Source organism: Mastomys coucha, unplaced genomic scaffold (assembly GCF_008632895.1).
Source record: "Mastomys coucha isolate ucsf_1 unplaced genomic scaffold, UCSF_Mcou_1 pScaffold7, whole genome shotgun sequence".
In the NCBI taxonomy this organism is placed as follows: Eukaryota; Metazoa; Chordata; class Mammalia; order Rodentia; family Muridae; genus Mastomys; species Mastomys coucha.
In genome coordinates this window covers 26,611,545-26,680,739 of record NW_022196913.1, presented here as the reverse complement: position 1 = coordinate 26,680,739, position 69,195 = coordinate 26,611,545, and the positions used below count along the sequence as shown (strand labels likewise).

At 38.6% G+C, this 69,195-nt stretch overlaps 3 protein-coding genes, 2 long non-coding RNA genes and 2 pseudogenes across 5 annotated transcripts; 2 read left to right on the top strand and 5 right to left on the bottom strand.

Annotated features, from left to right (window-relative positions):
- Nucleotides 1-7,773: 7,773 nt before the first annotated feature.
- Nucleotides 7,774-8,878, bottom strand: LOC116081838 (vomeronasal type-1 receptor 4-like). The gene has a single exon (XM_031358537.1). It carries the CDS (start codon nucleotides 8,848-8,850, stop codon nucleotides 7,867-7,869), a length of 984 nt encoding a protein of 327 aa, XP_031214397.1. The 5' UTR covers nucleotides 8,851-8,878; the 3' UTR covers nucleotides 7,774-7,866.
- A 30,425-nt stretch (nucleotides 8,879-39,303) lies between these two features.
- On the top strand, nucleotides 39,304-40,292 carry LOC116081865 (annotated as a pseudogene).
- A 17-nt stretch (nucleotides 40,293-40,309) lies between these two features.
- On the bottom strand, nucleotides 40,310-41,668 carry LOC116081866. The gene is made up of 2 exons (XR_004115047.1): nucleotides 41,558-41,668; nucleotides 40,310-40,360 (listed from the first exon to the last, which is right to left on the bottom strand). It is a non-coding gene; the product is annotated as an uncharacterized LOC116081866 (long non-coding RNA).
- A 5,629-nt stretch (nucleotides 41,669-47,297) lies between these two features.
- LOC116082637 lies at nucleotides 47,298-48,159 on the bottom strand (annotated as a pseudogene).
- Nucleotides 48,160-50,061: 1,902 nt separating this feature from the next.
- LOC116081867 (vomeronasal type-1 receptor 4-like) lies at nucleotides 50,062-51,275 on the bottom strand. Its single transcript, XM_031358578.1, has one exon. The coding sequence runs from the start codon at nucleotides 51,203-51,205 to the stop codon at nucleotides 50,135-50,137; it is 1,071 nt and encodes a 356-aa protein (XP_031214438.1). The 5' UTR covers nucleotides 51,206-51,275; the 3' UTR covers nucleotides 50,062-50,134.
- Nucleotides 51,276-52,385: 1,110 nt separating this feature from the next.
- LOC116081803 lies at nucleotides 52,386-52,896 on the top strand. The gene is made up of 2 exons (XR_004115003.1): nucleotides 52,386-52,504; nucleotides 52,697-52,896. It is a non-coding gene; the product is annotated as an uncharacterized LOC116081803 (long non-coding RNA).
- Nucleotides 52,897-64,791: 11,895 nt separating this feature from the next.
- LOC116081802 (vomeronasal type-1 receptor 4-like) lies at nucleotides 64,792-65,817 on the bottom strand. The gene has a single exon (XM_031358495.1). It carries the CDS (start codon nucleotides 65,815-65,817, stop codon nucleotides 64,792-64,794), a length of 1,026 nt encoding a protein of 341 aa, XP_031214355.1.
- Nucleotides 65,818-69,195: the final 3,378 nt, after the last annotated feature.

Genomic DNA, 69,195 nt, shown 5'->3' with positions numbered 1-69,195 from the left:
CCTAGGACAGCTTATATCTGCCAAGACAGAGTAGGCCAGTCCTTAAAGTTCCTGTCCTCAGACATTCACAGGCCAGAAGACTGAAGATTGATGCTCCAATGTTCTGAAGGGCTGTCCAGGTGTCCAGCAGTTTCTTATTAATTGGCAATATTTCTGGAAGCTGTGTTAGGCTTCCCCATATATTCTATTATTCAGTCATTCCTGGATTTCTGGTGGAGTTGAAAGACTAGGAAAGTTAGAAGAGATACAGGATAAGTCATTAAGAAAACTAGTGTAGGTGGCTGAGAAAGTGTTTTAAACGGAGAAAGAAAAAAGAAAGTTGCAGAAGGACTGTGAAAGGGCATAGCAAAGAGATAGAACGTTTAAAAGAGAGTCTTTGAAGATGGAGTCTAGTGTGAGAGCCAGAAAGAATAAGAGGCTAGAGAGCTGGAGATGAGGACAAGAAAGGAGAGAAGCTAGGAAGCTTGAGAGCTAGTAAGGTAGTGCCTGACAATAGAAGAGAGTTAAGGAGTTCCCCTGGCCGTTATGTTGGAACCGTGCTTAGGGACTGCAGGGGCAGGTACAGGAACATCCACTATGGTAGTGCAGCATAAGGCTTATAGAGGGTTAAGAGCTGTCATTGATTTAAATATAGGAGAATGTTGCTTTTATGTAAACCTTCAGGAGTCATTAGAGACTCCATGAGTAAGCTCAGAAAAAGACTAAATAACCATAGGCCCATGTTAATATTAATGCTTAATAGATTAATTGCCTTTCTTAGAAAAAGAATAAGTGCTGTCCAGATATTAATGCTACGCCAACAATATTCTACCTTGCAAGGCCAGGAAAATTTAGAATTTGATATTTAGTTCTATGATTAGAACTATTTCATAGAAAAAGTGTGGAATGAAAGACTGAATTTAAAAATTTGGAAAAAGCATGTTAATGGAAATGCATTAATGTATAGCCTTTACTTAAAGAAGGCATAGGAAGTCTCTGCCATGAGCCAGGAAGGTGGACTGGTCAGTTACAGGAACAGGATAGCGGTCAGCTATTAAGAAGATAACATTGCCCAGAATAAGGAACAGGACAGCGGTCAGTCATTAAGAAGATAGCATTGACCGAACCACATTCCTCTAGACAATGAGTGAGCAGAATGACTTCCTTGTGACCTGACTCAGCTAGGTAGTGTGTTCCTTTGGAATTTTCCATTGTTCTCTTGTTATGTTTCCTTGGTAACCCTTTCACCCCCCTAGTTTGTGATTATTCCCTTTAAATACCCCCTTACTCCTCGTGCTTGTGGTCGAACCTCTCTGGCCTGCCAGGCTATGAGTTGAACCCCAGGTCTTGTATAAACCTCATGTGATTGCAGCAAGACCAGTCTCTTGTGAGTTATTGGGTGGTCGTGTTATCCCGAGACTTGAGTGAGGGTCTCCCCAGCTATGGGATTCTTTCACTCCTGTTTAAATTAAAGTAAGAATTAAATCATAAATATATTCATCATGATTCTATTCTCATAAGCTATAAATAATTTTATATGGGAGCTTTAAGATGATTTGTCCTCCACATTTGAGTTTTCTTTGCTGCTCAACAAATTTATCTGTGAATCAATTTCAGCTTATTCTAAGCAGGTGTAACACTTGTAATCACCCTACAACAATGGTACACGTGATGTCCTCTTCCTGATGTGAGTCCAGCCATGACCCTTCATAGCTCAGTGCTGCCCACAGGTCACACATGTGTCTCCTACAATTTCCCTGAACCTCAGGACAGTGCTGTCTGTGAGCCTGTCCTGACTTCCTTTGGTGATCAACAGCAGTGTAGGAAGTGTAAACTGAATAAACCCTTTCCTCCCCAACTTGCTTCTTGGTCATGATGTTTGTGCAGGAATAGAAACCCTGAGTAAGACAAATTGGTACCAGCATAGTGAGGTATTCCTGTGACAATCTGACCATGTTTTGGGGAGGACTGTGGAAGGACTTTGGAAGTTTGAGCTAGAAGAGTCACTGGTTGTTAAGAACTCTGTGGGATATTCTGTAGGAGCTTGGAAGATCATGTTGAGAACAGTGCAGAAAATGGAGACCTGGCTTGTAAAATTTCAGAGGGAAGAGTAAAGACTCTTATCAGGGCCATGTTGTTTTGATTGTGAAGATTCTGTGGTTTTGGCTAGCTGGGGCTGAATTATCAGCTATGAGTAACAAGATAGCAGAACTACTAAAGCGAAAACATTGAATTACTGGGACTATTGATGCTGGTTAGCTGGAGCTAAGAAATTAGTGGTGATTAAGAAAAGACCAGCATCACTGAGGTGACATCTTCTGGGAAGTGTTTTCTGAGAGCACAAAGAGGCTGTGTTCCAGAGATAGCCAAGGTTGTACCTTGTGCTGCAGTAGGACTTGGTAATGTGTAAGGGTCACCTAGGTGGTACTGGTTTGAAAGCATGAAGGGGTCATGTAGAGCAGCTGAGGCTCGGCACAGTGAAAGGCCATGGAAGGCCATTGGTGAAGGGGCAGCCTCAGTTTGCAATTGATCGCCCAGGACTGAAGGGGTCATGCAAAGGAGTTGAGACTTGGCACCATGAAGATAGTCTGAGAGGCTATTGGTGAAGCCTAGTTACAGCAGAAGACTGTTTTGGAGATGCCAGTACCATGAATGATCACCAAGAATAGCAGCAGCAGTGGAGTACAGGCATCTGGAGGCTAGAAGACAAGGTGTATGCTGCAAAAGGCAGAGCTGGAGAAGTAACCCAAGCCCTTGGAGGAATCCAGAAGATCATGAGTGGATCCCAGACACTGGATGCTTGGAGTCTGATTTTTGCTTTTGATTGTGATTGTGCCCTGATATTTTTCCTTCTTGAAGGAAGAAACTATTTTAGTGGAGTCTACAGTTAAGAAACTTTGAATTTTAAAAGATATTGGACATTTTAAAGAGATTGAACTTTTAATATTAAAGACTCTTGGACTTTTAAAGTTATTTAGATTTTGGGGATGAATAAGAAAGTAAGGGTTGAGGCTTTATAGTGGTGTGTTTGTGTGTCAAGTTGACAAGGGGTCAATTGTACTGGCTGGTTTTGTGTCAACTTGACACAAGCTGGAGTTATCACAGAGAAGGGAGCTTCAGTTGGGGAAGTGCCTCCATGAGATCCAGCTGTGGGGCATTTTCTCAATTAGTGATCAAGTGGGGGCATGCCCCCCTTGTGGGTGATACCATCTCTGGGCTGGTAGTCTTGGGTTCTATAAGACAGCAGGGGAAGCAAGCCAGTAAGAAATATCCCTCCATTGCCTCTGTGTCAGCTCCTGTTTCCTGACATGTTTGAGTTCCAGTCCTGACTTCCTCTGGTGATAATAGCAGAGTTGGAAGTGCAAGCTGAATAAACCCTTTCCTCCCCAACTTGCTTCTTGGTCATGATGTTTGGGCAGGAATAGAAACCCTGACTAAGGCATCTACTATAAAAGGTACTATTTCCTTGTTTGTTTGACTTTTTTATATAGGAAGGTTACTAATATTTTGTGTGTTATATTTAATCCTACTACTTAATTAAAAGTGTTTATCAGTTGTAGATGTTCCCTGGTAGAGTTACAAGGTCTTTTATGCATAAAAACATATCAGCTGCAGATAAATAATACTTTGAATTCTTATTTTTCTTTGTGTAATCCCTTGATCTTTTTCAGCTCTCATATTATTCAAGATGGGATATCAAATTATTTATTGAATCATCATGGAGAGAGTGAATAGTCTTGTTTGTTACCAATTTTGTTGAGATTGGTTTGAGTTTCTTTCCATTTAGAATGATGTTCACTATGTGTTTGCTTTAAATTACTTTTAATATATTTACATATGTCCTTTGTCTATCTAATCTCTCCAAGACTTTAATTAAGAATGGAATGTAGGATCTTTTCAAAGGCTAATTAGATATCACGTTGTTTTTACCTTTCAGTTTTTTATGTGGTAGGTTAGATTTAATGATTTAAAGCAATAAAGTGTTATATATGTTAAGCCATCTGTGTATCCCATTAATGAAGCCAATATGATCATGGTGGATATTGTTTTTGGAGTGTTCTTGAATTTAAATTGTAAATTTTATTAAGAATGTTTATCCCCATGTTCATAAGAGTTTTTGATCTATAATTTCTTTGTTGTTGTTGTTGTTCTAGTTGTTGTGTCTGTAATAGGCCCCCAGACCTTAGCACAGCTTAGTTCATGATACAAATACCATTCAGGTTACAAAACCCAGCATGTGGACAGCACTACTTGCCAACACTCGAAGTAGGGCCTGTTTCATCAAAGTTCATATGGTTCTTGGAAGGTCTCAAAATGTACTACCCAGAACTTTTGGGTCCTGTAGTTCTACTTCTGGTTAACTTTTTTTTTTTTTTTTAACTGAAGTATGTCAACCCAAGATATATTTTTTTCTGGTTAAAAGCTTACACTGAGAGGCTCAGTACTACACTAGGATCCCAAATTTCTAGTGTAGTCACTGTCCAGCTAGTAAAGAGGTTCCATGACTTAAACCCATGTTGAACAGTCTTCTTGGGTGAAGATCCCACAACATGTCTTTGTGAAGATTTCACATCAGGATAATATAGGCTTCATCAAAAGGATTAGGAAATTTCTTTTAGTTTCTATTTTGTAGAATACTTTGAGGTGTTTGGGCTTTAGTTCTTTAATAATACAGAAGAATTCTGATCTGAATTCATTTGTTTCTGCACTCTTTTTTATTGTTACCACTATTTTGATGACTACTTTTATTTGGCTAGGCTTTTTTGGTCTGTTTAAATTGTTTATTTGATGTTAATTTGATTTTGATAAATTGTAAATATCAAGAAATTCAACCCCTTTTTAAACATTAAAATGTTTGTTGGAATTCAGATGTTTATAGAGTGTCCTTTTCATTCTGTGGATTGTGTTGGTCCATTGTAATGTCTGTTTTCACTTATAATTTTTTAAGTTTGGATTTTTTCTTTTTCTTCTTTTGGTTAATCTAACTAAGACTTTGCAAGTCTTGTTTTGAAAAATCAACTCTGTATATTTTGTTGTATTCTGTTTTATCTTCTAGTCCATCTGCCTGGCTTTTGATGGTAACATAGGCCATGGACATTGTCCCAACCCTTAGCTGCAGCAGAACCACAGACCCAGACATAGCCCTCAGCAGCATCCCTGGCCAAGAATTCACCAAAGCCTCATGTAGCAGCATAGCCCACCCACATCAGTATAGTCTCTAGTGTCAGTACAAGCTCTAGCTATCAATATGGTCTCAGGCAGCAGCCCAGACCAATGACATCCAGATGGATTTCAACAGCAGCATGGGCCACAGATATCAGTACAAATCCCAGCTGTGGAAGGGTCACAGACCTGGATGGCAGTCCAGACCTAGATATCACCATGGCCCCATGTAGATGCACAGGCTCCTTATATCTGCCTGTTCCTCAGCACTGCAGCATCTCCAGATCATCCACCTGACTCCACTCAGCTTTGATTCCTTTCCCATCTCCCCACCACATACTCTATCTTTTCCTTCTCTCTACCACACATTTGTCATCTCATCATAGTGGCATCTGCTCTTGAATGGGATTGGAGCTTAGGTGTCTTTCTTCCATCCCCCACCCTTCACAAAGGGGTGTGGATCCCTGGTGCTGGAGCTTGGGTGTTTCTCTTCCAGACACTCTGAGGCTGCCCCATCAAGACATTTTAAATTAAAAACAACAACAATGACTCCCTGCCATTTCAGTTTATCTCAATGAAATAATGAACACTGTCATGTTCAGCATTTTTCCTGTTGTAATTCTCAAAATGAAACATTTCTACAGGATTATGTTTTAGGAAAGGAAACCCAGGCAAAAAGACCCAACAAATGCTTATCTTGATGAAATTTGCCTAATGGTTCTTACTACTATTGATAACTAAGTCTTCTACATTTACAATTAAATCACTTTGTATGAGAGAATGGAGAATGAGGTGTCCAGGTCACTCTAAGTGACTATGAATTTTAGGTCTGCTCAAAGCTTTAGTTTACTACAGTTCTTGACTGAAAAAATCACTTGCTTATCGTACTGGGTTGAGATTTGGTTTCATATAGAACTCAGAGTTCTTTTAAATGTATTTGTTAACAAAGTAAATGAAGGAGGCATGTCTTAGTGTCTGAGTGTCCCAATGTTCATGCAAAATACTACCTGATGCTCATCTCTGGACAAGAGGGCTGAGAACTGCATATCAGATGGTCTTAAACTCATGATTATATATTATCAAGGAATTTTTCTGTAAATAGAAACTTACCAGTAGTTGAAATCCATATTCTATTCAATAAAACAAAGGAAAACACATTAGGAAGAAGCCTCTTGGTATTTGTCTACATGAAGCTGAGTTATTATATTTAGTATACTGTCCCACAGCTGAGTGCTAGTGACACGCAATGCATCCAGCATGAAGAAATGAAATTTGAGGTGATGTTTACATTAATACAATTGCCAAATCTCTGTGGAGGTATCTGAATGGTACATTTGAATTCCATTTCCAAGTGTCCTTCACTATCTGCTGCATATTTAGATTCGTTACTATTTTATCATGTATTAAAATTTTAAATGTATGTTCTGATCAAGATTTTATTTTATTGTTTTCCACTCTTCTCTGAATTTGTAGAGAAATGAAAAATATCAGCTCTGTGTGCCACTCAGAGTCCAGGGCATCCTTGTTTATGCTGTATCAATGATTTTAAATCTCCTGTCTACCATTTTTTAATTTATAAAATTAAAGTTTATTTTGTATGTTCCTGTTTGTGTTCAAGTGTGTGTGTGTCCGCACTCATGTGGACATCAGAGGACAGCATGTGGGAGTCAGTTTTCTTCCACCCAGACAGATCAGCAGGTGATTTTTCTCTCTGAGTCATTTCTCCAGCACCCTGTCTATTCTTAATGTTGAACAATCTCTCCATCACTCAGATGAAGCACATCTTTCTTCACACGTTCTCCATGTTCTTACATTACTTCCTTTTGAGTTAAATGACACAAGCTGACTTAGAATGTGCTTTATTTCTCTGCTTCTTTATGTTAGATACTTAGAAAAAGAGTTTAACATAAGAGCTGTGAGGATAACATGAACAATGGATGTTACCTACAGACAAGTGACATTTACATCAGAAAGACAAGGAGTTGGAGGAATGGCAGAAAGACCTGAACCTCTCGCAGAGAACTTTATTTCCTCACTCAACATCCACATCATAGGACTCATGAGAGCTTGTAGTTCTAGTTCCTTGGGATCTAAAGTTCTTTCAGGCCTGTGTGTGGGCACCTGTACAAATGTGGTGTACATTCACAAATATACATACACATAAGTAAAAAGATATATATATATATATATATATATATATGTATATATATATATGCTATTTAATTGACTATAGCATAAAATGATACATACTATTTACTTAAATGTTGTGTATACAGTGCAGCCAAGCAAAATATAAATGCTTATTCATTCTACTATAAAGTAGAGCCATGCAGCACACAAATGTCTTGTCAAATGGGACTGAGAAATTTTTATAAATATATATAAACACACTTTTAACAATTCAAAAATTTCATGTACAATGATTACATGAAGAAATATTTTTAAGAATGTGTTCATCAGATTATGAGAATCATGTCACTATCTTTTTGTATAGATCAAATTTGAGAAGCTAAGGAGAGAATTCTACATTTAAACGTAGAAAAGTTTTAAGAATGACAAATAAAGAATGAGATGGTTATATCAGTGTAACTTGCTAAGGTCTTTCTTCCCGTTGAAGGCTGTGAGTCACTAGGAGGAGTATTTGAGAATAATCATATGCATGAACTGCTTTGTGGGATTTTTGTCTTACCTACAATATTGAAGAATTGAGGGGTTTTTTGACACCTATTGGGCATATAAATGAGAGTGACATTTTCTCAATTTCTCTATCTGAGCATGCCAACAACCAACCAGAAACCCTTCCCTGTGAATCAGCACGAAGGAGCTAAAAGTTGCATAACCAAGGGTCAGAAATTCTAGAGTATTTGCCATCAATGTATTGTCCCTTGATAAGAGACTTAAAATTAGGGAAAAAGTACCATCTGTCCAGTAGAATAAAACAAAACAGAGCATCAGAAGGAGAACACTTTGAGCAGCTCTCAGCTCAGGGGGAGTTCTGTAGAGAAGCTTGGAGTTCTGAAGGTAGAGGACATGCTGGTGGTGCTTGTGGAGAAGAAATAACATGTAGCCACTGGCCCCTCCCATGGCACCCTGAAACACTGCATCTCGAAGGACCATGAGAGGGAGAAAAATCCATTTTATTTCCTGACTTTGGAGCATAAAATAGCAATAGTTGTCACTATTCTTAAGCTGTGATGTATTCAGACCTGTACTTGTGATAAAATAGATTAGGTTCATACTTATTAAAGCACTGAGTACCCAAAAAAATAAGAAGAATAGAAGAATGTGCCATGCAGATTTTGGCCTGAGCCTCCTCCACCCAGATCCTCTAGGACTGATGATGATGGCCTGGACCACAGTGAGAAGACTGCTGGTGCAGAGGGAGAGGCCACGGGCCACCCTCCCCAGGTAAACAATGATCTTACAGCCTATTTCATCTAGAAAGTTTCTAAAACCAAAAGCTTCTATTGTCTTAGGCAATCCTTTTGATAGAAGGAGTATGATATTTGTAAAGGCCAAGTGGATGAGAATAAGGTGTATGGGTTTCTTCTCAGGGCTTCCCCACCATCTGAACATATAATTCATAGAAATAGTCATGTTCCCCAGAGTGCCAAGCACGGTTATAGAGGGGAAAATAATTTTTTTAATATACTTCAAAATCATTTCTTCCTTCCTAGGTAGAAAAACTTGTATACAGGATGCGGACATTCGGAAGAAAGCCTTCTTAATGCTAGACATGTATGTGAAGAGAAAATTTGCACAATAGCATTTTCTTGAGTTCATAAAGCCATCATGGTCACAAGGAATATTGCAGCTTAGGTCACTGAAACTTCTCCATTTTCCTGTAGTCTGTCGGATATTTTGCGTGGGTTCATAAGCAATATTAACTGGTATGCAAAACTAAGATTTAAAGGAGATTATTTTTGAGCTTTACTCTACCAAAATTGACTTCTTCAAGTCTGTTTGTATGTGTGTTCATGTGTTTGTGTGTTTTCATTTGTCAAAGGCATGCATTATTCTTGTTACTTCTGTGCATTGTTAAATTGAATTCCAACATATCTGTATATGTTGAAACCTTTTCGAACATATTTGCTCACCCAATTCCCAAAGCCTGAGGCTCATGCTCAATCTGACTGCCTTCCTCACAACACACACAGACTCTGGGAAACTCTTCTAGTCAAAACCTGCAACATTCCTTCTCCTTTGTTCAATTTTCCTTTCTTTTCTGCATCTTGAAGAGTCAACAATTTCTAGAATGGCATTTGAATTCAAAGGTTTATCACTTCAATTTCTATATCTTAATATGTTAGGTTTTTTATATTGATCATTGATTGATCTCACTCTGTATGAATGTTCACTAGATACTTTTAAAAAGTATTCCTTAGTGTCAAGTCAAATTGTATAAACTTTCTAGATAAAATCCCACAGTTAAATCTGAATCACCAGAAGATGCACTTAAAAGCCTCTTGAGTGAAAAATTCATGTAACCAAAGGTTATAGCCACAGACAGTGCCCTGTAGAACTCTGAGATGCTTCCTACTGATGAGGGGGATAGGGTAAGGGGATTAATGAGGGATTAGCTGCTGCCATTTGATGAGTGTAGTTTATGAGTTATGAGGTCTCAATATGGCAGAATGACTACACTAGGTTGAGGTATACAGTTGTGAGCAAGGACTCTCCCATCTAAGAAATCATGGCAACATTTGCCATGTGAGTAGCAGATATTTCAGTTTTCTTTACAGCCTACTTCTCCTCCTGTTCTTTTCCCAACCTGTTTGTCAGGCAGGCTGCTTTGTTCTATATCAGTCTGAGCTGATTTTAGGACTTAGACCTCAGTAGGATGTTATTATTCATGTTGTGGAGCTTCATTCTCATATCTTGGATTTTTTAGTAAGCTTTGGGCACATTTTCCAGAATGAAAGGAATCTAGATGCTTCAGTGGCTCCATAGGTTTTTGTGTTCTGAGGACTTGGAATGCCTTTGTTTCCTGTTTTCCTTCTTGCTGGGACTTCTAATAAGTCATTCAATTCTATTGAAATAGACTATCATAGGACAGAGAAGTGACTCCTCTCCCCCATTATTTGGGAATGCTAAAAGGAAATTAATTTAAAAGACAGGATGGACTTCTGTTTAGATAGATGGATGTTCCCATGGTGGGCTTAAGCTCTAAGACCCTGAGATAGATTATATCCATCCTAATGGATATAATAAATCCTTGGTTTTTTTTTAAACAAGCCAGCAAACAATCAAACAAATCACAAAAGATTGTGGCTCTTTGTCAATTAGCACTGGGATAAAGCTAAGATAAGCTGTTTCAGGACGTACTGGTTTATAGCCTGGACCCTTATAGTAGAAATTCTGAAGATGGCTTTGACTACTCCTACACTTTGTGGTTTATAGTTGTCCACATGCACAAGGAATACAATGACTGAAGTTAAGATAAGTATTTATAATATTAGGTGATAGAATCAAGAGAGTATAAGGATGAATCCAGAAGGAAACCCTTCAAATGTGGAATTATAAAGCTATTATAAAAGAAAGTAAGTGCCAATACTTGAAAAGTGAAAATGTATCAGAAGTGAAAAGTACAACAGTGAGTGAAACAGACCAGTGAGTCTGTTGGAGTCACAATGCTGCAATCTAAAAAATTTGTTTGTATTTTTTTTATTATTTTGGAGACATAATCTACCTTTGTAAACCATTGAAAACCAATTGTTTTGCCCCTGTTTCTCTAGTGCTGATGTTCATGGAGTGTTTCATTAATGTCTCAAATATATGATAGACATCTGAAAATCTTCTCTATCTTACTGATTCTTTTAAGAAAAAAACAAGGAACCGGGCAGTGGTAGTGCACGTCTTTAATCCCAGCACTTGGGAGGAAGAGGCAGGCAGATTTCTGAGTTTGAGGCCAGCCTGGTCTACAGAGTGAATTCCAGGACAGCCAGGGCTACAGAGAAACCCTGAAACCCTGTCTCGGAAAAACAAAACAAAAAAACAAAACAAAACAAAAAGACAAACAAAAAAAAAAAAAGAAAAGAAAGAAAGAAAAAAGAAAAACAAGGAAGCAACCTTAGACAAAGACCCACCCAGCACTCTATTCTGACTTAATCCTGAGGATGCACAGCAATCCATCAGCATTCCTGTCCCATTTCTGTATCTCCCAGAACCCATCTCCTTTAATCTTTCTGAACTCATGGATGGGCTTTGTCAGGGTCAGAAGGAGATTGGAGGGCCCAAGCCTCACAGAGTCTCTCAACTTTTTCCTGGATTAGACAGAGAGAGACTTCAGCTTTAATGACTCTCTCCATGGCACAGCTGAGCGGATCTAAGATCTTACCTCCATGTACTCACCTGGACCTCTGTGGTGCAGACAGGCTCTGGAGCAGTTCTGGAAAGAGGACACTTGCCAGGTCATATTTGTACTGTCTGGATCTGTGGGGCTCTTGACTGCCATCAGGTACTGCAGACTTCAGGTTTCATGTTGTCACAGTATCAGGGGGAAGGAAGGCCACTACAGGACCTCAGTCCCTGAAGTACAGCTTCCCTCTCTCCCACAGTTACAGCATCTGTTTTGCTCAGAAGTTATTTCCAGCTTAATTAGGGTTTAATTATTTTGAGAGGAAGGACTGTGAGGTGAGAAAATGAACAACTAAGAAAGTTTTTGTGTACTGAGCTTCCCACATCTCCAGAGGACCTCGAGTATACTCATCTAGGCCCTGTGCTTGCTGCTTCAGTCTCTGTGAGCTCATATGTACCTTGGTTAGTTGATTGAGAGGGTCTTCTTCCACTGATGTCCTCCATCCCCTCTGGGTCTTACAATCTTTCTGGTTCCTCTTCCAAAAGATCCCCTCTTCTCTATGTGTAGGGGTTTGATGTGGACTTTCCAGATAGACTCCCTATCTGCCTAATATGTCTGTTTCTGCATCTGTCTCTATCTGCTGCTGTAGATGATGCATAAATAACATACTGACATATGAATATAGAAGAATATCATTAGGAGTCATTTTACTGATACTAAAAAAAAACAAAAAGACCAGTAGTGTCAGTAGTGCTTGGTTTTACCCTATGTCTGTGAGCTATTAGTCTCTGGTTCTTTGTCACCCAAACAGTGTTGTGTTCCTTCTTGTGGAGTGGGACAGTAAATAAATCTGGGACATTGTATTGGCTATTCCCATAAGTTCTGTGTCATCCTTGCCCTGGCATACTTTTAAGACAGGAAAGATTATAGGTCAAAGGCTTTCTGGCTGGGTTGATGTCCATTTCGTTTTCTTTCTGAAGCCTTGAAGAATATCTTCTTATACCAAAGAGTTTAGAGTGTGGGGTTAAAGCTCCAATGTAGGTACCAGCTCAATGTCTCCACGTTCAATGGGTTGTGCACATGTTGTCCTTGGCAACAGAGCCCTAATGTCAGTTTTCAGAGAGCAATCCTTTGTCTTAGCAACAGCCTGTGTTCTTTGGGGATTTTTATGGACACTTGGCAAACACATCGACTGAAGCAGCCTAATCTGACCAGTAAAAGACTCACCTGGCTACAGAAAATGGGCAATGTACATGCTATATTCCTCGTTACAAGAGGTTCTCATTAGGATCACCTTCATAGATCCCAGGAAGTTAACACTGCATTGGATTTCTACTTTATAACCCAAGTACTCCTTAATTCCATCCACCTCTTTCTGCACTTTATCTCTCTACTTCATTTGCTCTTCAATCTGATTCACTTGTTCCTGTGCCTGTTCATCCATAAAATCTATTCTTCATGCTCCCATTACACTCATAAAATCTAATTTTATAAAAGAGTTATTTATTTTGTATAGTGTGTTCTGCATGCATGTATGCCTCCATGCCAGAAGAGGACACCAGAACTCAATATAGATGTTTATGGACAAACATGTGGTTGCTGAGAATTGAACTTGGGCTGCTGGAAGAGCAGCCAGTGCTCTTAACCTGTGAGTAATTTCTTCAGCACCCCTTCCCAGATTTATTCTATTTGATCCACCCAGGGAGATCCCATGTACTGCCCAGGCCCTTCCTCTTTTCCTAACCTCTCTGGGTCTACAGGTTTTAGCTTGGTTGTCATTTATTAAAGGCTAATATTCACTTATAAGTGAATGTGTACCAGATGTATCTTTCTGGGTCTGAGTTACCTCACTCAGCACAATTTTTTAAAGTTATACCCAATTGCCTGCAAATTTCATGATGTAATTTTTATTAACAGCTGAGTAATACTTCATTGTTTGAATGTACCACAGTTTCTTTGCCCATTTTTCAGTTGAGAGACATTTGTGTTGTTTCCAGTTTCTGGCAATTATGAATAAAGCCACATTGAACATGGCTGAGCAAGTGTCCTGTGGCACGGTGGAGCATCTTTGGGTATATGCTCAAGAGTGGTATAGTTTGGTCTTGAGGTTGATTAATTCTAAGGAACAGTTTCTGAGGAACTGACACATTGACTTTCTTAGGGACTGTACAAGCTTGCAGTTTCACCAGCACTGATGGACAGTTCCCCTGGCTCCAGAGTTTCGCCAGTATGAGCTGTCATTGTGTCATTGGTCTATTCTGACAGGAGTAAGATGGAAGATCTTGATGGGAGTTTTGATTTGCCTTTACCTGATGGCTAAGGATGTCTAATCTTTCCTTAAGTGTTTCTCCACCTTTTGACTTTCCCCTATTGAGACTTTTATTTTTAAACCCATACCCTACTTAAAATTGGATTATTAGGTTTTATGATATCTAAGTTTTTGAGTTCCTTATGCATTTTGGATATTAGTCTTCTATTGGATGTGGAGCTGATTCAAATCTTTTCCCATTCTGTAAGCTTCTGCTTTGTTTGATTGGCTGTGTCCTTTGCATTACAGAAGCTTTTCAGTTTCATGAGCTCTCATTTATTAATTAATGATACTAGTGCCTGTGCTATTGGTGTTTTGTTCAGGATGTTGCCTCCTGTGTCAATGAATTCAAAGCTATTTCCCAATTCCTCTTCTATCTGGTTCAGTGTATCCAGTTTTATGTTGATGTCTTTGATCAAGTCCATGTGGATGGACTTGAGTTTTGTGCAGCATGAACTTGAGTTTTGTGCAGCATGATAAATGTGGATCTTTTGTCTTCAGCTCTGTGCAGACATCCACTTATACCAGCACCATTTTTTGAAGATGCTTTCTTTTTCCTATTGTATAGTTTTTGCCTTCTTGCCAAAAATTAGGTGTCTATAGGTGTATGGGTTTATTTCAGGGTCTTTATTTGATTCCATTCAACAACCTGCCTGTTCCTATACCAATACCATACAGTTTTATTACTATTGCTCTGTAGTACAGCTTGAGACCAGGGATAGTGATCCCTCCAAAAGTTCTTTTATTGTTCAGAATCGTTTTAGCTACCCTGAGGTTTCCTTGTTTGTTTGGTTTTTTTGTTTGTTTTTGTTTTTGTTTTGTTTTTTTAATATGAAGTTGAAAAATGGTTATTTCAAGGTCTGTAAAGAATTGTGTTGGAATTTTGATGGGAATCTGAGGATTGTTTTTTGAATCTAAAGATTTTTTAGCTTCCATTTTCATTATTATTATTATTATTATTATTATTATTATTATTATTATCTCTGTTTTACAATCCAGATTTTATATCCCTCCTAGTCCATCCTCCAACTGTTCCACATCCCATACTTTATCTCCACCTCCTTATGTCCATGAGGTTGTCCCCAACCCCCATACCTCACCAGACTTCTAAATTCTCTGGGGCCTCAAGTCTGTTGAGGATTAGGTGCATCTTCTCTGTCTGAACCCAGACCCAGGAGTCATCTGCTGTATTTGTGCTGGGGGCCTCATATCAGCTGTGTATACTGCCTGGTTGGTGATTGAGTGTCTGAGAGATCTCAGAGGTCCAGGTTAATTGAGACTGCTGGTCCTCCTACAAGGTGTCACTCTTCCTCAGATTCTTCCAGCTTTTCCCTAATTCAACCACCAAGGTCAGCGGCTTCTGTCCATTGGTTGGTTGTAAATATATGTATCTTAGTCTTTCAGTTGCTTGTTGGGTCTTTCTGAGGTCAGAAAGGTCCCTTTTTTGTGAGTGCTCCATAGCCTCAATAATAGTGTCAGGCCTGGATCATGTCTTAGTTTGGGTTTTATTCCTCTGAAGAGACATCATGACCACAGCAACTCATATACAAGGACAACATTTAATTTGGACTGGCTTAGAGTTTCAGGGGTTTAGTACCTTATCGTCATGGCTGGAAGCATGGCAGTAAGCAGGAAAACAAGGTCCTGGATAAGGAGATGAGAGTTCTACATCTTCATCTGCAGGCAGCAGGAGACCGTGTGCACCACTGTGCATAGCTTGAGCATAGGAAACCTTAAACCCTGCCCTCATAGTGACACACTTGCTCCAACAAGTCCACACCTCCTAATAGTGCCACTCCCTATGTGCCTCACATCCAATGGGGATTATACTTTTCAAACTACCAAAGGCCTACTGCTCCAGCCTATCTAGCTGTAAAAGAGGACATTAAACGGAGTCATGAAACAGGAAAGCCACTTGATCATATGTCTAGATGGCAGCACATAACATTGGCTGTATAGAAGACATGAGTCAATCACAAATTTATAAATATGAAATTTAACCATGGTATAAAGTATTGCAGCTGTTCAGAATGTTTTTCAGAGCTACGAAAATCATGGGATCAATTGAGTCCCAGACAGTATTTAGAGCAAAACTTTGTGCACACCACAACACAGTTATAAAGTTTTCTAAATTGCTTGTCTTTCCAACTGAATTTACCTCTATGGGATGAATATACCTCTATGGGGTGAATTTTTTAAAAAGTCCCTTCAAACTAAAAAGCAAGCTTGGGCCAAAATGACTAACAGAGACAAATCAAGTAGTATGGGAGAGCAAAAATGGCTCACAGGTCTGCTAGGTGGTTTACCAAATGGGACCTGTACAATATGGTACTGAAAAGTCACAACCCTTTTAGTATAAAGTTATTTACAACTTTAAGGAGCCTATGGATTCCTCAGGTGACCTGTGCAATGTCTGCCTATCAATTAAGGGATGCTGTGGAGTCCTTTTTACCAGGGGTGTGAGTATCTTAGAAAGACACTGTGACTATTCATCCATATGACATGGAGCCCACCCTGGTCACACCAGGGTGATCTCATTCTGAGGGTCAAGAACATAGTCAGCACAGGCAGGTGAGCATGGTTAGGGAAGCACATAACTCAGTAGCTTCATTTACAGAAATCCTTGGAATACCTTGCTGTTGAGCATCTCTAGACTTTAAGAAGATGAGAATCCAAGCTGAACTCTACTTGGCCTATATACAAAGAAATTGCCTGATCTAGAGAACAAGAATCTGAGCTTAGTTAGAGAAACTGATGATGAGCCAGTGTACTCACAGTCCCAGAATCACAATCTCTTCAGGACAGATCAAGCCAGATCCTGATCATAAAGACTCATAAAAATGCGACCAAAACATGCTGCCCCCCAGAATAGTACCAAAATGCCATTATTGCTAGTGTAGTATGTAGAAAGAAATACTATTTATTCAAACTTTGCAAAGATGGTTATTGGCTGGGCTATAGTAATTTCTTTAGTAATAGTTTCTTTAAAAATTAATTTTCACATTTTAATAAATAAAAATAATAAATACATTATATTTAGTGCAATATAGGTGTATTTTGTACAGGTCACATATATAGTGCCTAGGGAAATTCAATACACCCTAAAGATTCATTTTCTAAAATTATTTGTTATTGTTAGTATATAGGTTCATGTCTGTATTATAGACAGTTTTCATACTCCATGATTTCAGTAGGTTTAGAAAAGAAGAAATCCATACCAAATAAAATCATGATAAGGAAATAAAAAGTACTCCAAGCACAACAGACTGAAGTCACCAGAAGTTATGAATCCCAGATCAGAGTTCTCAGTCTTTGGAGGGAAAATCACACAGATGGTGCAGAAGCTGTGGGAGCAAGAGCTTCCTACTCCAGGCAGCACTGCAAGTACCCTATCTCCCACCACTGGCTGTCCTTCGTAAGGAGCAGCTCACTCCCTGTGACCTCACATGCCATCTTTGTGGACACTGAGACAATTCTAGATTGCACTTAGGAGATGATAGAATATCTTCCCCCTGAATCCTGCCATTGTACCCTATCAGAGCAACAAGAAAGCCATGTCATTCTATTCCAAAGATCAGCCCTCCACAGCTTTATTTCAATGTCAAATGCAGCCCATCCCCCATGACATGGCAGTACTCAGCTGTGTAGTCTATGTAGGGCTCCAGGTGGATGTACAAAGTGATTACTTTCTGAAAATTTTCAAGCATATTTCCATTAGTAGCTAAATATCATTAAGTACTAAAGGCTATCATCAGTGTCATATTTAGGACACAGTCATCAGGAGAGTATGGGATCTTCTATGAGCTTTATACTACTCTTTATACATGAAGTTTGTTTTGTGACAAATAACTATTCCTGGGCAGGAATCCAGCCCTGGAGTGTGGTGATATTTCCTTGGAAAAAACTGATTGTCTCCTTTCCCATTGCTATTTATTTGAAATAGCATCTTGGTTAGTGTTGAGTCCCCCTGAACAATTCCCTCTCTCAGTGCTGGAACCCTATCTAACTCAAAATCTTTCATGTCTCTTCTGTGTTGCCATAGTCTCTGTGAGTTTATGTGCTCATCACTCTGGTTGTGTTTGGAAGGCACCATTCCCTTGGAGTCATCCATTATCTCCAGTTCTTGCAGTATTTCTGCTTCCACTTCCAAATAGATTATTTGTCTGAGGCAGGGAGGGTGGATGAAAACATCCCATTTAGAAGACTATGCTTCAAAGTCTCCCACTCTCTACACATTCTCTAGTTATGGGTCTCTACTTTGATTCCATCAACTGAAGGAAGCTCTCTGATGTGGTTGACTGACACACTGACCTATGAGTATGTGCTGTGGTAGCATTTTATTGCTATGTTTCTTTAGCGGAACTATAGTAGGAGGTTTTCCATTAGATTCCCATGGAATCTAATCTCAGGTTCTGGGACAGGTTAGTAGTTTCAGATGGATTCCATCTCATGGAGTAAACCTTATGGTCTTATGAACTGTGGTTGGTTACTCCAAATGTTTGTGTCACCATTGCAGCAGAGCATAGTGCAAGCAAGTCACTGTTGTAAGGTGCAGGGTTTGTACCTACATGATATTGATGGTTGCCTTTCTTCTTCTATGGTGGTATACAGAATACCTTCCAACATGACAAATGCTAGTCAGTATGGGTGAAGCTTTGATTTGAGAAACACCTTCACGTCTCTTGTGTGATGACATACGTGTTGCTGTCAACAATAGAGCCTTGTTTTGGAGTGACTTTACAATAGATGGTGATGTTTGAAAGAGGGTCCAGTCCATTGGAGGCTTAGATTTTTTTTTCTTAAAATCTACTTTTAATAAGGGTTTTAAAAATAAGGGTGATTTAACCCCTTTTTTAGCTCATTATCCACCAGATGTAGTGGAAAGGAAAGGTTAATAGAGCAAAGGAGGATGTGGACCTGTTTAGAAATAGTTCTTTGGAACCATTCTAATTTGTGTTGTCAGGATATCAGCAGTTTATAGGAATCAGGTCAATCAATTCACAAACACCATTTACAAATCAAAAATGGCAGGTTGATCCAGAAGAAACCTCGTGGCTCTGGTAATCAACCAGAGACTGTGGAATCCACAAGAAGCCACCAGAATAGCACCAGAAGTTTTGGGTATATTTTTTTTTCTATCAAGTCAGGATATGATGACAAGCAAAGAATGGTAAAGTGTACCAATACCTGCCAGCCTCCTTATTAAATACCAGTGTCAGTAAAGCACAATGCTGGCCACCAAAGCATGGTAAGGCATAGCCATCTGGCATCTTTCATATTTATACCCTTTTAAAAGATCACATGTTCTCTCAAGCATCCTTTTTTTGTGTGTGGAAACTATTTTTTTATTAGATATTTTCTTTATTTACATGTCATACGATATCTCCTTTCCCAGTTTCCCCTCCAAAAAAAAAAAAAAAACCAAAACAAAAAGCAACGACAAGAACAAACCCCTGTTCCCTCCCCTCTCCTCCTGGTCACCACCCCACTCTCTCCTGCTTACTGCTCTGGCATTACCCTACACTGGGGCATAGATCCTTCACAAGGCCAAGAGCCTCTCCTCCCATTGATGACTGACTAGGCCATCCTCTGCTATATATATGCTGCTGGAGCCATGAGTCCCACCATGTGTACTCTTTGGTTGGTGGTTTAGTCCCTGGGAGCTCTGAGGGTACTAGTTAGTTCATATTGTTATTCATCCTAAGGGGCTGCAAACCCTTCAGCTCCTTGGGTCCTTTTTCTAGCTCCTTCAATGAAGACCCTGTGCTCGGTTCAATGGATGGCTGTGAGCCTCTACTTCTGTATTAGTCGGGTACTGTCAGAGCCTCTCTGAAGACAGCTATCTCAGGCTCCTGCAACCAGCACTTGCTGGCATCCACAATAGTATCTAGGTTTGATGATTGAATATGGGAAGGATTCCCAGGTGGAGCAGTCTCTGGATTGTTCTTCCTTAAGTCTCTGCTCCATAGTTACTCTCTGCAACTCCTTCCATGGGTATTTTGTTCCCCCTTTTAAGAAAGAACAAAGTATCCACATTTTGGTCATATTTCTTGAGTTTTTTATGGTTTGTGGATTGTACTTAGTATATTCCAATCTTCTGGGCTAATATCCACTTATCAGAGAGTGCATACCATGTGTGTTCTTTTGTGATTAGGTTACCTCACTCAGGATGTTATTCTCCAGATCAATCCATTTCCCTAAGAATTTCATAAATTCATTGTTTTTAATAGATGAGTAGTACTCCATTGTGTAGATGTACCACAGTTTCTGTATCCATTCCTCTTTTGTCTCTTAAGCATCCTTACTAGCAAAGCACCTCATGTACTATTTTCCTTTTGTCCCTGCTTTTAGAAAAACACTCTTTGACTGACTGTTTTTAGCAAAACATTCTCCCATGTCTGCTTTAGCAAAAACATTTTTTAATAAAACAATTTTTAGAAAAACATCACATGACAGAACTGAGTCTCCAAAGAAACCAGAAATTTTTACTGCAGTCCGTGGCACATATTTTTATTCAATGACTCAGTAAATTCTAATATATTCTTGTGTCAGAAGTTTTATTTGGTGGCATAATATGATTAGTTGCAGCATTGCTTCTACCTTGACACTGTGACTCTGTTTAAATTCCTTCCATGTGTGTACATGTTTGGAAGCTTCTTTAGTAGTGGGATTCTATATGGTTTTTAAACTCCCTTCAGAGTTAGCTGTTCCTCTCTATATTCCTTCCTTTATCCTTCCCTTCCACATCCCCTATTATTTAATTTTTAAAATTTTCCTTATAATACTATTTTCTAATTCCTCTTTCTTAGGAAACCTTCTCCTCCATCCTGGTTACCTACTAGATACCTAACCTCCATGTTTATATGGATTATAGTACATGTAGTAAAAGCTTAAGAACTAACATCCATATTAAGAAAAAAGATGCAATATTCATCTTTTTGGATCTGGTTTACCTCAAATACAGTGATTGTTTCTATCTACATCTCTTTATGGAAAAATTTCTTTTCTTAACAGTTGAATAATTTTCTGCAGTGTGAATATAACAGATATTCATTATCCATTCATTAGCTAATGGTTATCTAGGCTGTTTCTGGCTATCTTGAATAGAAAAGCAATGAACAATGATGAGCAAGTCTCTATGTAGTAACTTGATATTTGTGTACATACTCATTGTGGGAAGAGCTGGATAAAGTGGCAGTTTGACTCTAGCTTCTTGAGGAACCCTCACAGTGATTTCTGTAGTGGCTGTATAAGTTTGGGCTTTCATGAACAATGATTAACTGTTCCTGTTCCCTCACCAGCCTGCACTATTATTTGTTTCATTGACTTGGTCCTTCTTACTGGAGTAAGATGAAATACCAAATTAATTTTAATTTTAATTTCCATGATGGCTTAAGTTGTTGAACATTTTCTTATGTATTTCTCAGCCTTTTGTACTTCATCCTTTCAGAACTATCTGTGTCGTTCTATATTTCAATTTTAAAGTTGGTTATTTGTTTTCTTGACAATCAGATATTTTTTAGTCCTTTGTATATTCTACATACTAATCCATAGTCATGTATATAATTGGTAAGTATTTTGCTATTTTGCAGTCTGACACTGTGACTGAATGATAGTGTCATTTGTCATACAGAGCCTTCTAGCTTCCTGAGGTTCCACTTATTAATCATTGGTTTTAATGTCTGTGCTCCATGTGTCTATTCAGAAAGTCTATTCCTGTTCCAATAAGATCAATCCCATTTTGTTCATTCTCTCTTATCAGGTCTTATGTTGAGAACTTCTATTCATTTGGAGTTGAGTTTTTGCAGGATGATATGTTTGGATCTATTCTCATTCTTCTATATTCAGCCATAGAGTTTGACCAACAACATTTTTGGAAAATACTGAAAATCCTTACATTTGTGATTTGGGTTTTTTTTATCAAAAAGCAGGTATTCATTAATGTATAGACATATATTTCAGTCTTAAATTTCATTCTATAGATTAACATGGCTTTTTGTATGTAAATACCATTGTTGTTTTATTATATAGCTCTGCAATACTTCTTGGAGTCTGGTGTGGTTATATCTCCATCCATTTCTTCTTCTCCTCTTCCTCCTTCTCTTCTTCTTCTTGTTCCTACTACTACTACTACTACTACTACTACTACTACTACTACTACTACTATTCAGGATTGTTTTAGTTTTTTTTTTTTGTTTTGGTGTGTATGTGTGTGTGTGTTTCCATATGAAGGGTAAATTTTTTCTCACTTTCTTTGTAGAGTCACATTGGAATTTGAGAGCAATTGCATTGAATCTGATGACTTCTTTTGGCAGCATGCCCAGTTTTCACAGTATTAATCATGTATATCCAAGAGTATGGGAGAGTTTTTCTACATTTCTTTTTTAGTTTCTTTCTTGAGTGTCTTAAAGTTTTATTATATGTGTATTTCATTTACTTAGAGTTATCCATGATATCTCTTAAGCTATTGTGAAAGGCATGGTTTCCCTGATTTCTCTCTCTGTGTATTTTCCTTTTCCATATAGGAAGGCTACTGAATTTTGTGTGTTAGTTATGTATTCTGTTACATTGCAGAAAATGTTTTTAAGCTGTAATAGTTTCCTGGTGATGTCTTTATGTTCATTTGTGTATAATATCATAACATATGCCTTGAGTTTTTATTTCCTATTTGTATCTCCTTAATCTACCTCAGTTGTGCTGTTATACTAGATAGGATTTCAAGTATTGTACTGAATTGTCATGGAGAGTTTGGAAAATGTGCCTTGTTCTTAAATTTAGTGAAATTGTTTTGAATTTCTCTCCATTCAGGATGATGATTTCTGTGTGTTTACTGTAAATTGCTCTTGCTATATTGAGGTATATCCCTTGTATTCTTATTCTCTCCAAGACTTTTATCATAAAGGGAATATTGGACTTTGTCAAAGACTCTTTTGCATCTCAGAAATTCATGAGAAATTTGTTTCTCAGTCTATTTATATGGTATATTACATTTATTGATTTACATATGTTGAACTATCTGTGGATCTCTAAGATAATTTCAACATGATCATGGTGATAAACATTTTAAAGTGTTCATGAATTTAGTCTGTAAATATTTTATTAAGAATATTTGCAGCTGGGCAGTGTTGGCTCACACCTTTAACCCCAGCACTTGGGAGGCAGAGGCAGGTGGATTTCTGAGTTTGAGGCCAGCCTGGTATACAGAGTGGGTTCCAGGACAGCCAGGGCTACACAGAAAAACCCTGTCTCGGAAAACAAAAACAAAACAAACAAAACAAAACAAAATAAAATAAGCAAAATAAAAACAAACAAAAAACAAAGAATGTTTTCATCCTTCTTCACAAGAAATACTGATATATAATTTTCTGTTGTTGCTATCAAATGTTATCTATGGTGATCATATAAGATGTGTGGTATTATTTTCCTCCCTCCCTCCCTCCCTCCCTTTCTTTCTTTGTTTCTTTCTTTCTTTGTTTCTTTCTTTCTTTGTTTCTTTCTTCCTTTCATTCTCTCTTTCTTTATTTCTTTCATTCATTCTCTTTCTCTCTTCATTTCTTTCTACTTTCCTCCTTCTTCTTTCTCCTCCTCCTCTTACTCCTCTTCTTCCTTTTTCTTCTTCTTATTTTTGAAATGTCTTTGTTTGGATTTTATTTCTGTGAACAGACATCATGGCCAAGGCAACTCTTACAAAGGAAACCATTTCATTGGTGCTGGCTTATAATGTCAGGGGTATATTCCAATATCTTCATGACTGCAGAAAGCATAATAACAAGAATTCAGACATAGTGCTGAGCAGGTAAGACTTATGCATCTTGATCTGCAGGCAGCAGATAGAGACTGTGTGCCACACTAGGCTTAGCTTGAACATAGGAGACTTCAAATCCATGCCCACACTTCCTTCAATCTGGCCACCTTACTCTGTCAAGGCCACATTTCCTAATAGTTCTGTTCCTTGTTACCAACTGTTCAACTATATGAACTGATAATAATATTAGCCTTCCGTCAGATTTAATTTTCATGAAGTTTTTACAATCTTTTCTGATTAATTATTTTATTTACTTATTTCAAATATTATCCTCTCCACAAACCATTATCCCCATTCCCCTCTCCTTTCCCTATAAGATGGTCCTCCCCTAACCACCTACCCACTCCCAGCTCACTTCTCCAGCATCCCTCTTGCTGGTGCAACAAGCCTCCACAGGACCAAACACCTCCCCTCCCACTGATGTCAGATAAGGCAGTCCTCAGCTATACATGTAGGGGGAGCAATGGACCTACCCATGTATACTCTTTGGTTGGTGGTTTAGATCCTGGGAGCTCTATAGGTCCAGTTAGTTGATATTGTCTTTCTTCCTATAAGTTTGCAATCACCTTCAGCTCCTTCAGTCCTTCCCATAACTCTTCTATTGGGGTCTCTGCGCTCAGTCCAATGGTTGGCTGTGAGTATCTATATCTGTCTTAATTAGGTGCTGGCAGAACCTCACAGAGGACAAGCTCCTGTCTGCAAGCAAATCTTACAACAACAATAATGTTGCAGTTTGGTATCCACTGATGGAATGGATTGCATGAGGGGGACAGTCACTGAATGGCCTTTCCTTCAGTCTCTGCTCCACTTTTTGTCCCTGTGTTTCCTTTAGACAGGAACAATTCTAGATTAAAATTTTTGAGATGGGTGGTTGGCCCCATCCCTCAACTGAGGGGCCATGTCTATCTACTAGAGGTGGGCTCTTCAGGTCCTATCTCCCTATTGTTGGGTGTTTTGGCTAATATCACCCCAAATGGATCTTGGGAGTCTCTTGTATCCCTGGCATCTGGGACTTTCTAGTGGTACCCCCCATTCCCAACCTCCCACTGCTACTGATTTCTATTCATTCCTCTGGCCCTCTCCACTTCTCTCTGGTCTATTCCCATACATGGCACTACCTCCTCCTTTTTCCCTCCTCCTCCCTCTCCCACTCAGGTCCCTTCCTCCCTCTGGGTCCCATGATTATTTTGTTTCACATTATAAGGGGAATTGAAACATTAGCACTTTGACCTTTCTTCTTGTTAAGCTTTTTAAACCAATTCTGGGTTAAAATTTTTGAGATGGTTGGGTGGCCTGTTTAGATAGTTTACCTGTTCTTGATTTAACTTTGGTATGTGAGATCTGTCTAGAAAACCATCCATTTCATCTAGATTTTCCAGTTTTGTTGAGTATAGATTTTTATAGTAGGATCTGATGATTTTTTTTTTAAATTTCCTCTCTTTATGTTGTTATGTCTCCCTTTTCATTTCTCTCCTGAGACTTTCTAAGGCAGGACTAGGTGGGAGGCACAGGCTCAGAAGTGCCTGGTACAGCCATTCTAATATTGAATAAAATCAACTTTCAACCCTAAGGTGATCAAAAAAGATAAGGAGGGACACTTCATACTCATCAAAAGTATGATCTACCTAGATGAACTCTCAATTCTGAACCTCTATGCACCAAATGCAAGGGCATCTACATTCATAAAAGAAACTTCACTTAAGCTCAAAGCACACATTGCACTGCACACAATAATAGTGGGAGATTTCGATACTCCACTCTCTGCAATGGACAGATCATGGAAACAGAAACTAAACAAGGACACAGTGAGATGAACAGAAGTTATGAAACAGATAGATTTAACAGATATCTATAGAACTTTTTATCCTAAAACAAAAGAATATACCTTCTTCTCAGCACCTCATGGTACCCTCTCGAAAATTGACCATATATTTGGTCACAACTCAGGCCTCAACAGATACAAGAAGATTGAAATAATTCCTTGCATCCTATCAGATCACCATGGACTAAGGCTGTTCCTCAATAACATCATAAACAATAGAATGCCCACACACACGGAAGCTCAACAACACTCTACTCAATGATAACTTGGTCAAGGAAGAAACAAAAAAAGAAAATTAAAAGAAATTAGAGACTTTCTAGAGTTTAATGAAAATGAAACCACAACATACCCAAACTTATGGGACACAATGAAAGTAGTCCTAAGAGAAAAACTAATAGCTTTAAGTGCCTACAAAAAGAAACTAGAGAGAGCATACACCAGCAATTCAACACCACATCTGAAAACTCTAGAACAAAAAGAAACAAATTCACCCAAGAGGAGTCAAAGGCAGGAAATAATCAAACTCAGGGTTGAAGTCAATCAAATAGAAACAAAAAGAACTCTACAAAGAATCAACCAAACCAAGAGCTGATTCTTTGAGAAAATCAACAAAATAGATAAACCCTTAGCCAGACTAACTAGAGGGCACAGAGACAGTATCCTAATTAACAAGATCAGAAATGAAAAGGGAGCATAACAACAGACACTGAGGAAATCCAAAAAATCATGAGATCCTACTACAAAAGCCTATACTCAACAAAACTGGAAAACCTGAATGAAATGGACAATTTTCTAGACAGATACTAGGTACGAAAGTTAAATCAAGATCAGATCAATGATCTAAACAGTCCCATATCTGCTAATGAAGTAGAAACAGTCATTAATAATCTCCCAACCAAAAAAAGCCCAAGACCATATGGGTTTAGTGCAGAGTTTTATCAGACATTTAAAGAAGACCTAATACCAATACTCCTCAAACTATTCCACAAAATAGAAACAGAAGGTACTCTACCCAATTCATTCTACGAAGCCACAATTACGCTTATAGCTAAACCATACAAAGTCCTAACAAAGAAATAAAACTTCAGACCAATTTCCCTTATGAGTATCGAAGCAAAAATTCTCAATAAAATTCTTGCAAATTGAATCCAAGAACATATCAAAATGATCATCCATTATGATCAATTAGGCTTCATTCCAGGGATGCAGGGATTGTTCAATATTTGGAAATTCATCAATGTAATTCACTATATAAACAAATTCAAAGATAAAAACCATATGATCATCTCATTAGATGCTGAGAATGCATTAGACAAAATCCAACATTCCTTCATGATAAAAGTCGTGGAAAGATCAGGAACTCAAGGCCCATAAACATAGTAAAAGCAATATACAGAAAACCAATATCTAACATCAAACTAAATGGAGAGAAACTTGAAGCAATTCCCCTAAAATCAGGGACTAGACAAGGCTGCCTACTCTCTCCCTACCTATTCAATATTGTACTTGAAGTGCTAGCCAGAGCAATTAGACAGCAAAAAGAGATCAAAGGGATACAAATTGGAAAGTAAGAAGTCAAATTATCACTACTTGTTGATGATATGATAGTATACATAAGTGACCCCAAAAATTCCACCAGAGAGCTTCTAAACGTGATAAACAACTTCAGCAAAGTAGCTGGATATAAAATTAACTCAAGCAAATCAGAGGCCTTCTTCTACACAAAGGATAAACAAACTGAGAAAGAAATTAGGGAAACAACACACTTCACAATTGTTACAAATAATATAAAATACCTTGCTGTGACTCTAACTAAGCAAGTAAAAGATCTGTTTGACAAGAACTTCAAGTCTCTGAAGAAGGAAATTGAAGAAGATCTCAGAAGATGGAAAGATGTCCCATGCTCATGGATTGGCAGGATTAATATAGTAAAAATGGCCATCTTACTGAAGGCAATCTACAGATTTAATGCAATCCCCATCAAAATTCCACCTCAATTCTCCAAAGAGCTAAAAAGAGCAATTTGCAAATTCATCTGGAATAACAAAAAACCCAGGATAGCCAAAACTATTCTTTACAATAAAAGAACCTCTGGTGGAATCACCATCCCGGAACTTAAGCTGTACTACAGAGCAACTGTGATAAAAATTGCATGGTATTAATACAGTGACAGGCAGGTAGATCAATGGAACAGAAGAACTGAAGACCCAGAGATGAAGCCACACACATATGGTCACTTGGTCTTTGACAAATGAGCTAAAACCATCCAGTGGAAAAAAGAAAAAAAAACAATTTTTAACAAATGGTACTGGCTCAACTGGTAGTTAGCATGTAGAAGAATGCAAATTGATCCATTCTTATCTCCTTGTACAAAGCTCAAGTCCACATCAAACCAGATACACTGAAACTAATAGAAAAGAAAGTGGGGAAGGGCCTCGAGCACATAGGCACAGGGAAAATTTTCCTGAACAGAATGCCAATAGCTTATGCTCTAAGATCAAGAATTGACAAATGGGACCTCATAAAGTTGCAAAGCTTCTGTAAGGCAAAAGACACTGTCAATAGGACAAAATGTCAACCAACAAATTGGGAAAAGATCTTTATCAATCCTATATCTGATAGAGGGCTAATCTCCAATATATACAAAGAACTCAAGAAGTTAAGACTCCAGAGAGCTAAATAACCCTATTAAATATGGGGTACAGAGCTAAACAAAGAATTCTCAACTGACGAATACTGAATGGCTGTGAAGCATCTAAAGAAATGTTCAACATCCTTCATCATCTGGGAAATGTAAATCAAAACAACCCTGAGATTCCACCTCACACCAGTTAGAATGGTTAGGATAAAAAACTCAGGTGACAGCAGATGCTGGAGAGGTTGTGGAGAAGGAGGAACACTCCTTCATTGCTGGTGGGACTGCAAGCCGGTACAACCACTCTGAAAATCAGTTTGGCAATTTCTCCAGAAATTGGACATAGTACTACCAGAGGATCCAGCTATACCACACCTGGACATATATCCAGAAGATGCTCCAACATGTAATAAGGACACATGCTCCCCTATATTCATAGGAGCCTTATTTATAATAGCCAGAAACTGGAAACAACCCAGATGTCCCTCAGCAGAGGAATGGATAAAGAAAATGTGGTACATCTACATGATGGAGTACTACTCAGCTATTAAAAACAACGAATTTATGAAATTCTTAGGGAAATGAATAGATCTGGAGAATATCATCCTGAGTGAGGTAACCCAATCACAAAAGAACACAAATGGTATGCATTCTTTGATAAGAGGATACTTATCCCAGAAGATTGGAATACACAAAGTACAAACCACAAACCACAAGAAACTCAAGAAGAAGGAAGACCAAAGTGTGGATACTTCATTGCTTCTTAAAAGGGGGAACAAAATACCCATGGAAGGAGTTGCAGAGACAAACTGTGGAGCAGAGACTGAAGGAAGGACAATCCAGAGACTGTTCCACCTGGGAATCCTTCCCATATTCAACCATCAAATCCAGATACTATTGTGGATGCCAACAAGTGCTGACTGACAGGAGTCTGATATGGCTGTCTCCTGAGAGGTCGGACAGTACTCAACTAATATAGAAGAAGAGACTCACAGCCATCCATTGGACTGAGTACAGGGTCCCCAATGAAGGAGCTAGAGAAAGGACTCAAGGAGCTGAAGGGTTTGCAGCCCCTTAGGATGAACAACTATATGAACTAGTACCCTCAGAGGTCCCAGGGACTAAACCACCAACAACCAAAGAGTACACATAGTGGGACTAATGGCTCCAGCAGCATTTGTAGCAGAGGATGTCCATCTCAGTCATCAATAGGAGGAGAAGCCCTTCGCTTTGTGAAAGTTCAGTGCACCTGTGTAGAGAAATGCCAGGGCCAGGAAGTGGGAGTGGGTGGGTTGATGATCAGGGGGAGTGGGGATGGAACAGGTTTTTTTTTGTTGTTGTTTTCATTTTTGTTTTGTTTTTTATTTTTATTTTTTTTCCGGTGGGGAAACTGGGAAAGGAGATATCATATGACATGTAAATACAGAAAATATCTAATAAAAAAAGAAATTGCTTGAACAAAGAATGTTCAGCCAATGTGTTCAAGTCTCTTTCCCACTTTCTCTTCTATAGATTCACCTTATCTGGTTTTATGTGGTGGTTTTTGATCCACTTGGCCTTCAGCTTTGAAGAAGGAGATAAAAACGTATCAGTTTGCATTCTTCTACATGCAGACTATCAGTTAGACCAGCACCATTTTTGAAAGTGCTGGGTTTTTTTTCCACTGTGTGGTTTTTCTCTTCTTTATCAAAGATCAAGTAACTATACGTGTGTGAGCCTTCAATTCTGTTGCATTGATCTTCCTGTCTGTCACTGTACCAATACCATGTAGGTTTTATCATTATTACTCTGTATTACTGCTTAAGGTCAGTATGATGATTCTCCCAGAAGTTCTTTTATTGTTGAGAGCTGGGTTTGCTCTGCTGGGATTTCTGTTATTGCAGATGAAGTTGAGAATTGCTTTTTCTATCTTTGTGAAGAATTGAATTGGAATTTTGATGGAGATTGCATTGAATCTGTAGATGCTTTTGTGGAATTCTCTTCTGCTTGTTGCCCTCACATCCCTTTTAATCTAAGAATTGTATGAGATCCAGCTCCTTACTGGGGAGTATAACTTGCACTCTCAATAATAACTCTTAATGCCTTGATGTCTCTCAGGCATTGCTGCTGGAGCAAGTTAATGATTCAATCACCACCCTAGGATAAAACTTAGAGACAGGGATTGTCAGCAGTGACCACCACACTTAGAGAGCATTTGAAAAAATAAAACTTTTAGTGTGGCTAGTTTGAGATGTCTTTGTTCCTGGCTCTGATGTGGAAAATCATAGGCAACAATTTGAAGTTCAGAAAGACACACTCTTAATAGATAAACTAGTTAATTTTTACGGTCAGGGAACAAGAACAATGACAGGACTGGTCGATGACTCTCACTGATGCTGAACTGGTGATGATTGATTTCTTGTACCCACTTTTGCCCTCAGCTTCCTGATACGATTTAATAAAAAATGCTGATGAGTAGATGTGTATTCTGAAGATTTAAAGTTGATATGACTGATCTTTATATAAAAGTTTAGATTTGTGATTCTTTTAAGATTCTTATAAGATTACATTAAAAGATAAATAATTAAGTATTTGTTCCCTTTCTTTGGGACCGCATATTGCTTCCTGCCCGTAAGAGAAACTGGCTGAGAAAACGACCTTGCTTGCTTACATTTTGTTAATCTATAACAAGTTTCTTATTTAAAAATATATATGAATTTATTGGAATAATTTCTTTTCTTTACCTGTAATTCATAGTGTTATTTCATGTAAGGGTATTCAGAGCATGCTTTTTTTATTTCATAGTCACTCACTAGAAGAAAAATAGAACACAATTGAATTGTAATTTTATACTTCTTGAAAGATTTTTCTGGGATATATAAACTATGGGAAAAAATAAAATGTGTATTGGAGCTAGCTCCATCTACTATGTATGTGTATATATGTATAGATGTATATATGTGTGAAATGCTTAGAATATGCCAATTGTAAATTTGTTCCATACAATCTATCTATCTATCTATCTATCTATCTATCTATCTATCTATCTATCTATCATCTATATGTCCATTTATATATGTATGTATATTTGTATCTATGTGCATGTGTATGAATATATGTATGTATATGTATATATCTATGTGTGTGTGTATGTGTATGTATTTGTGGGAATATTTAAAAAATGAATCCTCGCTGGGCGGTGGTGGCGCACGCCTTTAATCCCAGCACTTGGGAGGCCGAGGCAGGCAGATTTCTGAGTTCGAGGCCAGCCTGGCCTACAGGGTGAGTTCCAGGACAGCTAGGGCTATATGGAGAAACCCTGTCTCGAAAAATCAAAAAAAAAAAAAAAACAAAACAAAGGAATCCTCCCCACAAACTCTCTTTCCTGCTGGTAACATTCTAGTGCCTGCACTCTCCAGCCACAACACTATGTCCTGGCGGGTTCTTGCTATTTTCTCCCAGCTAGCAGCAACATCTTGCTCACATGCTATGCTTTTCACACCCCCACAGTCATTCATCTAGTGCCTAGTATCCAGTAAAGCATGACTCTTACGGCTTAATTATGTATTCAGGCTTATATAATAAAAAGATCACAACTATAAGATGCCAATACAATAATTTTCATGCCAAATGATAAAGACAATGTTTTGACCCAATTAATCTATTTTGTAAAAACCTTAGCTTGGTTGTTATAACCACACAGGGTTTGAATCGTCATCTTTCTCTGCCTCCATGATGAAGATCCTTCTCCCCTTCCTGCTCTCTGCCCTTTTTCCTCCTCCACTTCTAGCTCTACCTCTTTATTCCTGTCCAATCACAGGCCTGTCACTGCCTTAATGTGATCAGACAGAGAAAATGCTGCAACATGTATGCATATATATTTGTATATGAAATACTGAAATGCTTGTAGCCTTACTGAAATTTTGCTCTATTCATTCAGTATATGAATATGTATATATCTATCCAACTGCCTGTTTTTTCATCTCTCTGCATGCATGTATGTATGTATGTCAGTATGTATATATGTATTTGTATGTATGAAGTTATTGGAGTCTGCTTTTTGCTTCATCCACTCAGTGTGTGTGTGTGTGTGTGTGTGTGTGTGTGTGTGTGTGTGTGTATGAATTGTCTCTCTTTCCATTTCTTTCTTGCAGACCCCTAAGAGTTCATAGTTTTTGCTGGCCTCTGAGAGTGCCAGCCCCAGTGAATCAAACTTTGTTGCCACAGAGGAAAGTCTGCAGAGATATTTCTGTAATCGCTGCCTGTCACAGGCAGCAGCCCCTGTCAGTAGCTCTCTGGACGAATCCCCATCTGTCCCTGTTAGTGCTGACTCCCATCTGCTGCTCTCAGCACTGACACCACCTCCCACAATTACTTCATTTTACTCAGAAGTTATTCTAGACTTAATTATATACTTAATAAATATTGATTATTTTATTTATTTACAGCCCAAATATTTCCCTCCCTCTTTCACTGCATTGCTTTTATGTAAGTTTGACATTTATTTACATATATATTTTCATACTTTGGTTTGACCTAGGTCTTGTGATTTTGTACAGGAGTGTTCTGTGCAGAACACATCTGTCCATGTGTACACCTTGAAGTGTTTTCTTTACATTTCTACCCTGTAGTCTCAAAATTTTGGGATTCACATGAAGGTCTCTGATTAATTTTCAACTGTCATTTATACAAGACAAGAAATAGGCTCCAATTAATTCTTTATGTGTTGATTGCTAATTTTCCCAGAAGTTTGTTCAATGAGCCTTTTCCCAAAGGCATTTCTGCCCACATCTCTCAAGTGCACACTGAACTAACACAAAATAGTTTGACTAATGAATTGTTATGCTTGCTGAAGCACTATTGCTTTCGAGATGAATAAATGTAGCTTTTCTCTGTCTGCAATTTGAATTGGCTTTGGCAATAACTAACAAATAGAATAATTGTGATGTCAAGCATCCTCAAGGTGCTTTTTGACAAAGTTTCCTTGCTTGGACACTCTGAACTGACCCTTCACTGCTCTTGGTGGATAGTCAGTGCACAGCTTTTGTTATACTTATGTTTCTTAATGTTAAAGGCCGCTCTGCAAAGCAAGGGCTGGTATAACAAAAACCCAGTAAAACAAGAGTGAAATTTATGAAAGTTCCATGGAAAAAGTTATGCAGAAAATTGAGTCTTTCCTAAGAACTTACTACTTCAATAAACATTTAGATCATTAATTAGTAAGGCTGAGAGATGATTTGAGAAGGTTTATTGAAGAATAAATACTTAGGGAAAATCTAGAAGCTCACAAGCTGTAATTGAATTGCTAGGTATTTAATGTTCAACCTTAGAACCAAGGAACTTGTATGAATAGGAAAAGATTTTGACCATACAGGTTAATGACAAACCTTGGTACCTTCCTGTAGGCAAAAGTAAACAGTGTTAGGAATCCTGATGTTCTCTGAACATCAGAATAGTAGTGAAGACAGGAATCTTATGGAAACAAGGGTTCATGGCAGACACAGAGGAGAGCATCTTGGCTCAGTGACCTACTGCCTTCTTGGACAGACTTGTCAGCCCAGAACTTTACTGACAGAGTCCCCTGGCTTAAGGAAAGGAGCTGCACAATGTTTTAAGAACCAAAGAAAAAGGATGGTAATCTTATACCTAATGAAAAGGAAATTCAGAGCAACAAATGGAAGAATTAAATATGGGTTAGAGAGTGAATCTTGTAGAAAAGCCAAGTTTGTTATAATAGCTAGTAGGAAATAACTTTTGATCCATCAATCTCATGCCAAATTTAAACAGAATCAAATTAAAAAACAATCATCCTGTCTAGCATTTCTGTGACCATAAGACTTTATGACTCTAATCTTAATTAAGAAGACATTGAGTTTAAAGAAAATTGATTTTATCATGTTAATTTTAGTTCTCATAAGATTGTTGCTTGTTCACTTTGTTCCTCTATTAATATTCTTAAATACCAAAAAGACTTTAGAAGAAAATGTATTTTGAAAAGCTGTGTAATAAATGAATAAAATTTCTGAGGAAATAGTTTTGTGTATAAATAAATCCTGAAAGAGACAAAAGTTGTCATAGTAGGAAAAGCCATATAGAGATGCGCTTCCTCTCTGTCCTGTCTCTCATGAAAGGACTGACATCTCATGTCTGATCCTTCCTTCCTTTCACTGCCCTTGCATCCACCCTTCCCCAGGCCCTGTCCTCAGTCGAGGCTGGTCCCTAGCAGATTAAGTAGGTAGGATAGTAGATAGCTCATGGGAGGGTGTGATCAATTCTTGTTCCATTATCTTACTTGTGGGATTATATTAAATAGAAGCTACCCCCTTACTTGTGTCCTTTTTCTGACCATTCCCTAAGAACCTTCTCCCAAGGGAACATCAAATCTCAGCTCACAGGTTAGGCATTGTTCCTCTGGACTTCAAGCAGAAGCATTTCCTACCACTTTGATTTCTAAGGTTTATGAAATCAGTGATTTTTATCAGTCAGTTAAGCTATACCCTATAAATGGCAAACAACCTAGTACCTCACACTGATTTGGGTAATTTTCCATGTGACATCTGTTTTCTGTATTCTCGTGCTTAAATTAAAGTGAGGATTAAACCATAAATATATTCATTGTGCTTTTATTTTCATAAACTGTAAATAATTTTATATGGGAACCTTAAGTCTGTCTGTCTTCCAATTTTTGTTTTGTTTTGTTTTGTTTTTGTTTTTGTTTTTGCTGCTCAGCAAATTTATTGGTGAATCACTTTCAGCTTCTCCTGTGTAGGAGTAACACTTGCACTCACCCTATGACAATAGTACATGTGATGTTCTTTTTCTGATCTGAGTCCAGCCGTGACCCTTCATAGCTCAGTGCTGCCCACAAGTCACACATGTGTCTCCTACTATTTTCCTGAGCCCTCAGGACAGTGCTGTCTGTGAGTCTGTTCTATCAACCTCTCTGTGCAGAAAAGACCTGAGAGATGCTTTAGGACATCAGTAACCTTCTATACCTCCTATTATCGAATGCTTAAAAAAATGACTTCTGCATAAATTGCTAAATGAGTGTTGTGGTTGTACTATCCTATGGAAATCATAGAGATGAATTGAATAAAAAGATGTCCTGGTTGCTCTCATTCCTTAAAGCCCTGAGGAAGTCAATCCAGTTTGGGACACTCTTTCTGTAGTATGTTCCATGTTTCCTTTCATGCACAGGGGAAGTAAATTCCCAAGTTCCCACAGATTCATTAAATATCATGGATTATCTTTAAAGTCATATTTCAATGTAGCTAATTTTTAGTTGCATTATCTCTGTAATGATCTTTTTTTGACTATATATTTTTAAAGAGGTACCACTTAGTGTTTTGAAATATAATATTTATTGAAATAAAGAAGCTTTGTTTTCTGAATACAGTCACTCCTGATCTGAAAAATTATCTATTTACATATATTCAAGGAGCTATCAGAAAGACAATTATACAAATATTTCCTTTTGTTTTGTTTTGATTTTGTGGGTATATATATGACTGGGTATCACTTGTGTGTCTGGTACCTTCACAAGTCAGGATAAGGGATGAGATTCCTTGGACCTGGAATTGTAGGTAATTGTTGGCTGTCATATGGGTGCTGAAAATCGAAAAGGGGAATTTTGCAAGAGCAGTAAGTGCTTTGAACCACTGAGCCGGCCATTCAATCCAAATGTGAAGATTTTACTTAGCTTTCACAGGCTTCTTACCTCCAGGTTCTTAGCACCAGGTTGTGAAGAGCAAACAATAACTGTGCTAATATCCTATGACATTGTGAGAGGGACCATGTTACTTGCCTTTTTTCCCTTACTGCTTTTAATATTCCTTCTTTGTTTTGTGCATTTGATGTTTTGGTTTTTATGCCATGAGAGGAATTTCTTTTCTGGTCCAGTCTTTTTGGAGTTCTGTAGGCTTCTTGTATGTTCATGGGCATCTCTTTTTTTAGGTTAGGGAAGTTTTCTTCTATAATTTTGTTGAAGATATTTACTGGCCCATTACATTGGGAGTCTTCACTCTCTTCTATACCTATTATCCTTAGGTTTGGTCTTCCCAGTGCATCCTGGATTTCCTGGATGTTTTGGGTTAGGAGCTTTTTGCATTTTCTTTGACTGTTGTGTTAATGTTTTCTATGGTGTCTTCTGTCCCTGAGATTCTCTCTTCTATCTCTTGTATTCTGTTGGTGATGTTTGTGTTAGCATCCAGAAACGGCGGCAGATATGGGCGGGTCCACAGACCTGTCGCCAAGGCAATGGCCACCATATTCCCAGAATCCATTGGGTTCAGCTCCCACCTTTACCTGGAGCTACTACATCACGACATATATATATATGAGTACTCTCCTCCATCTCTCTCTTTTTTCTTCTCTCCTCCCTCTTCCTGCGCCGCTACCCCCCTACCCCCTTCCAATTAAACCTCTTACACATGGAACTGTTGGTGCCTGGTGTCTGCAGACATGCCCGCCGAGACTCGAACCCCAACAGTTTGTATCTATGACTCCTGACTTTTTTCCTAGGTTTTGTATCTCCAGGGTTGTCTCTCTTTCTGATTTCTTTATTGTTTCTATTTCCATTTTTAGATTCTGGTTGGTTTTGCTCATTTCCTTCACCTGTTTGATGTGTTTTCCTGTAGTTCTTTAAGGGATTTTTGTGTTTCCTCTTTAAGAGCTTCTAGCTCTTTATCTGTGTTCTCCTGTATTTCTTTGAGGGTGCTATTTATGTCTTTCTTAAGGTCCTGTATCATCATCATGATAAGTGATTGTAGATCTAAATCTTGCATTTCTGGTGTGATGGTGTGTCCAGGACTTTCTATGGTGGGAGAATTGGGTTCTGATGATTCCAAGTAACCTTTGTTTGTATTATATATTTTCTTACGCTTGCCCCCTGCCATCTGGTTATCTCTACATGCCCTTGCTAAATCTGACTGGAGTCAGTCCTTCCTGTGATCCTGGTTGTATCAGAACGCCTCAGAGTCAGGCTGTCTCTATGACCCTGTGATTCTGGGATCCTGTAACTCAGCTTGTTAGAGCACCTGGGAGTGCATCAGCTTCCTCTGGGTCTTGTGGGACAGGCTGGGGAGCTTGCACCCAAGGTGCAAGGAATCAGGAGTCATAGATGCAAGCACCACCAAAAGAATACAAGAGATAGAAGAGAGAATCTCAGGGGCAGAAGATACCATAAAAAACCTTGACACAACAATCAAAGAAAATGCAAAATGCAAAAAGTTCCTGACCCAAAACATCCAGGAAATCCAGGACACAATGAGAAGAAGCAAGAAGTCAATTTTGCTAGTAAATCTCAAAAATAATGTTCTTTAATTTTTTGTTATTTTATTTATTTACATTTCAAATGATATTTCCCAGTTTCCCTTCCAATAACCCCCTACCTACCCCCCTTCCCCTTGCTTCTATGAAGATGCTCCCCCACCCACCCAACAACTCCTCCATCAGTACCCTAGAATTCCCCTACACTGGGTCATTGAACCTCCACAGGACCAAGGGTCTCCCCTACCATTGATGGCGGATAAGGCAATCCTCTGCTACATATGTAGCTGAAGCTTTGGGTCTCTCCATGTGTACACTTTGGTTGGTGGTTTAGTCCCTAGGAGTTTTGGAAGGGGTGGGTCTGGATGGTTAATATTGTTGTTCATCCTGTGGGGTTATACATCCTTCAGCTTCTTCAGTCCTTCCTGTAACTCCTCCATTGGGGTCCCCATGCTCAGTCTGATGGTTGCATGAATCCAAATCTGTATTGGTCAGGCTCTGGGGCACAACCTCTCAGGGGACAGCTATAGCAGGAAAGAGTGAGTATGCACTTCTTGGCATTGCAAAAATGTCTAGGTTTGGTGTCTGCAGATGGAATGGATCTGTAGGTAGGGCAGTCTCTAGATAGTCTTTCCTTCAGTCTCTGCTCTAATCTTTGTCCCTGCATTTCCTTTTGACAGGAGCAATTCCGGATTAATATTTTTGAGATGGGTGGGTAGCTCCATCACTCGAATGGAGAATGTGCCTATCCACAGTATACGGTCTCTACAGATTCTCTCTTTCCTTTGTTGGGTATTTCAGCTAATGTCATCCCTATTGGGGCCTGGGAAACTCTTGGGTCCCTGGCATCTAGTACCTTCTAGTGCCTACCTCCAGTTCTGCATCCCTTACTGCTACATACCTCAATTCAAATTCTTGAACCTCTGTACTTCTCCCCGCTTCCCCTGTCTACCCCCACAACTGATCCTGACCCCTTTTTCTCTCCCAGTCCTCTTTCCTTCACAGATCCCTCTCTCTCTTTGTTTCCTGTGATTATTTTCTTCCTCGGACTGAGTAGGACTGAAGTATCCGCACTTTGGTCTTCCTTCTTTTTGGGTTTCATATGGTCTGTGAGTTATATTGTGGTGTGCCGCGCCGATCACCCTGGCCAGCAGGGAAGAAAGACTAGCACACCAGTTCCTTCCAGCAACAGTTTACTCAGGAGCTGTTAGTTACACGAGAATCAAGGGTGTGCCCCCGAATGGTCTGTGAGTGCTGCTTAAATACCCTTCGTAGGACTGCCCATGAGCCCATACCACATCTTGCGCTATCATTGGCTACAGAGTCATGACAAAAGATCAGGCCACTGGCAGGTGCAACCCTCTTGCCAAATAAGGACTTGTTTACTCCAAAGCAGAAGAATGGCAGGCACCATCTTTAAGGCGCGGCAGCAGCGCTCCACAGTGTGGGTATTCTAAGTTGAGTTTTTTTGGTTTTTATTTTGTTTGTTTGTTTGTTTTTGCTAATGTACACTTGTCAGTGACTATATACCATGTGTGTTCTTTAGTTACTGGGTTACCTCACTCAGAATGATATTTTCTACTTCCATCCATTTGCCTGAGAATTTCATAAAGCCATTCATTTTAATAGCTGTGTAGCACTCCACTGTATAAATGTACCACATTTTCTGTATCCATTCTTCTGTTGAGGGATATCTAGGTTGTTTCCAGCTTCTGACAATTATAAATAAGGCTGCTATGAACATAATGAAGCATGGTTCCTTGTTATATGTTGGAGGTCCTTTTGGGTATATGACCAGGAGTGGTATAGATGGGTTCTCAGGTAGCTTTGAATACCAGTTAGCAAATGTCAGGCCATAAAAAATACCACAAAGACAACAAAAATAGGAGAAATTTCAGGGACCTAAGTTGAAATATTACCTGTGTCCATGAGTGCTTTGTGAACTCCAGAAAATGCTATTGTGCAAAAGATTCTGTTTTAGATCCATGTCTAGCATTATGAAGGTTTTCTTCAAAATGCGTTTGCAATGTGTATACAAGTTTTTCTACCTAGGAAGAAAGAAATGATTTTGAAGTGCATTAAGGAAATTATTTTCCCCTCCATGATGGTGCTTGGCACTCTGGAGAACATGTCTGTTTCTGTGAATTATATGTTCAGATGGTGGGGAAGCCCTGAGAAGAAACCAATACTCCTTATTCTCACCCACTTAGCTTTTACAAACATCATAATCCTTCTTACAAAAGGATTGAGAAAGACAATAGCAGCTAATAGCTTGAGAAACTCCTGGATGACACAGGCTATAAGATCATTGTTTACCTGGAGAGAGTGGCCTGTGGCCTCTCCATCTGCACCAGCAGTCTCCTCACTGTGGTCCAGGCTATCATCATCAGTCCCAGAGCATCTGGGTGGAGGAGGCTCAGGCCAAAGTCTTCATGGTACATCCTTCCACTCTTCTCATTCTTTTGGATACTCAGTGCTTTAATAAGTAAGAACCTAATCCATTCCATCACAAGTACAGGTCTGAATATAACACAGCTTAAGAATAGTTACAACTTTTGCTATTTTGTGCTACAAAGTCAGGAAATAAACTGGATTTTTCTCTCTCATGGTTCTGAGAGATGCAGTGTTTCAGGGTGCCATGGGAGGGGCCAGTGGCTACATGGTATTTCTTCTCCACAAGCACCACCAGCATGTCCTGTACCTTCAGAACTCCAAGCTTCTCTACAGAACTCCCCCTGAGCTGAGAGCTGCTCAGAGTATCCTCCTTCTGATGCTCTGTTTTGTTTTCTTCTACTGCACAGATTGTGACTTTTCTCTAATTTAAGTCTCTCTTCATGGGATGATACCTGGATGGCGAATACTCTAGAATTTCTGTCCCTTGGTTTTGTAACTTTTAGACCCCTTGTGCTGGTTCACAGGGATGGGCTTCTGGTTGATTGTTGGCATGCTCACATGGAGAAATTGAGAAAATGTTACTCTCATTTTATATGTGCAATATGTGTCCAAGTAATCTCAGTTATTCAATATTGTGGGTAAGTCAAAATTCCACATTGCACTTTAAGCATGTGTTTATTCTCAGATATTCTTCTTGATGACTCACTGTCCTGAGATGAGAGAAAGAGAAAAATACCTTAGCAAATTACAGTGATATAGACATCTCATTCTCTATTTGCCACTCTTGAAGGATTTTTAAAAATATTTCTCTTTGTATTAATTTATCACATATAAATATCTTGCCTATATTTATAACTGTACAACATATGCATGCTCTGTGCCTGTTGAGACTAGAAGAGATCATCAAATATTTATTGACTCACTGGAGTTACAGGGAGTGTTCTGATCCAATGTCTGGCTGCTAAAACTTGAACCTGGCTTCTCTGGTAGACCAGACAGTGCTCATAAGTACTGAGCCATCTCTCCAACAAAGAGAAAATGGGCCTAACAAGGATTTGTAAAACTATTATTACTACTACCATTATTGGAATCATGCAGATGAGGTTCGTAAATTTTATAAAAATTAATAGTGTTATAATCTTGTTTGTCTAAGTAATACCATCTTTTGTACATAACAATGTGCTTTCTAACTATTAATGCTACAAGCATATTTTGAACTATTTCAAAGTGTCTGTAAGTATCCATCCATAAAAATACTTTATAGAGTTATGAAAGAAAGATATGTATTGTGGAGCCAGTTGCTAGAAGCCAAGTGTAACAATAACAGAACTTAATGCCCTGAATCTTTTTATTGGGGTTATATTCATGAAAACTCTCTGCAAGAATTAAATCTGGAGATATGGGATATCCTAGATAATGAATACACAGTAAGGCTTTATTTTATCCTCATTGATAATTTCTATAGTGCTTAAAAATATAGATTTGTCTTTTTCAAAATGAAGCAATAAGTGTGACTGAAGCCGACACAGGCATTCTAGCAGCTGCCCTTTGTGAATGCCTGGTGCTCTCCGCTGTATTGTTCAGCTCTTTATCACCAAAAAGCTGTGAAAGGATCTGACTCTACATTCATTTAAATGAAGGATTTGCTGCTTAATGTCTTAAATTTGATCAATACAATAAGATAATGACACTATTCTAAGAATCTGATGGACACATTCTGAAAAATATTTCTTGATGTAATCATTGAACATGACTAGATATTTGGGTGGTGAATGGCTCTAATTTACAATGATGAATAAACAATTATGTTTTGCTTGGTTTTATTTTATACACAAAATATTTAAGTAAATGATTGTGCTATTGATGATTAAATAGCTTGTTTTTCTAATATATTTCTCTTTACTTACATTTATGTGTATGTATAGATGTATGCCGCATTTGTATAACTGCCCACACAGGCCTGAAGACAGTTTTAGGTCCCCAAAACTACAGCTCCAAAGTGCCATGTGTCCTTTAATGTGGGTTTTGGGTAAGGAAGCAGAGTTCTCTGCAAGAGGAGCAGGCCTCTTCATCATCCCCTGTCTTTGTGATGTAATGTGACTTGTCTATAGGTAACATCCATTGCTCATATTAATCTCACCACTCTTATGTTCAATCCCTTTTCTAAGTTTCTGACACATTGAACCAGACAAATCAACACCTTCTAAATTAGTTTGTATAATTTAACTCAAAAGGAAGTGATGTAAGAAGATGGAGATGTGTTTAATCTGAGTGATGGAGAGGTTGTTCAACATTAAGAACAGACAGGGGCTGGAGAGATGACTCAGTGAGTAAAAGCACCTGCTGACACCCAGACAGCCTGATGTGTCTCTGAAGAAGAAAACTGACTCCCACATGCTGTCCTCTGACCTCCACAAGAATATTGACACATATATCAGCAAGTTATTCTCCTTCTTGCAATCTACCTTGGGAAGCATCCACACACGGTGTACAAATCCAGGATTCTATTAGAGGCCAGGAATAGAAATGGAGACCTCTCTCTCAAATGCCACCCCACAACTTCTCAAAGTTACTCTCCTGGCTATACCCAACAGAATGTTTAATTTTGTTTCAACAGGATCCTTTTGGGGGCATCTTTGTTTGGAGCATAATTAATTATTAGACTGTTTAATGAGGAAAATCTATATAGCTTGAAGTAGTATTGAAGTCTAAAAATATCAGTCACTATTAAAGTAAAGAATCAGTTTGAGTTTTAAATAAACCCAGGAATACCAAGGCTGTGCGACAAAGACACACAAATTGAAAAAAAAAAAAAAAAGGCAATCCCAGAAGTCATCTTGCTTTCAAAGAGGAAGACAGAAAGGAAACCAAATCAAAATAATGAGCCAGTGAAAGGACTCAATAAGAAAAACATTTGCTGCCTAGCCTGACCAAGTAAGGTTGGAAACACAAAGTTAAAAGACAAAACCAATTCCAGGAACTGTCCTCTAATGTCCACACACACACACACACACACCACACACGCACACACACACACACACACACACACACACGCACGCACGCACACATGCACACACACACACACACATGCACACACACGCACACGCACGCGCGCGCACCATGGTACATGTATGTTCCCAGACATACACACATATTGAACACTGATGAGTAAGTTTCTCAAGGATATAAAATTGGAGACAGAATAGGAGTTAAGACAGTCTACATCTGAGATATTCAGGAACCTAAGGCAAAAGATTCCATAAGTCTCTGCAAATGGCATAGATAAGACTCATGCAGTTGCAAGTGTCTGTGCATGGGCCTGGGTAAGATACATCAGTTTAGTCCCTGAGGTTTGGAATTGCATGATGGGAATATGACAGAATGAAATAAGGAAAGAAGGAACATGTTAGAAAAAAATTAGATTCAATACAGATTGACCATGTGCAGAATAAACAAGGAATCAAACACTTTGATTTTTTTATTAACTTTTATTGCATTATGAGAAAAGTTACATGATTTCAATTTATCTGAATCTGTTAATATTTAAAAACATTTTAAGTAAATAGAATTAAATCACATTCTTGTTTCCCTTTTGTATCCCAGCTCCTCCCAGAGACCCCCTCTTCAGTACCTACAATATCTTTTTTGTCATATTCCTTAAAATTTATAAAATATTATAACAATAAAAATGAGTACTATAAAAGTTGTTTGATATAAAACAACAATCAATTTAACAGTCTTATGTAGATGCTGGTCTACAGCAATACTGAAAATACATGTTTTTCTCAGTATAAATTTCAAACAACTCCAATATATTAACTGTATATTTCAAAATAATACATCACTACTAGTATTTTCTTAAATGAACATAAAATATATAAAGTCCTTTTGCTGTTTGTTTTATATTTAGTACAGGTTAAAGTCTTGGCTCTTTCTCTGGTACAAGCCCAAAATAAGAACAATTTTTAGACATTGGATTTCATTGTAATAAGGCTGTACTTCAATGACCCTCACATCACCAAAGGATTTTTACCTCCATCATAGCTAAGCTGAGAGTTGACAGTTCTGCTGCGTCAAGGAATGAATTGTAGGCACAATTTTTGGATACAGACTTTCTGCTATGGTCAAAACTATTTGACTTGAGTGAATGACTTTATTCTCAGCCCACAGAGAATAGGTTACATTCATTTAAGAAATGGTGTGTGTATTAAAAATACCAAGGAGCAAAGAATGTCCATTAAGCCTAAAGACAGAGCTTCAGAAGGGTTTACCGAGCAAACATCAGTCCCCAGGAGATGCCCTATTGTGTGGAGTAATGCTCAGTTCCAGGAAATGTTCCCAGTAAGGGGTGGGTCTCCCCACCCCTCCACGTGCTATTGGTATCTCCCCCTCACCTGGGGCACAGAGGTCAATGAGAACAAAAGGCAATGGGCTCTACCAATGAGAGATAACCAACTCATGCATGCTCAGAATGCAGGACCACCCAGTATACTGGTTCAATAAAAACCTCATGCAATTTGTAGCGATCTCCCTCCTGATTCTTCTCGAGTGGGGCACCCACATCAAATTGAACACCTTCCCTACATCACACACAGACACTGGAAAACACTGCTAGTCAATACCTGCAACATCTCTCCCATTTAGTAACTTTACCTTCCACGTCTATCTTCCTTTGTTCGATACTCCTTTCATATCTACATTTTGAAGTGTCAACAATTTCTAAATGGCATTTGAATTCAAAGGTTTATAACTTCAATTTCTACATCTTAATGTGTTAGGTCTTTTATATTTATCATTATTTGATTTCACTCTGTATAAATGTTTGCTAGATACTTTTAAAAAGTAGTCCTTGGCATCTATTCAAGTTGTGTAACATTTCTAGGTAAAGCCCCAGTTAAAGCTGAATCACCAGAAGATGCCCTGAAAAGCCTCTTGTGTACAAAATTCATGAAACCACCAATTGCACTCAGGGACAGTGCCCTGTAGAGCCCTGGGATGCTTCCTAGGGGAGATGGTACCAGGTTCCTCTGATCCTATTGGATGACTCAGTGCACCTGTGACCACAATGAATGATCTTAGAAAACCTAAAGAACCATGGGGCAGCTTAGGACAAGATAGTACTATGGATAAGGGGGTTAGGAAATGGGATTCATGAGGTGTTAGGTACTGCCATTTGATGAGTGTAGTTTATGAGTTAAGAGTTCTCAATATAGCTACATGCAGCACAGTAGGTTGGGCCATAGCACTGTGAGCAGGGACTCTCCCATCTAAGAGGTCATTGTAGTATTTGCCTTTTTGGTGTCTTGTAAGCAGCAGTTATGTCAGTTTGTTTTACAACCTGCTTCTCCTGTTTCTTTTCCAACCTGTTTGTCAGTCAGGCTACTTTGTTCTAAGTTAGAGACACAGCCCTTCTCACCAAGGTGGTATTTAACCTAGTTGGACATTATTAAAATTTAGCAAAGAGACATCAGTATTTGAGACACTCACAATCAGGACTGTTGAATTCATTTCTTTGGAGATTTTCAGCTCTTAACCCTGGTGAGCATGAGGGAAGGAGTGTGGCCTTGGCTCCCATGACAGGTTCTGTTTGGTACTCAGTCATTGTCTGTTGAGATGTTTCCCCTTCTCTGGTATGCAGATGCTTTTGTTCTAAGTCAGTCCTACTGATTCTAGGACTTAGACCTCATCAGGATGCTATTGTTAATGCTGTGGAGCTCCATTCTCACATCTTGTACATTTTTAGTAAGCTTTGGGCAACTTTTCTGGAATGAAAGGAATCTAGATGCTTGAGGCTCCACAGGTTTTTGTTTTGTGAGGACTTGGAATGCTTTTGTTTCCTGATTTCTTTCCCGAAGAGACTTCTATTAAGTGATTCATTTCTACTGACATAGACTCTCAGAGGATAGAGAGGTGACTCATCTCCCACATTTTTGGAGAATGCTAAAGGAAATTAATTTATAAGACAGGATGAACTTGTGTTTAGATAGATGAATGTTCCCATGGTGGGTTTAAACTCTAAGACCCTGGGGTAGACTGTATCCATCCGTCCTGATATTTTTTTAAAGCAAGCAAGCAAGCAAGCAATCACACAAAACAAAAGAGATTGTGGCTTTTTGTCCCTTAGCACTGGAATAAAGTTAAGATGAGCTGTTTCAAGATGTGCTAGATCACAGCTTGGATCCTTACAGCAGGATTTCTCAAGATGATAACGATTATTGTTACACTTTGTAGTTTACAGTTCTCCGCATGCTAAAGACATACAATGACTGAAGTTGAGATAAGTATGTATAATTTTAGGTGATAGAATCAAGAGACTATGAAAATGTATCCAGAAGGAAAATCCTTCAAATGAGGAATTATAAGGCTATTATAAAAGAAAACATATGCCAATACATATATAGTGGAAATGCATCAGAAATGAAAAACTTTGCAATATTTACAAACACGAGTGAGTCTGTTAGTGTCACAATGCTGGCAAATATAAACCTAAAAAATTCATTTTTGTATTTTTTATCTTATTTTTTTTTAATCCTACCTCTCTAAACCTTTGAAAAACAATTATTTTTGCCTCAGTTTCTCTAGTGCTGATGTACCTGGGATGTTTCATTACTGTCTCCAATTGATGATAGACCTCTGAAAATCGTGTATATCATACTGATTCCTCTAATAAAGCTAAGGAGGTAAAGACCCACCTGGAGCTCTGTCCTGACTCCAGCCTGGAGATGGACAACAGTGCCCCAGCATTTCTGTCCCATGTCCTGACTCCAGCCTGAAGATGGACAACAGTGCCCCAGCATTTCTGTCCCATTTCTGAATTCCCTAGAACTTGTCTCCTTTGAACTTTCTGGAGCCAGGGACCAGCCTTGTTAGAGTCGGAAGGAAAGTGGAGGACCCAAGGTGCACAAAGCCTCTCAACTCCTCCCTCTCTTAATCAGAGAGAGACTTCAGCTTTAATGACTCTTTCCTTGGCACAGCTGAGGGCATCTAAGATCTTACCACCCTGTATTCACCTGGACCTCTGTGGTGGCACTCAGGCTCTGGAGCAGCTCTGGGAAGGGGACACTTGCCAGGTCCTATTTGTGCTGTCTAGATCTGTGGGGCTCTTGGCTGCCATCAGGTACTGCAGACTTCAGGTTTCATGTTGTCACAGTGTCAGGGGGAAGAATGGCCATTGATCATTGGTTTAGAAGTCTCTTGCACATAGTAAGTGCTTTGAAATAAGTAGAAGAGTCAGTGATGGTGAAAGAGCAAGAAACAAAACAAGAACTCAGGAAAAGTTTGGAGGTTCTTACAAGGGTAAAACTATAGCATGTGGAGAAAAATTCTATTTTCAGGTGACTGGATACCCTCCTGCATTTCACTGTGTAGGATATAGCAAGCTAAACTGCATCATTGGAACTGTGGGATGGTGGGATAGTGAGCATCCCTGCTCACCCCCTAGAGCCTGACATTAATTGGTTATCACCAGCTGTCTGCAAAGAAATGAAATCTATTATTTTAACAAATTTGTTGCTCTGGTACATTAGAGTGCTAAAGCAAACCCATTCCTGTGTATATAGCATTACACCATAAATAACGTGGTAGGAAAAGGAAGTTTTTATATCTCGGGGACACACCAGGGCTTAGCAACACAGACATCTCTGATGATCAGTATAAAGGTCTGAGACAAGCAAAACTAAGTACTAAAAATGTTTTGATATTTAGTGTTGTGGAATCATGTGTCACTGTGGAACTTGTGTAGAAGGAGAAAATAAAATTTGCCCAATAAAAGAAAAGGAAACAGGTCATGAGAGTGAGAACCCTCTGGGTCGCTCTGATTTCTGGCCTGGAATTGTTAGCAGACCTGGAGGTGTGAAGGTAGAGAACACAGACATGGTGTTTGTACAGATGGAGATCCATAAACCTTCTGCTCCAGCCCATCAGACCTTGGAAAATGTCATCACAAAGCCATGTGAGAGAGAAATAACCACTTAACTCTGTCTGGATGGCAGCATATAGCAATACCCAGTAACCATCCCAGCTTCAGACCTGTTCACTTTACTGCCTGCTCTGATATAGTGCAGCAAGTTGGAGCTTATCAGGGAATTAAAGATGCAAAGGAGGAGAAAGTCAAGAAAATGCCATGGAGTGTGTGATTGGAGCTTTCTTAAAAGGGTGGTCCTGGGACTGATGGTGACAGCCTGGACCACAGTCAGGAGACAGGTGGTACAGATGAAGAGGGAGGCCATGGGCAACCCTTGCCAGATAAACTATAGTTTTACAGCCAACATTACCTAGGAAATTTCTGAAATAAAAAATTGTGGCCATATTTCTGACACCTTTGAAATAAATAATGATTGTGTTTACAAAAGCCAAGTAGATGATAATAAGATCTATATTATTATTCTCAGAACCCATGATGAAAGTATACACATGTCACACAAATAAGATAATGTTTCCTAAAATCTCTAAGTCCAATAAGTGAAATAAAATTTATTCTCTGATTGAGATCACTCTAAATAATCTTCATGCCCAGAAATAGGACAATTCTTTTGAGAAACACAAGCAAGTAAACATGATATGTTTCAGACCTGTGGGGTTTCTGTTTTTAGGGGAGAAATCCCTAGCATATTATGAAAATGCACAGAATTATTTGCTTATAAATACCTTTGTTTTGTTCTTGTGCCCCCCCCCTTGTGCCTCCTCTGACATGGAGATGATGTTGACATTTAGACATGAGCACCATGCTGATGCCTTCACAGAAGCTACTTCTATATATTCTCCATCTCTCAGTTTCTTTTTATGAGAACATTCCGACAAAAGGCAGCGTCCGTCAATTTCTAAGCCATCATATTGAACATCACCTTAGATGCCTCCCTTCTCAGATCTGTTAACCATCTGGTACATACTCATCCTTCAAATAAATATTGATCTAAGAAAAAAATTGTAGCTCCTTAAAGAAGTATAATACTTGACAAATGCAAAAGGAACGTGCCTATTAATGTTGTAAAGCACATCCTTTATGAAGCCGCAATGTTTATAAGAAATTATTTGATATGGCAGATAATTTTTCAAAATAAGGAATATCCCTACAATGAACCACACTACAATATCATGTTCAATGATTATGTCAATATTTTTTGATAACTAGTCCATCGGATTATTAGAACCATTTCAGTAACTTTGCATTGATCGTATTTAAGAAATTAAGCAAAGAATCCTTAATTGAAATGAATGTAGAATCAGATACAACTCTTTGATGATAAGGAGCTGGATAGTGTTTTGGAAAGCACCTGTGCATTAATAAAAGGCAGTGGCTAAAAAAACCTCAGTCTGCTTCAGTCATTTATTAATTCATCTTGGAAAATGTCAACTCCACATTTTAAAAATCAACGTAGGAACTATAGACAAATATAAAATGAAAGTTCACTGTTTATTTGTTAACTAGTTTATTCTATATCTGCAGTCTTTATTCCTGTAGAGAACCTTCAGGAATATAACACCAATGAAATGTTTCAAGGCATTAAAGCTCTGTGACTGGTGCATTGGCCTCCTCTTGATCGAATGTACAGTACATATCAATCTTTCATAGTTCTGTAAAAACTTTTTTATGGATGGATAATTACAGATACTTTGAATTAGCCTAAAATAGCCCCACGGTACTAATATTTACCAAGCACAAATTAAGGTAAAAATATCTGAAAATTTTGAACTACAGGACTACCTTACTATCTGATAAAATTTATGAACTTTACCTGAATTTTTCTGAAATTTTATCTGAACATTTCAAGTCATGGTAGTAGCACTGAGAGGTTTACAAATCATAGGCAAATGATTTCTTTTAGTGCTGGAGAGATGGCTCAGCTGCCAAGAGCACTGTCTGGACTTCAGGGAACCCAGATTCAATTCACATTAACTACATATTACTTCAGAACCATCTGTTAAATCCAGTCAGTCATTGGGTATTTGGGGATCTCTTCTAGTCTGTACAACCGCTGGCATTCACATGCTACATAGTCATAAATGCAGGCAAACTATTCATACAGCAAATTAATTCAAAAAGAGTTTTATAAAGTTCCATAAAAAAGTAACCAATGGAGAATGACATTTCTTTATTTTTAATTGGATATTTTATTTATTTACATTTCAAATGTTACTCCCTTTCCTGGTTTCCCTTCCAAAAACCTGATATCCCATCCCCCCATCACTCTGCTCACCAACTCACCCACTCCTGCTTCCCTTTCCTGCCTTTCCCCTACACTGGGGCATCAAGCTTTCTCATGACCAAGGGCCTCTCCTCCCATTGATGTCCAACAAGGCTGTCCTCTGCTACAAATGCAGCTGGAGCCATGGGTCCCTCCATATGTACTCATTGGTAGGTGGTTTAGTCCCTGGGATTCCTTGATTATTGTAATTTGCTAAAATGAACCTCAGTGCAAAGCTTGAATAACCAAGATTACTGTTTGAGAAAAACACATGTCTATACTGCTGTGTAGGATTTTGTCCTACCCACAATATTGCAGGACTGAGGGTTTGTTTTTCCTTGTTGAACATATAAATGGGAGACATTTTCTCAATTTCTCCCACTGAGCATGCCAACATTCAACCAGAAGCCTGTCCTTGTGAATCAGCACAAGGGGGCTAAACGTTGCATAACCAAGGGTAAGAAATTCTCGAGGATTTACGGTCAAGGTATTGTCCCTTGAAGAGAGACTTAAAATTAGAGAAAAAGCACAATCTGTCCAGTAGAAGAAAACAAAACAGAGCATCAGAAGGAGGACACTCTGGGCAGCTCTCAGCTCAGGGGGAGTTCTGTAGAGTAGCTTGGAGTTCTGAAGGTAGAGGACATGCTGGTGGTGATTGTGGAGAAGAAATACCATGTAGCCACTGGCCCCTCCCATGGCACCCTGAAACACGGCATCTCTCAGGACCATGAGAGATAGAAAAATCCAGTTTATTTCCTGACTTGGTAACATAAAATAACAATTATTGTCATCACTCTTAAGCTGTGATATATTCAGTCTTGTATTTGTTATGGAATTGATTAAGTTCATATTTATTAATGCATTGAATATCCAAAAGAATGGGAAGAATGGAAGGAGGTGCCATGCAGACTTTGGCCTGAGCCTTTTCCACCCAGATGCTGTGGGACTGATGATGATAGCTTGGACCACAGTGAGGAGACTGCTGGTGCAGAGGGAGAGGCCATGGGCCACCCTTTCTAGGTAAACAATGATCTTACAGCCTAAGTTATCTAGGAAGTTTCTCAAACCAAAAGCTACAATAGTCTTTGGCAATCCTTTTGCAAGAAGGATCACAGTGTTTGTAAAAGCCAGGTGGATAAGAATAAGGTGTACGAGTTTCTTCTCAGGTCCTCCCCACCAACTGAACATATAATTCACAGAAACAGACATGTTCCCCAGAATGCCAAGCACAGTCATGAAGAGGAAAAGCATTTTCTTAATTAACTTCAAAGTCATTTCTTCCTTCCTTGTATGCAGGATGAAAATACATTTTAAAGAAAGCATCAGTAATGCTAGACATGGATCTGAACAGCACATTTTGCATAATAGCATTTTCTTGTGTTCAAGAGGCAGTGTAGATGCATGTTACAGATGAGGTCTTAGAAACTCCAGTGTCTCTTCCTGTGGATTCTAGGTTAATGTGTCCTGATAGGAGTTTGCTGACTGATTGATACATAAATTTTAAAAGAGACTTTAATTTAACAGCTTTACAGTGGTAAAACTGACATGTTCAAGTTTGTGTGTGGAGGGGTGTCTGTCTGTCTGTCTGCATTTATGCATTATCCTAGTTAACTCTCAGCAAGTTGAATTGCACTTCAAGCTTCCCAAAACAAAATTTCTTCTTGTTTCTCCTCGTATTTCTTCATATTTCCTCACACAATTCCCAAAGCCTGAGGCTCATGCTGAACCTGCTTCCCCACCTCACACACAGACACTGGGAAATCCTGCTGCTCAACACCTGCAACATCTCTGATATTTAGTTACTTTACCTTTCACATCTCTCCCCCTTTGTTATACACTCCTTTCTTATCGGCATCAGTGTCTAGATTTGTATTTGGCTACTAAGTTTGTATCTTGTATTTCTATATTTTAATATTTTAAAAGTTTATATATTGACCATTTTGTGATTTCACTTCATACAAATGATTACTGGGTACTTTTTAAAGGCAATCCTTTATGTCAAGCCAATTGAATAATCCTTTCAGGGTAGGGCCCCACAGTAAAACCTGAATCATCAAAAGATATCCTGCAAAATTCATGTAACCACCAGGTTGCAGCCATGGAGGATGTCTAGCTGAGCTCTGGAGTGCCTCCTTGGATAGGAGGTATTGGAGAGCTGTGGGATGCCTTTAGTGCATGTGTGATCCACATGAGTAAGTTAGCTCAGGGTATCTAAGGGAGCATGGAGCGTCTCTGGACCAGAGGATAATGAGGTAGATGGAATAAGGGGATTGACAAAGTGTTAGGTTCTGCCATGAGATGTGTGTAAGTATATGAGTTGTGAGTCCTCATTATGACTGCTTGCAAGACCTAGTAGGTTGAGGATACAGTTGTGAGCAGGGACTCTCCCATCTAAGAAGTTCTGGTGACATTTGCCTCAGTGCAGCCTTGTGAGCAGCAGTTATGTCAGCTTACTTTACAGCCTGTGTCTCCTCCTATTTCTTTTCCAACGTGTTTTTCAGGCAGGCTGTTTTGTTCTACATCAATCCAAGATGATTACAGAACTTAGACCTCAGCAGTATGGAATTGTTCATGTTTGGAACTCCATTCTCATACCTTGGATATTTTTAGCAAGCTTTGGGCACCTTTCCTAGAATAAGAACAACCTGGATTGCTTCAGTGTCTCCATGGGTTTGTATGTTTTAAGTACTTGGAATGCCTCTGTTCCTGGCTCTCCTCCCTGTCAAACTCACAAGTTTATTTAAATGTCTATACCCTGGTGATCTCACTCTTGGTATGTGTGAACCTGCTTTTTTCCCTGGGTTTGTGTCCAGGTGATGTCATGATTCTAAATGTTATTGTCTTTCGTCTGCTCCTCTCCAGCATCTTAGAAATCACAACAGCATCCTCAATATCTGAACACAGCGAATGATGCTCCAGACATTAATACCAAGGACATCAGCAACAGAAACAGACTTAACAGAAAAATGAAGTCTCCAGTTACTGATAAACCTGTAAATAACCCTGCTCTCAACTCACCCCAACTCCTAATGGGAAATACTAAAAGATGGGTTGGCCTTGTGTTTAGATAGATGGGTGATACACTGTCTGCATCTAATCCCCAAGCCTTGGGAAGGTTACAACCGTCCACTCTGGTTTTCTAAAAAGAACAAACAAAAGCAAAGACTGTGTATTGCTCATTGCTGCTTAGCAGTGGAATGAGCTGTTTCAGGATGTGGCTTGTTCACAGCCTGGATCTTTACAGCAGGACTTCTCAACATGGTAATGGTAACTGTTACTCTAGTGATGTAAGCAGTAACTAAGTTAACAAGTATGCATAGTTGTATGAGATAAAATCCAAAACAATTTAGGATGGATATAAAAGGAAAAGTTTTAAAATAGGAATTCAAAGTTACTGTAAAGAAAACCTGTCAGTATATAAAGCATGGGAATACAGGAAAAGAAAAAAAATACACATTTTACAAAACTAATGACACTATTGAAATCACAATACTGCCAAGCATGGATGCTAAAATATAAAAATTTTGAATTGTATTTCTTTTGCTATCTTATTTTTGAGATAGAGTTTCCCTGTAGTAAACCAGGCTAGCATTCAACAATTATCTTGCCTCAGTTCTACTCTTGTTGATATTGCAACATATTATTATGTTTGTCTCAAATTTTTGATAGCTACTGAAAAACCTTCTGTATCTTACTGATACACTCAGAGCTCTGTCCTGACTCCAGCCTGAGGGTGGTACTGATACCTCAGCATTTCTGTCCCATCTCTGTATCCCCTGTAACTTGTTTTCTTTGATCTTTCTGGTCCCAAGGATCAGCCTTGTCAGGGTCAGAGGAAAGTGGAGGACCCAAGGCTCGCACAGCCTCTCAATTACTTCCTGGCTTAGTCTGAAAGAGACTTCAACTTTAATGAATCTCTCCATGGCACAGCTGAGCGGATCTAAGATCTTACCTCCATGTACTCACCTGGACCTCTGTGGTGCAGTCAGGCTCTGGAACAGCTCTGGGAAGGTGACACTTGCCAGGTCATATTTGTACTGTCTGCATCTGTGGGGCTCTTGACTGCCATCAGGTACTGCAGACTTCAAGTTTCATGTTGTCACAGTGTCAGGGGGAAGGAAGGCCACTGCAGGGCCTCAATCCCTGAAGTACAGCTTCCCTCTCTCCCACAGTTACAGCATCTGTTTCGCTCAGAAGTTATTTCATGCTTAATTAGGGTTTAGTTATTTTGAGAGGAAGGATGTGAGGTGAGAAAATGAACAACTAACCAAGTACTTTGTACTGAGCTTCCTACATCTCCAGAGGACATGTGGATACTCATTTAGGTTCTGTGCTTGCTGCTTCAGTCTCTGTGAGCTCATATGTACCTTGCTTGGTTGATTAGAGAGGTCCTTGTTCTCAGGATTTTCTCCATCCTCTCTAGCTCTTAAAATCTTTCTGCATCCTCTTCCAAAAGATCCCCTGTGCCTCGAGGGAAGAGATTTGTTCTAGAACTCCCAAGTAGACTCCCTTTCTGACTAACTTTTGCCTGTGGGTCTCTGCATCTGTTCTATCTGCTGCCAGAGGAAGCCTCTCTAATGAAGGCTGGATAACACACTGGTCTATGAGCATAAAAGAATACCGTTAGGAGTCAGAGTCACTTTATTGAACTGTATATTTTGAAGACTAGTGTAAGTACTTGATTTTACCTTAGGTCTGTGAGCTATCTAGTCTCTAGTTCTTAGTCACACAAGTAGTGTTAGGTATGTGTTCCATCTGGTGGAGTAGGGCCTTAAGTAACATCAGGCATTGGTTAGCTAGTCCCATAAGTTCTTTGCCACCATTGTCCTGGGATATTTTCTGGCAAAACAGATTGTAAGTCAAAGGTTTTATGGTTAAGTTAATATCCATGTTTCTCTTTGTGAGGGCTGAACAAGTATCTTCCCACATCCTATAGTTTAGAAGTAGAGGTGAAGGCTCTGTATAGGTACCAACTCTATATCTCCACATTCAATGAGTTGTGTGGGTCTTGTCATTACTAATGGGGCCTTGATATCAGTTTTCAGAGCGCTACCCTTTTTTCTTATCAAATGCTTGGTCATTTGGGGATTTTTGTGGAACACCTTTGGCAAACAACTCAACTGCATGCAGCCTCACTACTTCATTCTGACTTCAGGAAATCTCACCTGGATACTAGAGATGGCCAGTTCACAATATTACCCATTACTAGAAGTCCTCATTAGGGTCACCTTCATAGATCCCAGGAAGTTAGCACTGCTCTGGAATATGCACCCCCAAAATACTCTCTCCCTGTACTCACTTCATACCTCCCAACTCCCCCTCAAACTTAATCCTTTGTTCCTGTCACCCCATGCCCCCAGTTCATTTATGAATCTGATCTTTTAAAAAATATTTAGTTATTATGTAAAGAGTGCTATGCCTGCCTATATACCTGCACACTACAATAGGGTACTAGAGGTCATTATAGCTATGAGCCAGCATTAGATTTCTGGGAATTGAACTCAGGACCTCTGGCACAGAGCTCTTAACCCCTGAGCCATCTCTCCATCCCTCCCCCCATAAAATCTATTGAATTAGCCCCACCCAGATAGATGTGGGTGTCCTTCCTAGACCCATTTCATTTTCTCTCCTCACTAAGTCTACAGGGTATAGCTTGGTTGTTTTATTTATAAGGAATAAATAGCATATATATCTTTCTGGGTCTGTGTTATGAAAACAGGAAAAACTCTCTTGCAAACATTGATTTCAATGAGTAATTGGTCTGGTTCCAGGCCTCTGGCTTTTGTAATACTATCAACACTAGCTGTTCCTGAGTACTCCTCTCAGGAGTCTTGTTGTTGCCCCGTGTCATGGCTATCCTGCAGTTTTGGATCTACATGACCAGCACCTTAATGTGCTCCTATAGTAAACAGATAGTGTAAATATTGGTGTAGGTTGACTCAAAGCCCTAGATCTGGGCTTGGGTTGTTTAGCCTGCCAGTTTTCCTGTGCCTCTCCCACCATGGCTAGCTCTCTTCCTTTGCCAGGTGAGGGATGGGGCCACCTCACCTTTTCTCATGCCCTAAGGATCAGCTCTCCTAAGGTCACTCATTGGGGGCTGCCTCATCTGTACTCAGGACACCAGGGCCAGCTCTGCCTGCTGTCCCTGCTGCAGCTGGAGTAGGGCCAGCTGTCTTCAGCTCTCAGACATTAATATGTCACTAGGTGGCAGCCCAGACCAGGGATGAGCATTGAGTTTTTCTCTTCCTTCCTTTTCTTTCTTTCTTCCTTCCTTCCTTCCTTCCTTCCTTCCTTCCTTCCTTCCTTCCTTCTTTCCTTACCTGCCTGCCTTCCTTCCTCTCTGTCTTGCTCTCTCTCTCTCTCTCTCTCTTTCTTTTTTTCTTTCTTTCTTTTAAAGATTTCAGGCATACTGTTAAGTTGCTAGTATGAAATCTCTTAAATTTTTAATATGTATGCACTTAATACTAAAAATTTTCCTAGTAACACCACTTTCATTGTGGTCCATAAATTTGAATATGCTGTGTAATCAATTTTGTTAAATTCTGGAAAGACTTTAATTTTTCTTAATTCTGTCTTAACCCATCTTTCCTTCAGTGGAGAGTTGATTAACTTCCATGCGTTTGTAAGCTTTTTGTTGTTACTGTTGTTTTTAATATCAAGCTTTTATCTGTGGAAGTCTGACAATATGCAGGGGATCATTTCAATTTTCTTGTACCTGTTGAGTCTTGCTTTGTGTCCCAGCATGTGGTCAATTTTAGAGAACATCCTATGAGGTGCTGAGAAGAAGGTACATTCTTTTGTGTTTGGGTGAAATAGTCTGCAAATATCTGCTAAGTTCATTTTGTAAGATAACGTCTGTTAGCTCCAACATTTCTGTTTAGTTTGTGTCTGAATGAACAGTTCATTGGTGAGAATGGGACACTGAAGTCTACCAATACATGGGTGTAGGGTCAATGTGTGATTTAAGCTGCAGTAGTGTTCCTTTTACAAAAGTAGCCACACTTGATATTAGGCATCGATGTTAAGAATTAAAATGTCATCCTGGTAGATATTTTCCTTTGATGAGTATGTACTGTCCTTCAACACTTTTGATTAATTTTGGTTCAAATTCCATTTTTCTTTTAGATATTAAAATAGATACAGCAACTTGGTTCTTAATTCCATCTGTTAGGAATATCTTTCCCCAATCTTTTACTCTGAGGGAATATCTATCCGTGTTGATGAGGTAAGTTTGTTGGATACAGCAGAAGGATAGGTCCTGCTTTTCATCCATTGTGTTAGTCTGTTCCTTTTTATTTTAGAATTGAGACTTTTGATATTGACAGATATCAGTGATTTTTGTTTCCTATTGCTGTTGGGCCTGGTCATGGTGGTGTTAGTAACAGTCATGGTGGTATGAGTATGTGTGTGTTTGTTTCCATTCTTTTAATTTTGGTGTGCTAGATCATTATTTTCTTTGGTTTCATGGGTGTAGTTATCCTTCTTAGTTTGGAGTTTTCCTTTTAATACCTTCTGTAGGGCTGGATTTGTAGATAGATATTGTGTACATTTTACATTATCATGGGATGTCTTGTTTTGTCCATCTATAGTGACTGAAAATTTTGCTAGGCAAAGTAATATGGGCAGACATTTGTGGTTTCTGAGAGTCTGCAGTACATCTATCCAAGCCATTCTGACTGTTAGAAACTCCATTGGGAAGTCATGTGTAATTCTAATAGCCTTTATATGCTGCTTGCTCTTTTTCCCTTTCTATCTTCTAACATTGATTCTCCTGTACTTTTAGTGTTTTGAGAGAGTCAGAGACAGAGACAGAGAGGCAGACACACACAGAGAGAGAAGGGGTGAGGTCTAGCCTTTGTATGCTCTTTGGTTGGTGGTTTAGTTTCTGGGGGTCCCCAAGGTTACAGATCTGTTAACTCTCTTGGTTTTGTTGTAGAATCCCTATCCCCTCTGAGTTCCTCAATCCTTCCCCCAACTCTTCCCACAAGATGTTCCAAGCTTGCTCTAATGCTTGGCTTTGCATTGCTCATCGTGTTTCTGTCAACTATTGGGTAGAGTATCTCAGAGGACAGTTATGGTAGGTTCCTGTTTGCAAGTATAACAGAATATTATTAATATTGTCCAGAATGGTCCTTGCTCATGGAATGGATCTCAGGTCAGGCTGGTCATTGGTTGGACATTCCTTCAGTCTCTGTGACATTTTATTCCTGTACTTCTTGTAAGTAGGGAAAATATTGGGTATACATTATTGTGGGTGGATTGGTGTCGAAATCCCTACACTGGAAGTCTTGCCTGACTATAAGAGATGGTCACTTCAGGCTCCATATGTCTCACTGAAAGGAGACTCATCTAGAGTCATCCCATTAGACTCCCTAGAGCCTTCCCAGGTCTCTGGTGCTTCCTACAGCTGCTCTCCCCCACCCATTGTTGATTTCCATTCACTCTCTTGGCCCTTCTAGATTCCAGCTACATCTCCCTGCCTCCGCCATTTGCTTCCTAGTCATCTCTCTTAATAGTTTTCTCCCTCCCTCCTCTTTCAATGACAATTTTATTTCTCCCATTGAGTGAGATTCAAGCATCCTCCTTGGGCTCTCCTTCTTATTGGGACCACAGGAAACCGAAAAACTTCTGGAAGACAAGGACACCGACAATAGGGCAAAACAGCAGCCTACAGATTGGGAAAAGATCTTTACCAACCCTATACCTGACAGGGGTGTAATATTGAAAATACGTAAAGAACTTAAGAAGGTAGACATTGGCCAGCCTAGTGTCAGGGGTTGCTTCCAATCTATCTGGCCAGTGCACTGAGCAGACCTTGGGCATAAACTTTGCAACCAGTCCCACAAACCCAGAGGAAGGAAGTTCCACTCCCAGGCGCTCTAACAGGCCCAGGGTCACAGGATCCCAGAATCACATTATCACAGAGACAGCTTGACTCTGAAGAATTCTGACAAAACCAGGATCACAGGAAGGATAGGCCCCAGTCAGATTTAGCCAGGGCAGGTAGCACTAGAGATAACCAGATGGCGGGAAGCAAGCTTAAGAACATTAGCAACAGAAACCACGGTTACTTGGCATCATCAGAACCCAATTCTCCCACCATAGCAACTCCTGGACACAACATCAAACCAGGAAAGCAAGATTCAGATCTAAAATCACTTCTCATGATGATGATTCAGGACTTTAAGAAGGACATAACTCCCTCAAAGAAATACAGGAGAACAATGGTAAACAGCTAGAAGCCCTTCAAGAGGAAACACAAAAATCCATTAAAGAACTACAGGAAAACACAATGAAATAGGTGAAGGAAATGAACAAAATCATCCAGGATCTAAAAAGAGAAATAGAAACAATGAAGAAATCACAAGTGAGACAACCCTGAAGTTAGAAAACCTAGGAAAGAGATCAGGAGTCATAGATACAAGCATCATCAACAGACTACAAGAGCTAGAAGAGGGAATTACAGGGGCAGAAGACACCATAGAAAATATTGACACAACAGTCAAAGAAATGCAAAAAGCAAACCTAACCTAAAACATCCAGGAAATCCAGGACACAATGAGAAGACCAAACCTAAGGATAATAGGTATAGAAAAGAGTAAGACTCTCAACTTAAAGAGCCAGTAAATATCTTCAACAAAATTATAGAAGAAAACTTCCCTAACCTAAAGAAAGAGATGCCCATGAACATACAAGAAGCCTACAGAACTCCAAATAGATTGGACCAGAAAAGAAACTCTGTCACATAATAATCAAAACACCAAATGTACCAAACAAAGAAAGAATTTTAAAAGCAGTAAGGGAAAAAGGTCAAGTAACATATAAAGGCAGGCCTATCAGAATTACACCAGACTTCCACCAGTGACTATGAAAGCTAGAAGATCCTGGGCAGATGTCATACAGACCCTACAAGAACACAAATGCCAGCCCAGGCTACTATACCCAACAAAACTCTCAATTACCATAGATGGAGAAAACAAGATATTCTATGACAAAACAAAATTTACACAATATCTTTCCACAAATACATCCCTACAAAGGATAATACATAGAAAACACCAACATAAGAAGCAAAACTACACCCTAGAAGAAGCAAGAAAGTAATCTGTCAACAAACCCACACAAACATAATTCTATCTCTAACAACAAAAATAACAGGAAGTAACAATTACTTTTTCTTAATATCTCTTAATATGAAAATTAATATTACCAACATATCCTAATCGATTAAAATACAAAAGAATGAGGAATTAGAAATTTGTTGGCTATCATCCAATGGTCTCTCTAATTTGGTAATTGGAGAAATAGGTCAAATATTGTACAATCCATATACATTTTCTGCTTGTTTGTTCGTGACAGTGTCTTGCTATGTACAACATAATGGTCTTGAAATCATGCTTCTCCTATCTCAGCCTCTCTATTAGTAGGATTGTTTATTTGCTCTTTTTACACTATACTATAGTTTTCAGAACAGCTTACATATTTCAAAATTATTTATGCATCCAAAAGAAATGTAGATAATTAACTTGGGAGGTGGCTTGTAAGACAACAACGAAGAGTGAGACTGAATGCTTTGCTTGATGTTTGTAACTCCTTGTATCAAGTTTGAAGAAGAGAACTTTATAAGTTACTCTTTCTCTTAGATAAATTCTTTTCAAAATTATCACAGCCAATGAACCAGATTCTTATCCTCACCTAATGTCTGTGCCACCCTCCAAGCAGAACCATTGTTCATCGAAACAGTTGGTGAATGACTTCTTGGATAGACCATCTTAATACACACACCATTTCTTAAATGAATATAGCCTGTTCTCTGTGGGCTGAGAATAAAGTCACTCATTCAAGTCAATTAGCTTTGACCATAGCAGGAAATCTGTATCCAAAAATCGTGCCTACAATTCAGTCCTTGGTGCAGCTGAACTGCCAGCTCTTAGCTTAGCTAGATTGGAGGTAAAATCCTTTGGCAATGTGAGGGTCATTGAAGTACAGTCTTATTACAATGAATTCCAATGTCTAAAAATTGTTTTTATTTTAGGTTTGTACTACAGTAAGAGCCAAGATTTTAAGCTCCACTAAAAACAAAACAATCAAACAAGCAAAAAGACTTTATCTATGTTCATTTTAAAAAACACAATAGTGATGTATTATCTTAAAATATATAGTTAATATGTTTGGAGTTATTTAAAATTTATATTGAGAAAAATATGTATTTTTACTATTGCTGTCGAGCATCTACATAAGACTGTTCAATTGACTGTTGTTTTATATCAAACAATTTTTATACTACTCATTTTTATTGTTACAATATTTTAGAAATTTTAAAGAATTTGACAAAATAAAAAAAAATTAAATTCCAACGAGAAAAAAAAGAAGTTAAACATCAACAAACCAAATAATCCAATTAAAAAGGGTACAGACCAAAAAAAAAAAAAAAAAAAAAAAAAAAAAAAAAAAAAAAAAAAACAAAAAACAAAAAAACAAAAACAAAAGCCAGGCAGTGTTGGCACATGCCTTTAATCCCAGCACTTTGGAGGCAGAGGCAGTGGATTTCTGAGTTCAAGGCCAGCCTGGTCTACAGAGTGAAGTCCAGGACAGCCAGGGCTATACAGAGAAACCCTGTCTTAAAAAAAAACTGGGATATAGAGCTTAAGAGAGAATTCTCAACAGAGAAATCTCTAATGGCCAAGAAGCACTTAAACAAATGTTCAAAGTCTAGATATTAAGGGAAATGAAAACCAAATGACTCTGATAATCCACCTTAAACCCATCAGAATAGTTAAGATCAAAAACTCAAGTGACAGGACATGCTGGAGGGGATGTGTAGCAAGAGGAACATTCCTCCATTTGTGGTGGGAGTGCAATCTTTTACCAACATCTCTGGAGAAGTCTGAAGACGTCTGGTGGTTTCTCAAACACTTGGGAGTAGTTCTACCTCAAGACCCAGCTATATCACTCCTGGGCATATACCCCAAAGATGCTCCACCATCCCACAAGGTCACATGTTCATAGCAGTTTTATTTGTAATAGCCAGAAACTGGATACAACCCAGATGCCCTTCAACTGAAGAATTGATAAAGAAAATGTGGTTTTACATAGTAGGATATTACTCAGCTATTAAATACAAGGACACCATGCAATTTGCAGGCAAATAGATGAAACTATGCACAAGTTTTTACCCTATTTGAGGTGAACGGATATTTTAAAATGTCTTCCCAGGAAAATCTTATGACAAGGACAATTTTAAGTTGAAGTTTCTCAAGCTCAGTATGGCCACTGCACTTTATATTTCTAATTATATGGGAATCCGGGCAAAAGCAGGATTCACAAGTAGAGATTTGTTTTTGAGGGCTGTAGCATGTATTCCATACATTAAAAGCTCTAGTCCCTTTTCTAATTACATTGTACCTATTAGTAAAATCATATGGTATTTGTCTAAATGTAGTTGATTTATTTCATTTAGTATAATGTCTATAGGTCCATGCTAGTGGCACACAATGTGTCCAACATAAAGAAATTATAAGGTTTTAAATGATGTTTGTACTTTCCAATTGACAAATCTCTTGTGTGTTTCCTGAAAGGGATGATTGAGTCCCATTTACAGAGTGCTGTCACCAGGCTTTGTGTACTTCAACATGATGATTTCCATCCTGTATTTAAAAATTTAATTTATGTTCCAATCAAAATTTTGTCTTATTTCATCTAATATTCTCTGACTTCTAGGTAGAAGTGTAAAATAGCAACTCTATCCACCATTCAGAGCCTAGACCATCCATGTTCATCCTGTATCAAAAGTTATACATGTCCTATTTACCATTTGAAAATTTTTAAATTAAATTTAAAGCTTATTTTGTGTGTTCCATGTGTATGTGAGCATGTATAGCATGTGGGAGTTAGTTTTTTTCTTCAGAGACAGATCAGGCTGTCTAGGTGTGAGCAGGTACTTTTACTCACTGAGTCATCTCTCTAGTTCCTAGTCAATTTTTTTGTTTTGTTTTGTTTTGTTTTGTTTTTGTTTGTTTGTTGGTTTTTTGAGACAGTGTTTCTCTGTATAGCTCTGGCTGTCCTGGAACTCACTCTGTAGACCAGGCTGGCCTTGAACTCAGAAATCTACCTGCCTCTGCCTCCCAAGTGCTGGGATTCCCAGTCTATTCTTAATGTTGAGCAACCTATCCATCATTCAGATAAAACACATCTTTCTTCTCTCATCCATGTTCTAACATCACATTCTTTAGAGCCAAATTACACAGACTGATTTAGAAGGTTGATTTGTCTGTTTTTGTATGTCAGATACTTAGAAAATAACTTTACTGTAAGAGCTGAAAAAATGACATTAGTAATGCTCATTGTCTACAAAAAATCACATTCACATTAGGAAGGCAAGGAACTAGAGGGATGGTTAAATGACATGTTCTTGAAGAGAACCCTGGATCTTTATCCATCATCCACTTCATGGACTTATGACCACCTTTAGCTCTCGTTACCTTGGATCCAATACCCTCTTCAGGCCTGTATGGGCACCTTTACATATGTGGCATATACTCACAGAGAAACATACACATAAATAAAAATAAATATATTAGAAAATCAAGCTATTTAATAATCTATAGCACAATACAATACACATCACTTACTTAGAAGTTTTGTATATCCTATGCAGGTATGCAATAAATAAATACTTATTCATATTGTAAAATAGATGCAGGATGCATCCGCAATGTTTACAAATGGTCTAGTCTGATATGACAAACAATTTTTATAAAAATTAGCATATACCTACCTCTAACCATACCATAATTTCATGTTCAATGATTATATCAATAACTATCTTTCAAAATGTGTTCTTTAGATTCTTAGAACCACGAAATAATATTGTATGGATCCAATTTAAGAAATTAAGTGGTGAGTACCCCATTGAAATGAATGTAGAGTCAGGTCCTTTCACAGCTCTTTGATGATGAGGAGCTGCATAGTGCTGTGAAGACCACTCGGAATTAATGAAGGGTAGATGCTAATAGGAATTGGTCTGCTTTAGTCACTAATGGATTCGTCATACTCATCAAGATAGTTCCACACTTTTTAATCAACATAGAAACTATAGAGATAGAGATAAAAAATTAAACTTTACTGTGTATTGGTTATCTAGCTTATCCCATATTTGGAGTCTTTTTCCTACAGAGAACCTTCACAAATATAATACCAATGAAAAGACTCAGACCATTTAAATTCTATGACTGCTGCATTGGGTTCCTATTGATTGAATGCATGGCACATGCTATTCATTCACAATTCTGTCAAATCTTTTTTAACAGATGGATACTCAGACACACTTTGAAATAGCCTAAAATATCCCAATGGTATGGCATGTAAAACATCAGGTAAGAGATATGGAAAATTTTGTACTAACATGATTACATCAGTATGAAATTTGATAAAACTGATGAACTTTATCTACACGGATCCACTCATGGTAGGAGCCAAACCAGTGCTACAAAGCTTGGATAAAATGAATATCTCAGTGCTGAAGAGATGACATAGCTGCTAAGAGCATTGGTTGAACTTCCCAATTTCAATTCATGGCAATGACACATTAGTTCAGAACCATTTGTCAAATCCAGTTAGTCAAGGGTTTTTAATGATCTCTTCTGGCTTCTATAAGCCTCCGGCATGCACATGCAACAGGGTCATAAATGCAGTCAAACTATTCATATCCAGTCAATTAATAAAAAAATAGAAATGTTAAAAACAAAGTCCTATAAAAAGCATGATCAATAAAAATTAAGTTTAAATATTATTTTATTTGCTAAGATTACACTCAGTGCAAGTCTTAAGTCATCAAGATTATTGTTTGAGAATAAACACATGCTTAACTATGGGATTTTGTTTTACACACAATATTGCAAAGCTAAGTTTTTTCCTCATTTGTTGAACATACAAATGAAACATTTTCCCAATGTCTCCTACTGAACAAGCCAACATTTGGCCAGAAGGCCATTCCTGTGAATCAGCATAAAGGGGCTAAAAGTTGCATATCCAAGGTTCAGAAAATCTCGAGTATATACCATCAAGGTATTGACCTCTGAAGAGAGAGTTAGAAATAGAGAAAAGGCACAATCAGTCCAGTAGAAGAAAACAAAACAGAGCATCAGAAGGAGGACACTCTGGGCAGCTCTCAGCTCAGGGGGAGTTCTGTAGAGAAGCTTGGAGTTCTGAAGGTAGAGGACATGCTGGTGGTGCTTGTGGAGAAAAAATACAATGTAGCAACTGGCCCCTCCCATGGCACCCTGAAACACTGCATCTCTGAGGACCATGAGAGGGAAAACAATCCATTTTATTTCCTGACTTTGTAGCGTAAAATAACAATAATTGTCACTATTCTTAAGCTGTGATATATTCAGACCTATACTTGTGATAGAATAGATTAGGTTCACACTTATCAAAGCATTGAGTATCCAAAAGAGTAGTAAGAATGGAAGGATGTACCATGCAGACTTTGGCCTGAGTCTCCTCCACCCAGATGCTCTGGGACTGATGATGATGGCCTGGACCACAGTGAGGAGACTGCTGGTGCAGATGGAGAGGCCACGGACTAGTCTTGCCATGTAAACAATGATTTTACAGCCTACGTCATCTAAGAAATTTCTCAAACCAAAAGCTGCTATTGTCTTAGGCAATCCATTTACAAGAAGGAATATTATATTTGTAAAACTCAAGTGGATGAGAATAAGGTGTATGAGTTTCTTCTCAGGACCTCCCAAACAACTGAACATATAATTCACAGAAACAGACATGTTCCCCAGAGTGCCAAGCACTGTCATGACGAGAAAAGTTATTTTCTTAAGGATCTTCAAAATCATTTCTTCCTTCCTTATATATAGGATACAAATATATTTTAAGGAGAACATCAGTAATGATAGATATGGATCTGAACAGCACATTTTGCATAGTAGCATTTTCCAGTGTCCAAGAGGCAATGGTGGACACATGTAATTTTGCAGATGAGGTTCCTGAAACTCTCTCTTTTCCTGTGGACTCTGTTATTATGTGTGCTCAGACATGTGTTTGACAACTGGTATTCAAATCTAAGGTTTTATTTATTTTTCTTTTTTTATTAGATACTTTCTTTATTTACATGTTATATGATATCTCCTTTCCCATTTTCCGCTCCGCAAAAAAGAAAAATTAAATAAAATAAAAAGCAAAAACAAAAACAAAAAAAAAACCCTGTTCCCTCCCCTGTCCCCTGATCACCAACCCATCCTCTCCTGCTTCATGGCCCTGGCATTCCTCTACACTGGGGCATAGAAACTTCACAGGGCCAAGGGCCTCTTCTCCCATTGATGACCAACTAGGCCATCCTCTGCTATATATGCTGCTGGAGCCATTAGTCCCACTATGTGTACTCTTTGGTTGGTGGTTTAATCCCTGGGAGCTCTGAGGGTACTACTTAGTTCATACTGTTGTTCATCCTAAGGGACTGAAAACCCTTCAGTTCCTTGTGTCCTTTCTCTAGCTCCTTCATTGGGGACCCTGTACTTAGTCCAATGGATAGCTGTGAACCTCTACTTCTGTATTAGTTGGATACTGTCAGAGCCTCTCAGGAGATAGCTTTAAATGACATTTTTATTTTTAGCAAAGTTGGCTCGTTCAATTGTGTGTGTGTGTGTCTGTCTATCTGCATCCTTGTCACCTCTCATCATTGTTGAATTGAACTCCAAGTTTTCTCAGCCACTATTTCTTCCTCTGTATCTCAGTCTATATCATCATATTTATCCATCCAATTTCCAAAGCATGAGACTCATCCCAAACCTGTCTTCCATCCCCACACTAAACAAAGACCCTGGGAAACCCTGCTGGACAATACCTGCAATATGTCTCAGATTCAGTAACTTTATCTTCCAAGTGTTCAATATTCTTTGCTTTGTTCAATATTCCTTCCTATTTACATCTTTTATTCAATATTCCTTCCTTATTTACATCTTGATTTGCATAAAATGCACAGATTTGCATTTAGCTCATAGTTTTGTATCTTCACTTTCTATATCTTAATATTTTAAAAGTTTTTATATTGACTGTTCTGTGATTTCATTCTACACAAATATATGCTAGGTAATTTTTTAAAAGATAGTTCTCAATGTTAAGTCAAATTGAATAATCCTTCCATGTAGGGCCCAGCAGTTAAAGCTGAATCATCAAAATAAATCCTTAAAAATTTATGTAACCACCAGTTAATACTCAAGGAGGTTGTCTAGTTTAGCGCTGGGTTGCTTCCTAAGACAGTGGTGAGCAGAGCTGTGATACCAGTGTTTGACTTTAGGACATCTGTGACACAAATGAGTGCCCTCAGGGTACCTAAGGGAGCATGTAGCAGCTCTGGACCAGGCGATGATGATGATGTAGATGGAAAAAGTAGATTGCTGAGGTGTTAGGGTCCTGCCATGAGAAGAGTGAATGAGTTATAAGTTCTCAGTATGGGCTGCATACAGCACAGTAGGGTGAGTTGTGTGTTGGGACTCTCCCATATAAGAGGACTTGGCATTTGCCTCTATGTAGCCTTGTGAGCAGCAGTTATGTCAGTTTGCTTTACAGCCTGCTTCTTCTCCTGTTTCTTTTCCAACCTGTTTGTCAGGCAGGCTACTTTGTTCTACATCAGTCCATAATAATTCCAGGACTTAGACCTTGACTGGATACTCTTTGTGTTTGGGAGCATAGTTCTCATTTCTCAGAATTTTCTGGACTTTGGGCACCTTTTCTAAAGTAAGAACAATTTGGATGCTTCACTCTCTCTATGGGTTTGTTTGTTCTGAGTACTTGGAATGCCTTTGTTCCCTGTTAAACTCACAGGACTATTTTAATGTCTATATCCTGGTGATCTCACACTTGGTTTATGTGAACCTGTTTCCCCCTAACCCCCAGGTTTGTGCCCAGGTGGCTTCATGACTCTGAAAATCATTTATCACCATTTATCTGCTCCTCAACTGTATGCTGGAAATCACATCATCATCCTAAATATCAGAACACAGTGAATTAGTTTCAAGACCATCAGCCGCATTCATAAACATATTTAGAATTAAAATTCAATGGTTAATCAATAATTCAAATCTGTAAAAATCCCTGCTATCAATTACCTCCTAGCTATGGTGGAAGATATTGTTTTGATTGTGTAATGCTTTTCCTGGGCATTTGCTCTTTTTTAGTCACCTCTTCCATTTTCCAAACTTTAAATCATATTTGAAATCAGCTACTAATATTTTAATAATCAATTCCTGTTACTGAAGTGCCCTGTCAGCTGAGGGACAGAAAATCTCCCATATTTTCTTCAGGAATGCTAGAAAGTAATTTTAAAAGATGGCATAGATTTGTGTCGAATAGATGGATGATGACAGGTCTGGGTCGAGTCCCCAAGCCTTGGAAGGTTATATCCATCTATCATGGTTCACTAAAAAGAAGCAAACAAAAATTAAAACAGTTTATTGCTCTTTGCTGCTTGACACTCAGATAAAATTAAGATGAGCTTTTTCAGTATGTACTAGTTCACAGCCTGGACCTTTTATAGCAAGAATTCTTAAGATGGTAAAGATAACGGCTACCCTAATGGCTTATACTTCTGCACAGGCACCAGGCATACAATGACTGAAGCTGAGATTATTATGTATAATATTATTTGATAACATCAAGAGATGATAGTAATGGATACAGAAGAGAAAGCTTTAAATTAGGAATTCAAAGTTATTATGGAAAATGGGCAAATATTTGAAAAGTGTAAATGCATCAAAAGCAACATATTCAAATTTTACAAACACAAGTGATACTGTTGGAGTCACAATGCTAGTTTGTTTTTCTTTTGTCTTGTTTATTCAGAGAAAGAATCTCTCCCAGGCTAGCATTGAACAACTTTCTTGGCTCAGTCCCACTAGGGTTGATTTTATAGGAGTGTGTCTTATGCTTTTCTCAAAATTTTGGTACAGATCTCCATCTTACTGATTTTTGAAAAAAAAAATATATATATGAAAAGAAATGTTAGACAGTGCCCCACCCAGAACTCTGCTGACTCCAGCCTGAGGATGAACAGCAATGCTTCATCGTTTCTGTCCCATTTCTGTATCTCCAGGAAATCATCTCCTTTGATTTTTCTAGACAAAGGGACCAGTAGTATCAGGGTCAGAAGAAAAATGGAGGAACCAAGGCTCACAGAACCTCTCAATTCCTTCTGGCTTATTCAGAGAATTCAGAGAGAGACTTCAGCTTTAATGAATCTCTCCATGGCACAGCTGAGGGCATCTCAGATCTTACCTCCATGTACTAACCTGGACCTCAGTGGTGCAGACAGGCTCTGGAGCAGCTCTGGGAAGGGGACACTTGCC

What these genes read in the sequence shown, in the direction of transcription:
- LOC116081802 (XM_031358495.1), bottom strand. Translation starts at nt 65,817, where the DNA reads ATGTGTCCACCATTGCCTCTTGGACACTGGAAAATGCTACTATGCAAA.
- LOC116081867 (XM_031358578.1), bottom strand. Translation starts at nt 51,205, where the DNA reads ATGCTATTATGCAAAATGTGCTGTTCAGATCCATGTCTAGCATTACTG.
- LOC116081838 (XM_031358537.1), bottom strand. Translation starts at nt 8,850, where the DNA reads ATGTCCGCATCCTGTATACAAGTTTTTCTACCTAGGAAGGAAGAAATG.